Raw genomic sequence first — 57,273 nt, 5'->3', positions numbered from 1 at the left:
CTGTGAGAGTGAATCCTGCAGTTTTCTTCTCATCAGTAGCAAAGTGACCTTTAAAATATGCAGATGACACAGAAGCTGTTTGAATAACTTACTTGATCTATTGTCTACTGATAAATTGCACATAAGGATTTGGAATTTACATGGCACAGTAGATCTTGGACTGAAATGGAAGATTTTGAAAACATTAACTCAAAGCTTTTTAACAGTAGCAACGTGCCCTGTTGAATAATGGGACATGTTATCTTGGTGTTTAACATAGTAAGGAGAAGGAGATTAAGCTTGCTGTAGCACTTGCTGTTATCAACTTGTTTTCAGTTGCTTTAAAGCACTTTGAAAAGTTTGTTGTTCTGGCTGTATATTCTGTATATTGCAGTCCAAGGGCTGCATGTTAAAAATTAAGTAAACACATTTGTGTTTAGAATTGTCTAACAGTGAAAACCCTATGTCTCTTAGCATTTAAATAGCACCAGCCTGATCCACACAGCTCATCTTTTAACTGTGTATTTGAAAACAGGAGGGTTAGGGGTGTGGGAATGGGATTGGAGCATCAAGGTTGTCTGGGCTGCCTGTGACATTGGCTTGTACTCTGCACCAAAGCACAAAGGAATAGCTGAGCCCTTTCAGTAAGTCCACATAAGGCATACATACGGCTATATAATCTCTGGGGAAAAGTGGATAGTAAAGTTTTAGTCAGGCCATCCTCACTGCTGTGATTCATATGTGAATGCTCCAGCAATGCAGAAAAATACAACAACCTACTGACCTTGATGCAGAATTTAAAAAATTGTCTATAGTATGAGGTTTTTCCTGCCTGCTTAAGTATTCATTTCTACAGCCACTTAAACACATGCTTGAAGTGGAACATTTGAATTGTCTCGAGTGACAAGATCCTAGATAATTTGTGGGTTTAGTCTGTGGAAAATAAAATTGTATTATTAATGCACATTTGTTCCCTCTGGCCACTGCAATTAATGTTCATCATTGCAGGGTTACAGAACAGGATTACAGAGTTTTGTAGAGATGGAAAGAAGTTGAGGTTTTGGGAAAGGGAACAGGCAACTAAGTGCTCTTCTTCTCTAGAAAAGCATAGGAAGGATTTTTGGACCATAAGAAAGTTCTGCTAGTGGTTACTGCCAGCAAGTATCTGTGCATCACATCTGATGTTCCCAGCTGAAATCTCACCCTTCAGTGCTGAACGGAAGCACCTCCTCTTTCCCTCGGCGTTCTGATTTTGAGCTGCTGGCTTCCCGCACAGTCTAAACATCCTTTGCAGCTTGGAGGTCTCAAAACCATCTTAACCACAAGAGCCAGCATGTACTCATGCTGCACATTGTCGAGTGGGGATGCTGATACTAGTTGTGAACCAGTGAGAAAGTTGCTGTGCTGTGGTAGTGATGAAGCACCCCAATGCTGTCACGCACTCCTGTTCTATTAAAAAGCAATGGTAAAGGGTCAGAGACTTTTGGGAGACTCTGAAGGGAGCACGTTTGAGACTCGCCCCCTTCTAGCTTTAGACCCTCTCTTTTCTAGCTGATCTGATGGCAGAGGACTGCTAAGACCTGCTTTCATGGTAGAGATGATTAGACTCCTTTTCCCATACCAGAACGCACTCTGCCTATTTCCCTTCAGACTCTGCTGTCTGTCATACACGCTCCATCTTCTTTATGTCATTTGAAAGATAGGAAATGCAGGATAGGGCCTGGCAAGGACACCGTGAGTATCATGTCAGCACTCAGCCTGAATAGTTTTGGCTCTGGACTACAGCTTCAGTGTTTACAGTTACACTGACCGCAGTGAAGTACTGCCCACAAGACACAAAGATGTCCTTGAGAACATAACAGCCTCAGTGAAATGGCTACCCCTGTACTGCAAAGCTTTCCCATCCTGGAAAGCTACACTTTGAAAGAGCCATGGTTGCCAAATGCATTTAAGGAGTTCACACATGCTGGTTTGATGGGTGGTCCCAAGCTGCGATGGTGGGAATGTGAGAAAGAGAGTGAAGGAACATAAAGTAGTCATTTAAAGGAGATAAACTTGCAGGGATACAGACTGGAGCTCCCACGTAACAATCCATCTTTTGATTCATGCCATAAGTTTAATTGCAAGAGAAAATGTTTATGATCCCATAGGTATGGCTTTGAATAGCGTGGCTGATTCTCTCCTACATCAGAGGCAAGTGTACCAGGTGGTCTTAACGGGAAGGGGAAGCAGGGGTGCAGGACAGCTGGATGCACACCAAACCTGCCCTCCATGTTCCTCCTTGAGCATGATGAGTCCCTGGTCAGGAGTGCTTTGTGAAAACCTACTAAGGAAATGGCATTGTTTTTAAGATTGTCCAATATCAAAGCTCTAAATGCAAAGTGTCTTTGTTTGCGTTCTTGAAAAGGAAAATGCAGATTTATGGAAGGAGATAAATTCTGGTTGTGTTAGGTGAAAATACATAGAATCACAGAATCATTTTGGTTGGAAGAGACACTCAGGATCATCGAGTCCAACCATAACCTAACTCCAGCACTAAATAGTTGACATATGTATTTACAAATATATCAAGTTTATGTATACTTTATATAGTTTAATTATAGCAGTTTTACTGTATATTAATGGAAGCATTCTGTGAATAATGTGCAAACTTTAATATGTCAACTGAAAGATACCTGTTTATTTAAAAAATACTTCCTCACAGACAAAACCGAGGGCTTCTGAAATATATATCCTTGGCATTTAGTATTCCACCTTCAGTAATCTGACAGTGAAAAACTATCTTTCAGAGCAATGTTTGGATTTTTTTTACTAGCATATGATGGAGTAGACCTCAGTGTTGTATACCTGATTGTCTGTATGTGAAGAGTATGGAAACAGTATTTGTACATATTTGTAAGGAGCAGTTAAGAGAACTTGCTCACAAAGCATTATCCTTCAAAGATATGTAATAACACAGGGGAGAAAAAAATATATCTTAGAGGATCTACTTTGTGTATTACAGCAAATCCAGAAACTGGTTTGGACAAAATGCTTTACCCAACAGCTAAATGCAGTGTGAGACTGTCAGGGACAAGGAATTGCTGTTTAGGCTGCCCTATCTTGCTCCTTACATCTTCTGCTGTGGTGTTGATTCTTGTCAGGTGTGGTGCATAAATCACTCTTAGCTAATAAACTTACTAACCAGCTGACATTGTGAAACCATGACATTGCCCCTCTGTATTGGGGGTAGTGCCTTCTCTGGGGCTACAGGAGAGTGAATACCAGAACCCAAACTCACAGATGTTTCCTGTTTTATGCGAGGTAGCCATGCAGATAACAATTCACACACAGGGCTGAGGTATCAATATTTGCATTATTTGCAGTTCTGTGCAGAAAAGTGTGCTAGATGATCCTTTGCAAAGCTAGCACACTCAGAGCAGGCTGAGTTACATGTTTATACATTTCAACTTTTAACCATTCCTAACATTTTGTATATATTTATGCCTGTATATATTTAAGTCTATTGGTCTGAACTTTTCTTGCCTTGGTTTAAAAGGTACAGTAAACAAAATCTTCTATGCATGTTCAGTGATTAGGGGTCTTCTCCTGGAGGTGGGTAGTCTTTGATGGGGAGGTGTGGTTTTGTATTAAAATGAGCATTTAATGAGCATAGTTCAATAAAGTTCACAATATACCACTAGTCCTTGCCAAATTTCATAATTTGTTGCTATGTGCATATTATTCAAGCTTCATCTCCAGGTTTGTCCTTCAAGTTCCTCTCATAAAAAAAACAATTCCTGTTCTGCTTGAATCATATTATTTGGTTTATGGTTTGCTTTGACCGTCTATAAAACTCCATTAACTTAACGGAGACATTAGTGCCATCAACAGTGAAGCTGGCTCAGAAGGCTCTGAATTTCAGGTGACTGGGGCTGCAGAAACCCTGCATGGTGCCACCTGCAGACTCGGGCTGACATCTCTCCAGTCCCAGACCACGCTGTTACTCTCCTCTCCTCTCACCTGGACCAACACTACACCGGTTTCATTGGTCAGACGGTGCAGAAAGAGAATCACAGAATGGTTGAGGTTGGAAGGGACCTCTGGAGATCATCTAGTTCAACCACCTGCTAAAGCAGGTTCACCCAGAGCACATCACACAGGAATGTGTGCAGGCAAGTCTTCAATGTCTCCAGAGAAGGAGACTCCACAAGCTCTCCGGGCAGCCTGTTCCAGTGCTCTGTCACCCTCCAAGTGAAGAAGTTTCTCCTCATATTCAGATGGAACCTCCTGTGCTTCAGTCTGTGCCCACTGCCCCTCATCCTATCACTGTGCACCACTGAAAAGAGTCTGCTCCCATCCTCTTGACACCCACCCTTGAGATATGTACGAGCACAGATATGAGCCCCTCTCAGAAGACGAGCGCTGCTGACGGCTGTTCCAGCCGCCGTCCCGCGGAGGGATCACTCCGCGGCGGATGCACTCTTCCTTCACAGAAGGGCCGCGGTACCGACACCGCGACGTTCCGCACAACCGCGGGGGCGGGGCGAGCAGCGGACAGCCAATGGCTGGCCGCCGTGAAGGTGCCGCGCCCGGCCGGGCCGCACCTGTTACATAAGGCGGCCGGGCGGCCCAGCCCGGCCCTAACCCCGCCGACCCTTCAGCCGCCGCTGCCCGGCCCGGCCCGGCTCCCCAGCCCGGGGATGAGGCCGCCGGCCGGGAGGGAAGGAGGCTGGCGGCGGCGGCGGCGGTGGGCCGCCGCGGGGCCTATGGCGGAGAGTAACGCGGACTGGATGGGCTCGCTGCCGGCGGCGCTGCACTCCTACCCACTCTCCAACCTGGCCATCCCGGGTAGGGCGGCGGGGCGGGGCTGGCAGGGGTTGTTTGGGTGCTGGGGCCTGTCCCCGCCGCCGGGCCCTGGCGCTGGGGGGAGTCGGCGCCCTCGTGTTCCCCGTTGGTGAAGCGCTTGTGCCGAGCCCGGTTGTGCCCGGGGCTGTCGCCGCAGGCTTTGCCGGGAGGTGTTTGTCCCTGCTCGGGGGACAGAGGTTGGGTGTTTGCTTCAGCTGTGGTGGCCGTGTGGAAAGTCTGTCCTCAGGCATCAGCGCCTGTTCGCGGATAAGGGCTGACAGGAATCCTGTCCGTTGCGGAGGGGAAGGAGCGCTTAATCTTCTGTGAATACGGCTGGGAGTTTCTAACCCGTTGACCTGCTTGTTTTCATTGCCTTTAAGAAAAGGTAGCTGTGATCCCTGGAGGTCCTCTTTAAGGTTTTCGCCTTGTTTAAGCAAGGCTGAAAGCAGGTAGGAAGAAAGGTTTGTTTGCATTGAATTTAACAACTGGAGGTTCATCAAATGCCTTTTGTAGACGAACCTGCATATAGCTTGTCAGGGAGTCAAAGAGCACAGCACCGTCATGAAGTACCCCTATGTATGATGTTACAATGAAGACACTAAAATACTGTGAATACTTACTAAATGTCCCGCTTCCCTAGCAGAACTTAAAATAACTAACTCCCAGATCCAGCACAGAGCTTCTGTGTTAACAAATTGGTAAGGGTGAGTGTCATCACTTCTGGTTTACAGACGGATAAACTGACAAATGAGGAAGACAACAGATGACCCTGAAGTTACTTAGTAATAGGAATGATTTCTATATGTAAATAGCAAAAAAACTAGTATTGCTTGTAGATGTCAATAGAGAAGATTTTAGGGGTGACTACTGTAGCCTTTCATTCTGATATTGGATGTTAGACTGGTCATTAGTGATACAGGCTTGATACAGTTGAAATGTGGTGTTTTAATCAAAAGTAACACCTTCCTCCCACATTAACAGTAGCAAGATCATTTTTATAAACAGGGAGGGAGTAACAGAAAGAAAGTTTGGTGTTCATAAAAATCTGAAGTGGCTGCAGACTTTGAAACTTCATTCTTTGTTTTAGTGAACAGTAATAAATCAAATTTTTTGTTGCTATAGCAGTCTAAGGGCTGTAGAACTTTGTTTACAGAAGGTTGTGATACTGAGTTGTGTTAGGTGTGTTGTTGCTGTCACTTAAAATGTTTGTGCAATGTTTGTAGCAGAAGAACAAAAAAATGAGAAGTTGTTTCAGTAATGCCACACTTTTTAAAATGAGTAGTGTTTTTTTGAAAAAGCTTGCAGTCTATGTGTATTTGTAGTTCAAGTTGCTGTATTTTCTTGCCTCTTTCCTGCACATACCTTGTGCAACCTCTGAGTAGGGAAAAATGTCTTGGGTAGATGTTTGTGGAATGACTCTTTTGTCAAAGTGGAGTTTTGGGGGCCTTTTTGGGCTCCACAGTGATGTTGCTAACAGTGTGCAAGGAAAGGATTGTACAAACCTGGTTGCAGTTGAGGCATCTGTTTACAGATACTGAACAGCAATGAAGGCCTTCAAAAGAGAGATGAAAGGGAGGCTTGAGGTCAAATGAGCAGCATTTTTGTCAGTGCTTAATAACTGTATGTGTATATGACAGGTGTGGCCTGTTTTTGTCCATCTCCAGATGCATTAGTTTTCACTGCTAGATTGAGGGACTCAACTTCTTTTTTATTTTCACACCCCCCCCCGCCCCCCCAGCTTCTTCCTCCCAACCACTCTTTGTGCGTAGGAGTAGCAAAGGAACTCTAATGAATGTGCCAGAGCAGTTGAAACCTTTAAACTTTTTAAACTTTATTTGAAGTCAGCATTAAACATTGTTTGGCTTGTGGTTTTGGTGGTCGTTGTGGTTGTGTTTTGGGTGTGGTGGTGGTGGTGGTGTTGTTTTGGGGCTTTTTTGTTGGTGGTTGTTGTTGTGTTTGATTAGTTGGTTTTGGGGGGGGTTTTTAACCTAGTTGCACTTTGGCAAAATGCAGCCTTTGAAGGCCATAAAACGATAGTTTTTAAAAAAAAGTTGGCATGATGTGTGGCTATTTAAAGTGACATGATAGTATACGCAGAAAATAAACTGTTGAGATTTAATTCATCGTATGGTATTATATAAGGGAAAGTCTTAGTAACTCTCTTGGGACTAAGGATGGTCTGTGTAGAGTTCTGCATCTTTATCTGTTGCACACAGTTTTGCTTTCAGATCCACTTGTTTTCCGTGGCTTTAAAAAAGGTAGCTGTGACATCTGGGGCTCTTTCTTATCGTACATTATTCTATGATTCCCTGAGCTGTTACATGTTGTGTGAAACATGCTACGTGAGGACAGAAAAAATAATTATTTCCTCAGTCTTTAGAAATGACTGGTTACAAGTAATGTTTAAGACGGGTATTTCATGAGGTATACAACTTTGGTATTTACATGCTGATTTAACTCTGTGCTCAAAACAGAGGAGAGACTTTGAAGAATTCAGGGTCATCCTCCAAGGTTTGGGTGCAGCCAGTTCCAGAGTTCAGACTTTTCTGTTATCTCTATTGGAAAAACTCTGGATTAGATAATAAGCTAGCATAGTCTTGCTCAAGAAAAAGAGATGAGGTTTCCTGTGCGATGTGTTGAGAGACAGAATTTTTTCAATGACAAATTGCTAACTAAAATGTCATCAACTTACATGCATACAATATAGTTAACAAATGAACCATCTTCAACAAAGTGGTGACCTTGTGTGAAACTAGAGAGGGTTTTCTCTTAATTTTACTCCAGACTAATCCTTTTTGAATGTGGGTTTAAATATGAACTCTTAAGGATTTTGATTGTGAATATATAACCCTTGGCAGGGTGATGTATTGTAAATTACGGTATGTCTTCACTGCTTCACTTCAAACAATTTCATGAAATCATGTACAACTGAGACACTGCTTTCTTTGGTCATCTCTTTATCTGTGTCTGTTAGTTTTCTTTTCCTGTGGAGTAATGGAGTGTGAGAAATAGCTGCAGTGCTGTCATTAGTCTGCTTTTGAAGTAAATCGGCTGTTTAATGAATTTGCTGGAGAAGCCTAATGTGCATCTTGTTTGTACCTGCATGCTGATAATTCATAGCACCATGGTGTGTCCAGTTCTTATGGTTTCACTTTGACTGCTTGCCTTTCTGAGTATTTTTGGCAGTATCACAATAAACTAGGTGCTAAAGTCTGAGAAGTCTCTGCTTCTGAAGATACAGCACCACTTTCCAGTTTGATTGAGCTTTTACATGAATACTTGTGTTAGAACAGCTGAAACACCTTTTTGTCTCAAGATGCACTTTGAGATCATGATAAGCTTGTGCCTGTTGTCTTGAGACAGCAAGGCAATCTAGCAGATGTTAAGTGCCAACTATCAGCATTTGCTTATTGAATGTTTTATTAGTCCAGCCTCCAAAGTGCTGCTGGATTAATATGATGAGCGGAAGAGTAGGGGGTTCTGTTTTCATTTGGGTGTTTGTAATAACCCGTTTACTTAATCTCGCCTGGTTATTCTGTATTTGAATAGTTAAGAACCAAGACATAACAGAAAGGAATACTTGCTGGTTTTGATCAAACTGCATTTCTGGATTGGTCACAGATTTTGGTCAGGATAGGTGTGAGTTTTTCCCCAGTGTTGATTTTCATTCCTTTTAGAGGAAATTAATGATTATTTCGATAAGGATCCACTGATATATGGGAGGATAAGTAATCTTCTTCTTGCAGGAGCACCCAGAATAATTATGGATGCCATTTTATAATACGAGTAGCTAGTTAAATGCCACTTTTGTCCCCTCCCTTCCCTCCTCTGTTCCTTCCATCTCCCCTCACCTAAAAAAATTACCAGAATTCCCATTTTCCTCCATTGGTGGATGTTTGGTCCTACAAGCGTAAATGAGTGCATTGGGCAAGCTAACCTGATGGAATGCTTTTTGATGTTGATGATAATGGTTTGGGGGATTTTCTTTGAGAAGTGGTTCCTGCCAGAAAAGCTTCCCAAAAAAGCTGCTTGTGTGCTTGGACAAACCCCAGGAGAGGTGCTGAAGCATCCAGCTGTCCTGAGGGAGCATTATGGTTAACCTGGTGTGTCACAGTGCTGCAGATGTAGGTAGGAATGAAGATGTAGGATGGCCATGTTTAGAAAACATGGGGGATTGTATTTTCTTTTATATAGTGTTAGTTAACCTGCTGTTGAGGAAATAATTAAGGGAATGACTTAATTTGAATCTGAACTAATTCAATTTGAATTGAGTCTCTAGGAAAGAGAGCTGAAAAAAAACCCAGAAATTTTGGAAAAAGTAAAATGTTGTAGTTCAGTACTTTGATATACAATATTGAAAGAGTCAGTTAATACCAATTCATATCCTAGATTGTAAAGTGTTTTTTGTTTGATTGTTTTGTTTGGTGGTTTTTGTTTTGTTGTTTGTTTTTTCTCCAAATCTTGAAATATAAATGTTTGTAGGTCAAATTTGGTACATCTGAGTCTGATTCAAAACACTAAGGAAGTTTTTTCCACTACAAGTTAGTTCTTCAGATAACTGGTGTCCCTAGAGCTGTATGTAATGCTAGGCAGGGCATCTGGCTGGTGTGGAACACGTGGGCAGAGCAGCCTGCACATCTGAGGAGAGGTAGAGCAGCTCTTCAGTCATAGCTTCTGATGGTGCACAGAGCCTCTTCTGTTATCTTCTCATGTATTAGCTCATCCTCTGAAGGTGTGTGGAAGGATGGCCAGGATCTCATTGCTTAGAAATGCGGAACAGTTGCAACATGATGCTGCTTGTGCCTGTATCAAGCTGGATGATTGGTGGGGAGTTGACCATGGGATGCTGGGTTATAGGTAGCTAAAACTGATGGAAAACCTGAGTTTTATAGTTCCAGAAGCTTTTTTTTTTTAAGGTAAAATAATCTTTGCTTAAATATGGCTAAAATAAGAGAGCTGAAATAGTTGTTGAAATGTCTCTGTTTTTCCACTGACCTCTGAGAAGAGATGTGTCCCTGGCCTTCTAAAATAGATGTTGATCTTCTCCTCCAAACTACAGCACTTGTCATGCTGCTTGATTCTCCCCACAACACACACACATACACACACTTGAAAAATTAACTTTCTAACTAACTTTTAATTGAATAGCTTTCCATAATTTGTTCATGGTATTGTCAGAATGACTGTAGCTGAAACTTGGTACTGCAACATGCCACTGTTTCCGCTGTTTGCCAAGAAGATCACCCAAAAAGCGTGAGGCAGAAACGTAATGGTTTTGATCTAAGTGGTAAAGGCCTACAGAATGATCAGACCTGGAAAACACAACTTTACAAATACAGCTAGCAGGCAGTCTTAATGAGGAGCAGCCCTACCAGCCCTGCCCATAGTTAAGCCTAATATATAAGATTAATGTGCTGATTCACCAGGCTTTATTCTCTCTCCCAATTTAATTGGCATCGACCAACCATTAGAAGAAAACATCTGCATAAGTATGGTGATGTTGGAGATGATCTGTGAATGCAGAATTTTCAGGAGGAACTTGTCCTAAAAGGAGAAGTTATTTTACTACCTTGGTAGTCTACTTCATTTTATCTGCAAATTTCAAGTCTTGTTGGTGAGAGGCTGTTAAACTCTCTGGACTGCTATACTGATGAAAATACCTGATGGAAGTATTACCTTTTTAGGTCCCTATGTGATGAACTGGTGTGGCAGAAAATGGATCTGTGCAGAAGTTTCCCTGGAAGAGCCAGCCTTACATATTAGGGTTTCTCTTTTTAAAGGACTGCTGTCATTTGTTTAGCCAAAATCAAATTGTTCTTGAAATGCCACCCAACTTTCTTTAGACAGTATATGAAGATCTGAATCTTTTTAATCAGGAAAAGCCTTCTGCCTCTTTTTTTAAAATCTGTGCCCTAGAGAGTGACTTAACTGCCTGGTAAATAAGTTTTACTTCAAACAAAGGAAACCAATCATAATGTTGATATAAATGGTGGTTGTTCTCTGTTGTGTGAAAGTTTCGGTTTGCTTGCTTTTCCATAAAAGATGTAAAACAAGGGAAAGTATGTGTAATGAAAAAAAAGATTTTCCTGGAGCCATCTCAGATGAGGATAAGCCCTTGGTCTGCACAGTTCTGAGTGGTCATGAAAGAGGAATACAGGACTCTAAAGTGAAGAGTTTTTTTCAGTTTAGAGCAGATGGATCCATTCAGGCTTTGAAATGGTAGAGAAGTCCTGACACTTTCTGCTTTCCCAGTGCAGCAAGCTGGGGTTGCTGGTAAATGGGGAGTCATTGCTAAATCACAAACACTTAATGGCAGTAACTCCAACCAGTGCGAAACAGACTCTTCCTTGCTATAAAGAAGAGCAAACTGCCATGTGATATTGTGTCTGAGAGAGTTTTAAGCAGCCCCTTCCTCTTTGTACCCCTCTTATTCACCCATACTCTTCCTTCCACCCTGAAAGAGGCAGTGAGGGAAATCAAGGTAATTCTTTGACAGGGAGAGGAAGTTTTCCTAAGAGGATTTGGTCTGTACTAGGCTTTGTCCTCCCTAATGAGACTGCATTAAGAATACCTAAAGGATTCTTTTAGGATTCTATTAAAATAGAAATACTCATCTAAAAAGTTTTAGATAATAAATTATCAACAGGATGTTTGTTATTCCTACCTTTTCTCGTTTTGTTAGGCAAATTAATATGAACTATTTGATTCTCTTTTCATTAGTGAAGAGCTTTTAAGATGTTAATCTTTTGATTGGAAAAGCTGGATTGTTAATGACCTGAATCCTGAGGACTTTTGGGCTTTGAGAGGCACTTTTGTTCATCCCGTTTTTTTTCCCTTCATTCTGGCACACACAGGACACTTGGTTTAAAAGACCATTTGTGGGACACCCTTAACTTGCTAGGACTTGCATCCTGTTTTTTTGCAACTTGATTACTGTACTTTTAGATGTCTTGGCTATGTAATGCTTGCTATGCTGTGTCATGTGTGGTGTTTTGTAATACATGGGGAATGTGTTTTGTCTAGTGAGGAAAGCTTGCTCTAAGAAGTTTGGTGTCACTACAGCTAGGGTGATTCTTTGACCATAAATGACCCTTTAAGGCGGTTGGTACAGTATGTTGACCTTGCTTCTTGCAAATGTTTAACAGAAGACAAGAGATTTTCTTGCATTTATTCATCCTGTTAATATTTCATTAATGTGAAGATCAAGTGAAATTATTCTGATCTAGTTAAACTTGTTGACAGTACACTCTCCTGCTCATGTGTTCTCATTTGTTGTTTCTTAGTTATCCAATTTTTGTAGAAAATGTCTTTGCTGCTTTTGACTATTCCACAGCCTTGCAAGTGAGGAGGCTAATGATATGCTAGTAGACATGCTTGTATCTGGAAAAAAACATTAGTTCTTGTCTTATTTGCAAGTAATTGGCAGTGCACAAGTGTGTTCGAAGTTGGAAGATCTCTGCACTTTGCATGCCATGTGGTCATATTTTTAAGATCCCTTGAAGGTAAATTTACAAGTGTTTGAGATGATGCTCATTCCTATCTGTGTGCTGCAACTGTATATACAGAAAATACTGATGTAGAAACAGAAGATACAAAGTGATATTGGTACTAATTGTTGACATTCAAGACTTAATAACATTTTGTTGATGCGTGTCATTTGTTTGAGCTACACCATGGGTTAATTTGACTGTGACTTGAGTAGCATGACAAATACACACTGGAAAGTTACACTTAGGTGTACACTTAGGCTTAGGTTACACTTTCCAGGTGTGATGATACAAGGCTGCTTTCTAACAATTGGCACAAAGGCTTCAACAAAAAAGTAATCTGGAACAGTTAAATGCAATCTATTTAACATACAAATTGAATTGAGAAGTGATCTATTTAACATACAAATTAAATTGAGAAGTGATCTGTTTAACATACAATTAAGTGGAGAAATTAGTGTAAGGAGAATAAAAAGAGGTTTAAAGATATGAACAAAAATTAATCCACAATTGCACTTACTGGGATAAAGTTAAGAGGACTATCCATCATTTTAACAATCTGCTGTCTGGAACATACCTCTCTAATACTATTCTAACTGTATCATAGCCTTTGATAGTTAAATATCTGGGCATTTGAGGGGATGTGTCTGCTTTCCTTGAAGCTTCCAATCTTTGTCAGATGAAAGAAATGAAGCTGAAATAGAGTAGCCATTGTCTGTTGTTCTGCAAGACCTGCCAGCTGATTAGCAGTCCCCTATTTTTTTCCTTTGAATGTGCAGCCTCTTTCATGCTTGAACTTAATGCTTGTGGCTTCATGCTTTGCATCTTCAGCCTGTTAGAAGCGATTGGCAAATGATCATCTCTTATTTCCTGTGCCGAACTTGGTTTCGGGAAGGGCTGAGCACCAGACTGATGCCGTGTCACTGGAGCAGCTCAGTAAGATTTGCAATCCAAATGCTAATCAGCTCTTGTGTACAGTGACTCAACAAGTGTGGTGCATGTGCAAGAACATGCTCCTGAGGCAGTTCAGACTGGGCTTTTGGCCTCCATTTGCCTGAAGTACAATAAAGTTTGGGTTTTCTGTGCCTTTTGGTTTCTCAGTCTGTAAGATGGAGGTTATAAATACCTAGGTTCATTAGTTGCTTTGTTCACAGTCAACAGGTTTAAGGAATGGACTTATTGAATCAATACAGGGTGTTATTTATATTTAAGGTGCCAGGTAGTATCAGAAATGTCTTGCTGACACGACTTCTTGAGCTTGTTTCCCTGAGAAAAGTGGTTAGTCTAACTTGTAGACATGCATGCCATTTGGATGGTGGGGAACACAGACGGAAAAGGATTTTTTTAAAAACATGGAAAAGACTCTTTTTGTATATGTTGCTATGAGAGTTTTGTGGTGCTTGCTCTGTTCAGAAACTGCCGGCCATGTAGCTGTTACTGTACAATATTATGGGATCTGAATATCTTCACACATCCTTGTGTTAGGAATGAATTGAGAATGTGGTTAGCAGCTCTAACACTGAGCTGCTAACAAAATGGGGCTGGTCTGCTCCGTGCTTCTCATGTAGGTCTTTGCCTTTTAAATTGTATGGAGTTGAGTAGGCTTAGGTTACACTTTTTCAAAAAGAAGCTGTGCTGTATCAGCAACCAGTGTGGCTCTTGCCATAGCTACAGACTGGCTAGGCCTTTCATGGAGTTTGGGGATAGAGCAAAGGAGAGCAGGGATTACTTTGACATCATGATGCAATCAGCTTAGCATGTAGCTTACCATCACAGCTAAGCTATATTAAAAGCTAGCGGCTGAGTGGGTAGCATAACACCGTGATCTTAAATTAAAGGAGGGCCTGGTGGATGACATGGATCCTCACCTTGCTCTCACCCCTCAGCCCAACAAATATCTACTGCTGTTGCTTCAGGCTTTCAGTTTGCTTTTTTTTCTTCCTGAAGTAAAAATGTTCTGGGTCCAGGTTTGGCCTAGATATTTCTCACAGTTGGTGGCTAGTCCTCTGTAAATGACCACTGAAAATTTAATTGAACTTTGCTGTCTTTCCAGCCTCAGTATTGATGATGGTCACCTGTTATCATTAGGAGGTAGTCTTCTAGCAACTATGAAAAGGGGAGCTTGTTTTTTAGATGTTCTGCTTGATTATATCTAGTTACACATGTTGACTTCATTGTAAGTGATAAGTTCAATTTCCTGGGCTTTAAAGCAGAGCCACAGGGCAGGAGTTTGTGATCTCCTTTAGCTATAGAAGCATATCACATGTAGTTCAGTTTCTCAAATAGCAGCTGCCCTGTTAAGGAGTGCAGTTCTTAAAGATTGTGTTGAAAAAGTTGCAATGTTCTTGTGGCTTGTTTTCTTTCTAGAACTACGAATAGAATTTGGTTTGTGATAGTGCAAGGAGAAATTGGCTCTTTGTGTCCTTAAATGTGCCTTGTATGTGACAATCTGCAAAGGAAAGGCTTTTCTAACTGTGAAGTTAAGTCATCAGACTTAGGAAAACAAGCTGTTTCTTGGCTCAGATTTGCTTAGACGACTCGGAGTTGACAACAAAATATTTGCCAGATAAAATTGTGGTTCCTTTGTAAGTCAGATTTATAATATCAGTGACACTGTTTGGGAGGGAGCATAATAGTGTGAATGACTTCTATAGACAGCTCTCCAGAGACAGCTGCACAGCCTTAGTTAAAATCAAAATTAAATGTTTCTTCTAGCCTTATTCTAGCATGTTAAACAATTTTCTATGGTGACCTAGAGGAAGAAATGAAAATGCCTAGGATTGAAAACTTTAAAAAAAAAAAAAACACAACACCCACACAAAGGAAAACAACCCCCCCAACCTCTTCGTGCAAAGTAACTCATTCAGAGGCAGAAGAAAACCCCCCCATGATTGAAATCTACTTTCCAAATATTGTAGAAGCTTGAAAGGCTCATTCTGCTGCATGGGGAGGTATATGAAACTCAAATGTGTCTGAGTTGAAGCTTGCAGTATGAGCCAGGCTTAACATGACTTTTTCTGACATGTCTTCACTAGATGTTTGATTGTGTATTTTGTTTGGGTTTACACCTTTGGGAGTGGGAAAGATATCTAGGTGTAACTCCAAAACTGACAGCTGCATTTTCATGTACTTGACTGTGACATGTACTAAATAGTTTCTTAAGCTGACATTTTTAAAATCAGCTTTATTACTTGTCACCCTTTTTTAGAAAACTGAATGGAAAGCCACATAAGAGGCATGCGTTTTTAAAGACTGTGAAGAATTCATGAAGAGTTGATCAGAATTAGTTTTTTAGAATTGGTTGCAAAGCTTGTAATCTTGACAACTAACTTCATGGTTCCTTTTCAGTACTTTTGAACTAGTTGAAATTAATGGCAAAAGGATTCATTTAAGGTTGTTGTGGACTGATGTTTGGTTTGTGCACAGTCTGTTCTTCAGTCTAGATTAAGAAAATCCTGACAAGATAATCCACTTGAAGTCATAATCTTGTTTACTGCTCTGACCTTGCATCACAGGAAATACATCAGTCTTCAAGTGAGCATTGATATACAAATGAAAGGTTTGAGTAGAGATGGCTGTGGACACCTCAAAAGTTGTCTTAACATTAGAAATCATAAATTAGGATTATTTTTTTAATGGAGTTGTGGACTGAGGTAGAGGAGAAAATTCTGGAAAAGTATTCTCCCAGGAGCAGGGACAGAAACCCTGGGGTGTGCAAGAAGGGAAAAGGCAGGTGCTGGCAGCTCTGTGCAGGGTCACTGTGCCCTGGGGCAGCTGGCAGAGGAGATGCTTGTGTTGACTGGGGTGAAGATACTTTCTCTGTACTGTGGCAAAGTGAGGGTGCAGGAAGAGAGTGGGGTTTGACTCAATGGGGAAACCCATCTGCTGTCCTGAAGGAAAAAGGAAAGCGGGGCTGTTAAAGTTTCTGATGTGTTTTTCATGGCTGGACCTTCACAGGGAAGCTCCATGGCTGGAGCGGTTGCAGTTTCTTGGCTGGAATGCTGTGGTAGATCAGCTTTTGCCCATCTTTGCTTTATGCTGCCCTGGTACAGTGTAAACTGAGATGCTGCCCCATTACTCTTTGTTCTGTTAGACTTAGCTAAGCTAGGGGTGTTTCATTGACTCCGAAGCTGTTATTTTGAAGGAGTTTTGTTGTTTCTCAGTTTTGCTTCCATTTACTACTGAATTTTCAGTTGGAGGTATTTTTTTCTAGTAAGCACAAATTTTATGCTGGTGATGCAGTTTCTCTGCCAAGATACAGGTTGTGTTACAGGAACTGCTTTGGACATGAATTATTTTGGCAGGGACTGGTGGTTTTGATTGGTCATATTTTTTGGTAAATTTTATATTCACCATACCTGTGGTCACTCAAAGACACTTCCACGTAAAAGACATAAATCGTAGAATAATTTAAGTTTGGAAGAGACCCTCAGGATCATTGAGTCCAACCATAACTTAACATGTCCCTAGGAACCTCATCAAATATATCTTTTAAACACCTCCAGGGATGGTGACTCCACCACTTCCCTGGGCAGCCTGTTCCAATGCCTGACAGCCCTTTCTGTGAAGAATTTTTTCCCAATATCCAATCTAAACCTCGCCCAGTGCAACTTGAGGCCATTTCCTCTTGTCCTATCACTTTTTACTTGGGAGAAGAGACCAACACCCTCCATTTCAGGTAGTTGTAGAGAGTGATAAGGTCTCCCCTCAGCCTCCTTTTCTCCAGGCTAAACAGCCCCAGTTCCCTCAGCTGCTCCTCATCAGACTTGTGCTCCAGACCCCTCACCAGCTTCAAGGTGGGGCCTCACCAGTGCCAAGTATAGTGGTACAATCACTTCCCTAGTCCTCCTGGCCACACTATTCCCAATACAAGCCAGGATGCTGTTGGCCTTTTTGGCCACCTGGGCACACTGCTGGCTCATATTCAGCCAGCTGTCAGTCAGCACCCCCAGATCCTTTTCTTCCAGGCACCTTGCCAGCCACTCTTCCCTGAGCCTGTAGCACTGCCTGGGGTTGTTGTGACTGAAGTGCAGGACCTGGCACTTGGCCTTGTTAAAACCTCATGCAATTGGCCTCAGCCCAATCATCCAGCTGGTCCAGATCCCTCTGTACGGCCTTCCTACCATCAACACTCCCACCCAATTTGGTGTCATCTGCAAACTTACTAAAGAATGTACCCAATTCCCCCATCCAGATCATTGATAAAGAGATTAAACAGAACTGGCCCCAATACTGAGGCCTGGGGAACACCACTTACAACCAGCTGCCAGCTGGATTTGGCTCCATTCTCCACAACTCTTTGGGCCCAGCCATCCAACCAGTTCTTTATCCATCGCAGAATACACCCATCCAGACCATCAGCTGCCAGCTTTTCCAGGAGAATGGGGAGATCATGTTCATGAACTTGTTTGATATGAGCTTGGTATCTAACCACACAGTAACTGGTGGTGTATTTGTTTCTCCTGTAAGTTCAACTGGTTGTTGCCCACCATTCAAACTACTGATCATTTATTTACCATCTTGGGGCTAAAGTGAGATGTGCTGGTAAGGCACATGTATGTATGGATCTCTCTGGCCCTCACATGAATAAAGATATCTGTTCTAAGAACTTTGATGTATTATGTCATGATTGGATTTATCGGGTAGAATGAAAAATAAAGCCTCAGATTTCTTCAGTAAAGCTGGAATCTCATCTCAGATCAGTGGTGTACTAGGTTCTGGGAAAGCTTTGGAGGTAGGTTGATAGTTTGTAAATGAAGGAAGGTTAGAAGGACATTTCCCATTGCCAGTGATGTTTGTCTTATGGTCATGGTTTGCATTGAAATTGAGAGCTCACACATGTGAAAACAGTTCAAACTGAGAACCTCAAGCATAGCTCTTGTTGTGCAGTTGGGGAAAATTAAGGTGTAAAGGCTAGTCTGAAAGACACATTTGAGTATAACTGTTGTGTGACCCTGCTGTGCAAGTAGGACTTTTTTTTCAGTTTACAGGGCACATGGGTATTTGTGTCCTGGGGAAGTCAGTTTTCTAAAATTAAACAATTTTGGCTTTTGTTTCCAGGGTCACATGATTCTTTCAGCTACTGGGTTGATGAGAAATCTCCTGTGGGACCAGACCAAGCCACAGCCATCAAACGTTTGGCCAGAATTTCTTTGGTTAAGAGGATCATGAAGAAATGGTCAGTGACACAAAATCTGACTTTCAAAGAGCAGTTGGAAGGTGGAATCCGCTACTTTGATCTTCGTGTATCTTCCAAACCTGGGGAAATAGGACAAGAGATTTACTTCATACATGGCTTGTTTGGCATCAAAGTATGGGATGGACTGAAGGAGATTAACACCTTTCTTGAGCAGCACTCCAAGGAAGTAGTATTCTTGGATTTCAATCACTTCTACGCCATGGATGACAGCCATCACTTCTTCTTAATCAACAGGATCCGCTCAGCATTTGAATCCAAACTTTGTTCTGTTGAATGTGTAGAAGATGTGACGTTACAGTACATGTGGGAAAAGAAACACCAGGTAGGGAAAGGATGTGTGATGTTTTTCAAACCCAAAAGGTTAAGAGTGGTCCCCACTCAGAGGTATTGGACCAGGGATGCTGCTGACAGTCAATTTAAAGCCTGCTAGATCTGCATGTTTCCTTCCATTTATGTACAGCCCCTCTATCCTGATTGTGCCTAGACTGTCCTCAAGCATGTTCAATAATTAAATGGTAGTATCCTCTGGGCCTTGTGCTCCTTACAAGTGTGTTTCTCTTCTGGAAGAGCATGTTGTGCTGGCTTGTGTTTATGAGGATGTGATAAACTGTTGTCTTTTTGGACCAAGTGAAGCATAAAAGCTGTACCATGACGAAGGTATGGTACAGAATTTCTTAGCTCCTTTGCAGCCATTCAGATCCGTAGTGGCAAGATGAAATGCCTCTTCTCTGTTGTAGCTGCTCCTATGCATACACACAAACTGAGAACAGGGTTTCAGCAATGGCACATAATTCTTAAACTGTAAAAATACATGGGGCTTTGAGGAATTCCTCTGAACTGATGCTGTCAGTGCTAGGATCCAAAATGAATCATTTCTAAGTTTGGGCGTTAAAATAAAGTGTGGTATTTTTAAGCTATCCTCTTATACAAAACCACCTTACAAGGTGTAAAATACTGACTTTTGATTTAGAGGTTTTACTGACTTGGCCATCTCATGCAGTAAGTGTGAGTGGAATCCTGTTATGCCCGTTAGCCCAGTATGCTTCAGCCACTTAATAGGAGTGATGCAGAGGATGGGCAGGCTGCTAAAATCCTTAACTTCAAGTAGGAATGTAATATTATCTGACAGTGCTTTGAAATGCTTTTAAGCTGAATTCTTTGAATGACATTTCAGTATACTCTTGGCAACTTTTTCATTTTAAACTGATAACCCCTTAAGCCTGAAGCAATTCTGTCCTCACAGCTAGCCAAAATGATCTCCATCTCTTTTGGTGCTAGTGCAACAAATTTACTGACACTTGTGACTCAGGAGTAGTTTCTTTTTGCTCGGTCCTCTTTTCACTGTTATGCTAGCTGCCGCAGTACCATATAAGCATAAACCAATGCAACATCCTGTTTAAATATAAATAACATAGTTGTGAATTTTTGGGGTTTCCTTTCTCTTTTTCTTCTGTTAGGTTCTCATATTCTACCATTACCCTTTGTTCCGGGAATACGCCTTCCTGTGGCCAGGGAATAAAATGCCAGCACCATGGGCTAATACAACCAATGTGCACAAACTGATACAGTTCCTCGAGACCACTCTGGAGGAACGAAGTCGTTATGGGACTTTCCATGTTTCTCAAGCAATTCTCACACCTCGAGTGAAAACCATTGCACGGCATCTAATTCGTGGTCTGAAGAATACACTTGTTCATAGGTAAGGATTTGTATTGATTTCAGTTCTTTACTTACCATGTTTCATGTTGAAAGAGGCACTGGGTAAGCAGGAAACTGAAATGTTTGTGTGAAAGTAAAACTTGATGAAAGCGTGTAGTTTTGCTTCATTACTGTTGCTCATGAGAGATATTTGCAGCGATTAAAAATAAAGCATTATTGGAAACAAAGTAACAGGATATATTATGTGTATATATATATGTGTATATATGTGTAACTAAGTATATTTCCTGATAATGGGAGCTCTTTCTGAATGTCATGTGATTTCATAAAACATGGGCTGGACCTGTTTTTACAAACCAACAGTTCATTCCAAATTGGCTAAACTTGAATTCAGGGAAAACCCATGTCCTGGTTTTGTTAAAAACAAGTTTCTCTTTTAGTGATTTTGCTTGTCAGCTAAAGCCTTCGTATTAGCTGCATTTTCCTGGAGAACCAGACACATGTTTTGGTAAACCTAGCAATGGAATGCAAACTTATTGATAAGCATGGATGGACATTTTGCAAGAGGGGCGATGAGAAACTGGTGACCAAGAAACTGACCAACTGTGTATAACATGCCATTCACGTGACTACTTCATATAAAAGTGGGAGATCATGAGGATCTCGTCCCTTTTTCCCTTTCCTTTTTCCCTTCTGCTTATGGCCAACATTAGGAAAGGATCTTGCTAGTTGTCCCTGCGAACTGAGGCCTAGTGAGAGACTGAATCCAGCTCCGGTTGGCTGCAGAGTCAAATCCAGGACTTTGGTTGTCGGCTCTGCAGTTGCTGAGACTTTCAAGATTGGTTTTGTATATTTTGTATTATTTTCTCTATTCTTATTAGTAGCATTAGTAAAACATCTTTAATTTTTTCCAGCTCTCTTCTCTCTGTCCTCCTTTCCTTCCCGATCGCCTGTCCTGAGTGGGAAGGGGGGAGAGGGAGGGGCAAAAGAGGGAAGTCGGGGGGAGAGGAGGTTTACAATACATCTGCCAGGGTTTTATTGTTGCCCCGCAATCTAAACCCTCCACAACTCATATGTGCCACAGAGGAAAATTACCGATTTGCAGGCTCAGTTTTGCATTTGTCTGTACAAATCTGTCTCAGTAATTTCAATAATGCCTGAAGATGTGTGACTTGGAGCAGTATTTTATCTTGTTGGGTTTTTTAACCAACAATTAGATTAACAATTTAACTTTTTTTATGCCACTGACTGTTGTACAATTAGTTTGCCCATGAGAAGGATCATTAGAAGAGGGTTTCACTTTGAGTAGCATAGTGTGCCAATGACTTTTAATAGTGTTAAATGCATGACCAGAATAGGTTCCATGCGACTTTATTTTATGGCATTATCACCTTGTAACCTGTTTGCTAAAACTTGCCAGAACTGTAACAGTGCTGGTGGGATCTGGTCTGTTGGCTCACTGTTTAATATTACAGAATCACAGAATGGGTGGGGTTGGAAGGGACCTCTGGAGATCATCTAGTCCAACCATCTGCTAAAGCAGGTTCACCCAGAGTAGATCACACTGGAATGTCTCCAGGCAGGTTTTGAATGTCTCCAGATAAGGAAACTCTACAACCTCTCTGGGCAGCCTGTTCCAGTGTTCTGTCACCTTCCAAGTGAAGAAGTTTCTTCTCATATTCAGATGGAACCTCCTGTGCTTCAGTCTGTGCCCCTTGCCCCTCATCCTATCTTTGGGCACCACTGAAAGGAGTCTGCTCCCATCCTCTTGACATCCAACCTTGAGATATTTATAAACATTGATGACATCTCCTCTCAGCCTTCTCTTCTCCAGGCTGAACAGACCCAAGTCTGTCTCTCCTCATAGGAAAGGTGCTCTAGACCCCTCATCATCTTTGTAGGCTGCTGCTGGACTCCCTTCAGTAATTCCTTGTCCTTCTTAAACTTGAGGGGCCTAGAACTAGATGCAGTACTCCAGATGTGGCTTCACCAGGGCAGAGTATAGGTGGAGGAAAACCTCCTTCAACCTGCTGGTCACACTCTTCCTAATGCACCCCAGGACACCATTGGTCTTCTTGGCCCCAAGGGCACACGGCTGACTCATGATCAACCTGTTGTCAACCAGAACTCCTAAGTCCTTCTCTGCGCTGCTGCCTTCCAGCAGGTCTGCCCCTAACCTCTACTAGTGCCTGGGAATATTGCCTGTTTTGATGTCACTAGCAGTTTATCTTGCTGTAATACTTGTATAGGTGGTCACAAGTGGTCTACTTTGATCTGCAACTGAGCTCAAGTAGTGCAATAAACACACATCTTCAGCAGCCAGTTTGTGTTCCCTTTGGGAGAATCATTTGTCACTTCAGAAGTAATTACAGTATTATTATTTTGAAGCCAAAGTCAATATAACTTATTTTCTTAAAAATCCTTTCTAAAAAGAGCAAGTGTTGTGCTTTTGCAGTAACAAAAGTTGTTGATGTAAGTAAGGGAATTTCAGTTCAAGTATAAATCAGAGTTTTCAGTCTCATTCCTCTTTACAGACATTAATCTCAGAGAAGGTAATTAAATGCAAATGCTGTTTACCAGTTTGTTCAGGTCTCCCCTCTAGCTTGTGCTTTGCCCACATGTGTGTGATCAGCATTAGGCTAGACACTAGATGGTGCTCAGGTGCTTTGAGACTGGCGAATGGCCCAAATACAAATATGTGTGCTTGGTGGGGATACCTAATAGAAAGCAGGGATGGAACTTGTCTGTGTATTGTGTAGTAAAGGTACTGTTGTCTTTTGATTAAAGGAAAGATTGTACTGAATTGGACAACTAGTTATATGAAGTGGGCAAGCAGTTTTGTTTCAAGTGACTGCTGGCACAGATATGGGCTGTAAGCCACTGGTAGGCTAGAAGCATCTGCCTTTGCTCTGTCTCTTTCCCTCAGCCCCATCATTACCACTTGTTTGAAAGTAAACTGTGAAAAATCAAAATAGATGCTTCTGTTTGCTAAAGCACAATTGCTCTTACATGTTTACACATGCTAGCTGACTTGGATATGTAAATCTGTCTTTGCAGTTCTGTGTAGATGTCTGCCTTCTCATATTGAAATTTTGTCCTGAATATTAATATTTAAGTGGTTTTGAGCTCTTGCTGAAGGAGAAATGTGCAACATTCACACTTAGCTGGCTAAAGTCTGTGTCCCTTTACTGGGACAGTAATTATGTCTTCCCTTGAGTTCTTTTTTCTCTTGATTCTTGACAAGATATTTTTTATTTTTCTGGAACAAGACCTGTGGGGTGTCTTTAGGGTTAGGTTTTTTGTCTTTATTTCTTCCCTATCATGTTAGCCAATTTGTTTGCCTGCTGTCCTCTCATGTAATATTGTGTGCATATTATGGCACTAACTTAAATAATTCTAATATATTTACTCATTTGTCTCTTAACTGTGCTGAAAACCCTGGTGTTTGCATGTTAAAGTGTAAAAAAAAAAAAAAAAAAAAAAAGCTTGTACAGTCTCCTGACTTGTACTCTGTCCAAGAAATGACTTGAAATTTCTCCCCACCGTAGAATTTCTAACTCCATTTAACAAAATTCATGACACACCTCACCTTTGGTTACAGAGATGTATGCTGGGATATTCAAGCCCTGTAGAGCTTAGGGCTTGATTCTGGGATGTGTTTCCCTGATCCTGTTGCTCTGGGTGGGTCTAGAGTCTGAAAGAAGTTTGGTAGAAATGCATTGTGCCCCCCCTGACTCCCAACAACCTCGGTCCTGTCCACCCTGAGGCAGAGATGGGCAGGGGAATATCTTGGGCCAGACAAAGCCTTGCTTTGTGCTACACTGAAGTCTCCCGTGAAACTGAGCTTTTGGTTCAGCATGTATTTGGGTAAAAACAAACTAGGATGGAGGAAGTTGTAGTGCAGCATTAAATCCTGAAGCACAGTCTGCCCAGTGAATATAGAGTTCACAAATGTTATTTTGTATGCATGGCAGTTCAGATTGATGACTGACCAATGTTTCTACTTGATAGCTAGTGACAACATGCTATGTTAAGCACTCTTCTCATTAGCTGGTTGCATTTTGGGTGGCAGTCAGGACCTGATCACAAATGTGAGATAATAACATAATTTGTAAACAGCATGTTGTATTTGAAATAAGTTAGAGTATGTATAAAGAAGAGTATCTTTTAAAAAGTTTAATTTTCTTTGTTTCCATTTCTTCAGGAACCTGCCCATGATTTTGAATTGGGTGAAAGCACAGAAGCCAGGTGTTATGGGTGTTAACATAATTACATCAGACTTTGTGGAGCTGGTTGACTTTGCTGCTACAGTTATTGCATTAAACGACCTCCTTTTAGAAGAGGATGAATCTTCATCTAAATCCTGATTGCTGTGTTCCACTTGTGCTCCTTAGTGGTCATCTTCAAACTCCGCTAAATGTTTTATTTATTAAGTGAAACCTAATGTAATCTGTTTATTTAAAAAAAAAAAAAAAATTCCCAGTGATGTGTGGATCCTAGTGGAACAAAGTGCCGTCGGAGCGCTGCTACCTGTTTGACTAAATGAAACTCCCATCTGCTGCAGCCCGGTGGTGCCCACTGCCAGTGAGAGGCTGGCCTCTGGTGCAGAGGTACCTGCTGATGTGTATCTCCCCAGTGACCAGGCTCACCCTGCCTCCCTGTGTCCCTCCTGCTTATTGCTCCACACCAGGGCTCAAACCAAGGGTGGCTGCTGATCCCTGAGCAGCAGTGTGACCAAGCTGGTTTTCTGCTCAGGCCACCTCAGGAATAGCTGGGCTCAGCTGGAGGCTGCTGCTGTATTCATTACTCTGTTTTAGACACTACCTCTGACTTACTTGAAGGAATAATATTGCTGTTGTTCAGAAGGAAGCTGTGTTACACTGCGTTGAATATCTGAACTCTCCTATGGGCCTGAGAGGTGAAGACTTGGCATCCTCTGCATCTTTGGACTCCAAACTCCTCTTCTGGACCTCTTTATTTTACTTTAATACTTTAACACATGTATTGCAACTATGTTTAAGTGTGTTTCTTTTGGCATTAATTTGGATTATATTTCAGTCTTCGAATTTTGAGGGTTATAACTCAAAAGTCTGAATTCCTGTTGAGGCTTTTGAGAAACCACAGCACAACCTTTCTCTTTCACTTGCTTGTCACTTTTTTTTTCCATCTATCAAGTTTTCTTTGGGGAAGGTCACCCAGATGTCCTTTCTCTGGAAAGAGGTGGGCTAAGTGGGAGTATGCTTGCTATTCAAAGAACTGGAACTGACAGGGACTGCTTAAAACCCAAATATTCAATTTCTTTGACTTGCAATGTGACAGTGAATTCTGAAATAGGACCTAAAAGTTGTGCTTGTAGTCAGAGAGCCACAGCCATAGGGAAGAAATTTCCCCAGCCTGCACCCACTTGTGACAAAGTGATAGTCAGGCAAGCACAGGCAGGCATTGGTGCTGCTTCTTTCTGTGGTCATACTCATTTTTGTGTTGATTCACAACAAAATGTGACCATGTGTGCTTGAGCCAATGCAGTCACATGTTGGTACTTATAAATACTTAACTGACTACCTGATAGTAGTCCTACAGCCTGATTTCTTTGTTTAAAACAAACTGATTAGCAGATGCTTCTCTGCTCAATCATCTTCCTAAAGCAACTGTCAGTGCACTAATTATTCAGTGATTATGAATTTGTATTAATCTCTAAGCTGTTTGTAATAGAACGGATCATCTTTATAGATGCATTATTCAAAAGAAAAGTGAATCTCCAGATTTATTTATTTTATCATCCTTCGTCTGCCATCATAGGCTGACAGCCCAGAAAAATCCAAAACCTCTTTGCTTGCATGTCACAAACTCTGAACTTAGGGCAAGTTTATCTAAGGGTTTGCAAACCTTCCATGTGAACCTTGGCCGAGTTCTGAGCAGACTGTAATCTCATTTATCTGTTTGTTGCATGGTTTTCATTAGAGTTCCTTGCATTTTTTTAACTGAATCCTTTTTCTAAGGGAGTTGGGGGTGGGAGGGATGTCTCTCTCAAGCTTTCTCATTTTCTCTTGTGTTTTGGTGACATGAAAATCATTTTTTTGGGGAATTAAAATTGAAAGCTCAAATTTTTAATTTAAAACTTCTTTTGAAAACCCCTGCAGAATGTGTTTTTTCTTGTTAATGAAACTGTTGGAACCTGTTTTGAAGAGCACTATTTTGTTTGCAAAATTATTTAAAATACCTGGATTTTCCTTAGCTGAATTGTGTTAACCTATTTTTCCCATGGCCACAACTGAAACTCCATGGTAGTCTTAAATGTATGGGCTAGGTTTTAGTGGTCTTCTAGCTGCAAATTGTTTTAAAGCTCAGAACTTGGAGAAACTTGTTTTGAATGCTGATGAGGCAGAAATGTTTCCAAGGTTTCCTGCAGAGCTGAAGGACAAGGTGAGAAGGTGAAGTGAGTATGATGTTTGCATTTGACCCTTGATGTATTTTGTACTATATATAATCTACCTCAAAAGAAATTTATCAGGCTTAACCGATATTTATATTGTGTGTGCACAGTAATGATTGTGGTGTTAATTCTTCTGTTATACTTATTTGAGTAGAAATGTGATGGTTGTAACTCAGGGCTTTGGTTAAACATTTTTAAATACAAACTTACTTTTTCTAATATGTTTGCTGTTAGCTCTTGCCTGTTGAAATAGGATAAAGGCATGCTAGGTGTTAAGACTGTTAGCACAGGGAGGAGAAATGGAAAATGGCTTTAGGATTAATGAAGAAGTAGGGGAACAAAAACATTTCTGTAAGTTTGGTCTGTCTGAAGAGACTTGTGTCATTTCAGAGCAGTGCTTGGTGTTACACCTCTATGTGAGGAACCTGACAGTCTCAATAGTGAGGCAGTTGGCAGATAAAATTGCCTGCAACAGGATACCTCCTGTGGATACTCTAGACAACCTTAATGCTGGTGTTTAGAATTGATTTTAGGGTAGTCCTAAAGAGTCCTAAGAAATATGAACTACCTTTTTTCTGTTACATGTTATAGCCCATAACAAAGCTGCTGGTATAATTGTTTTAGCTCTTGACACAGCACCACAGCCTATCCAGATTCCCTGCTCACACTTTGCAAAACAGAGCTGGTCTAGACTTAGACTTTGGGCTGCGGACTCTATTTTGTGGCATTATAAAAATAAAAAGGTGAGCTGGGCAGGAAGGGAGGATCAAAGAAGTAGGACAGTAGTTTGCATCCAGAGCCCACATTGAAGGTGTGGCAGCGTTTAGCCTGGTTTCAAGCAGCAGAGTGGAGCAGGACTGGCAGGTGACAGTGTCTGCAGCTGGTACTGAGAAATGCAGCTGAGAGTCTTGAGGAAAAGAAAGATTGGTGTGAACACTGGGGCTTCCGTGCTGTTAACATAGACCTGCATCTGAGTACTGTGACTTGTCTTGCTTCTGTCTTCCCCAAGCAGTAGGGTTTACTTTTAAACAATTTAGGTGGAAAAATCCCTCAGAAGAATTGTTCTGAGGACTTGACCATCCTATAGGTGCTGGGAGAAGAAAAACCAGGAAACTAGTTGCTGCTTGAGGCAAAATACTTGAATTTCATATTCTTGAATAATTACTTGTATGGTTTGTTATTACAGGTTTGGTTTACTTATACATTGTGTTTTGAGTGTTGTTTCTCTTCCTAATGTGCAACCACTGAAAGCCAAGCACACTGTTGGTATGCCTGTTCTCCTGGCACTGGTTGCTGCCATGTGCGATTCAAGGCTATACTTGAGGCACAGGAGACCTCTGTATGTACCTCTACCTATCCCTAATGGGGAGCAGCAGGGAGAAGGTTGTTAGGAAGTACATGTGAGATTTCTGGCATCTCACTGTGTGCTTGTAGGTGAAAACCAGGAGGAGTTATTACTAGATTTTGCAGACTGTCAATCACTCAGCTCCTTATTTGGGAACTACTGTCTGAAATGTATTTGACAACATAGGAGCTGGGAGTCATAAAATGGTGGTAGAGGGTTTTTTTTTGAGACCAAAAGGCAGATTCCTGCTGTTGAATTTTATCTCATGAACTGAAAGGATACCAACTTGCACGTGCCTTGCTGTGATGGAGAGGATCTCACTGGAGACTCTGCTGGCAAGGCAGCTTTCAGGGGTGCTGTGGTCAGTGAGAGATGCCAGGCTGGGAGACTTCAGAGCAGAAATGCAGATTGCAGAAAGGCCCCTGTAATGCTGAACAGGCTCTTTGGAGAAGGAAGGAATAACAGGAAAAAGGTATCTTTGCTCCTGACCCATGCAGTTTTCTGCTGTGTTGGTACTGAGTTAATATGTTGGAGTTTAGAAATTGCCTGTGTTGTAAAGCTGAAGAAGCACTTCTGAGCAGGGTTTTTTGGCTCAAACAGAAGTAGGGTGTCTGCCAAGATACTTCTCTATTGTTCTCATCTGGTTAGGTTTTGGGAAATAATTTATTTGTATACCTGTCTCAGGTGCTGAAGTTCATTGTTGTATCATTGAACAGAACAGGGTTTAGGACTTCCATAGATAAACAGAGGACATGCCCATTTTGATTTTAAAATTGGGTTACCCATGGACATCTGACAGTGTATGTGACTTGAGGTTTACCTGACTATACAGTATTTAACACAGGGTCCATATGCAGTTTCAGGTAAGACTTTCATCTAGACTTGAGCATATTGTTATCCATCCCTAAGAAGGACCACTGCATGGGACAAAACTTCTGGGAAATTTTTAGTGGTTGTTCAATTACAGAGAAACTGTTTAATCTGAAGAACAGAACTGACCCAAACCTTCATTTAAAAATCAAATCAGGTCAAGATATAGGCCTGTCAGCAGTGGAGAAGGGGTTTTGTTGTTTTTTGTGGGGTTTTGTTTGTTTGTAGTTTTTTGTGGGGTTTTGGTTTTGTTTTGGTTTTGTTTTGGTTTTTTGGGTGGTTTTTTTTTTTTGCTTTTCTGTATCTGTCTGGTTTTTGACTAAACAGATGGGTAGAAGAGCCAGAGCTTATGCTGAAGAGCAAATAAATTTTATGCTAAGGACATATGTTGGGCTAGCTGTGGTAAGAGTACAGTGATTTACTTAGTCACACACTCCAATAATAATCCTATTAGCTGTTTGTTTCAGATTGTTAAATCAGTCTCTATTTTGTATGGAAAAAATCAATCCCACTGATTCAATCTTGCTGAAGAAGTGTGTGTGCTTCTGTAAACATATTTATTTCTCTACAAGTCGTATCAGGTAAACAAGCTTTAACTTTTAATTGTAGGGACTGGAATAGGAATGTCAGCTTTAGAACTGTTTGCTGACTGTATTTTATATTCCTGAGTATTTATGTTGTGTGTTGTCTATTGAAATGGCACCTTTCTTACCCTTTGGACCTGTGATAACTACTTATGTATCTCACTTAAATCAAACTGCAATGTATTCTTAATTCTGAAAAAAAGTGTTTATCAGTACATATATGAAAACAGTTTTGGTGGTTCTTTGATTTTGCTCAATGTTAAATGTATTTTACAGTTGGACTTTTTAAATTTGTGCTGTTCATACTGTGGAAGGGGGCAAAAGGAGCCAGGTGAAGAGGAGTTACCTATTCTCAGTTTTTCTGCAGTTTCTCCTCTTTCTCTTGGCAGTTTGTGCTTTACCCATCTGTCCAATTCAGTTTTGTGAAACCAGGATACCTCATTTGAACTGCAGATAAACTTGGGCTGACATCTGTTTATCTCTGCTTTATTCTACGTCTATATCATTGGGGGTTTTGATCCTGAAAATAAAATTACAACTTGAGTTTGTCATCTTTATTACGTGTTCTGTACTGCTGATTGTTTTGATACACCGTGATTACATTGTGAGTCAACTGACATCAGTTGAACTTAGTTATTTTCTGATACAGAGTAGTTTCATTGAAGGTTGTTTTTTGAGGTGCTGTATCTTGGTGCATTTGTGTCCCCCAGGTAGTCAGACCTGGACAACATACTTATTTTTAGGATGTGCTGAGAAATTCTCTGTGGAAGTAGTTGTGTAGAATGATTAGAAAACTGTGCTTGCACTCGCATGTGTGCACAGTTGCATCTCAGCCTGAATGCACTGGGGTAAAAACATGCTGATGCATGGATCCAGTTGTATTTTCAAAGGCAAGTACAATTTCTTTGCAGCTTCTGCTGCTCTAATACAGGTGATGAAGCTCCATGGTGACACCTGATCAGGAAACATAATAGTGATAACTGTTTCCATGAGCCTGGGTTGATGTCAGATGCTTCTAACCCAGAGAGATTGGCATGATCCTTCTTTTGGGTTATTTTTCAAATTGCCTGTCTTGAGAATGCGGGAGTACCAGGGATGGGGAGAAGAGAAGAGTGGATGACCTCAATTCCATTGTGCTTTCAGGCACTGGTAATTGCTGGCTACTGTGTGTGTAGTTTGTTTTTTGTTTATTTAATCCTAAAGGTGGAGCTGGCAGTTCAGAGCCTAATCACTGCTGTCCCTACCTTGAGGTAAGTGTTTACAAGCCAGACTTGATTAACAGTGACTCATGTACACAGGTAGCCAGTGGTTTCAGTAGTCTGTCTGAAACGTGCCATAGGCAGGGAGTGTGCCACTAGGTTTTACAGAATATGTACCAATGCAGCATAAGGCTAATGTGAATAGCATAAGCTACCAGCCTGTAGAAATGTTGTTGGTTAAATAACTTGCAGTAGAAGTGTTACTTTTTTTTTTTCCACCTCCAGATACTATTTCCCCAGGCTAGGAATCATATACTTTAGAGGGGGCTTCAGGTGCAAGAGTGAGCATGATTTAATCATATTGCTTCCCTAGAGGGCTTAATAGAATTTTTTCTTTTTCAGACGTGTGCCTTTCAGCAATGCTGGACAAAGGCACACGTGTGTATATGTGCGCATATATGTACAAAGTAGCTACCTTTTATGAAGTGTATAATGAGACTGCAAAAACTAGACACGTGTTCTAAGACAAATTTATGCATGCCCTTTATATGGAGTTTTGCTGTTGCCACAAAGCTGTGATTAGCTGTTCAAACAGAATAATTCCTGAACTGCACGTGGCTTAGTATTTGCCTCTTGGGAGACACTGCTGAACCTGCGCACAGATTTTTAGCTGTGGAGGATAAACTCTTCCATGCCATCTGAAGGAAAGCCAGCTTAAAACCTGGTGTGTGGTGCCAGCTGTTCTCATTCCACATGTAACTGGAAGGTGAGCAAAATGCTGACAGGCACTGGAGCGAGTGGGGTTGATTTGTCAAGTTCTTAGGTGAGCAAATGCTGGAAAAAGAAACCAAGTGATTTTTGAACTACTGCTGGTTAGTGAGTCCAGCTGCTCTTCTCGGTGATCCAGAATTGGACACTTGTTGCTGCTCTTCTCAGCTGATAGCAGTGCCATTGCCTGAAGTTGAGACGAAGTGGAATCTTCTGGAGAAGACAAAGTGACCAGGATCCTTTACAGGTAATTTGCTGAATGGATAAGCTGTTAAGATAATCACACTTAAAATTGGCTTTTCCTCAGTTCAGAGATTTGCTTTACATTAAAAGCAAAGGTTGCTTAGAGTAGAAAATGGTTGGTTGTTTATATGTCCTTTCTCATCTATCTCTTATCTGGAGTAGAAATAAAGGTACCTTGAGAGAAGAACTACAGGATGATATAGGGTGTGCTTGAGGGAGAAGCCGCTGTCAGACATGTAGCTGTGTAGGTTTGTATCTGCGGGTTCAACAAGAATTTGGCCTCAGTGAGTATGCACTATTCCTTTCAGCAGCCAGTGAGAACATGTGCCTGTGGGAGAGCTGTTTACATTGCTAAATTTGTGAATTAAAAAGTTTTCAGTGTAATTACCTATGGGCTGAAATTGCATATGGTTGTGAATTGGGTAGTAGTTCAGAGAGGTGAATGTTTCTCCTGTCTGCTTCATGATAACTTTGTTTGCTTTCAGTAATAGTAAAACCTTGTTTGCTGCAGGATGCCATTGCTTAGCCTGGCTTCTAATTTAAAGGCAGAACTGGTACAGGGGTGATTTTGTGGTACCGTATCTGTAGTGAGCAGCTTCTTTGTGGAAAAGCAGCAACTGGCAGTACCTTAGGCACTAGTGCATCAAGTTAGCTAGCCAGCAGTTGTGGAGAGTGGAAACTATGACACAATGTCAGTGCAGACTGTCCCTTAATACTTGAGGCAGACACTTTAGCTGCTGGATGAACCTTTGAAAGAGTTGTGGTGACTCAGGAGGTGCTGAACAACAAGTTGGTCTTCATGCAAAGGCTTGCAGGTTTCACTGAAATGGCCTAAAAGCTTGACAGGTGCGTGCAAAGCCCAGATGGTATCTCGTGCTTGGGTTTGAAGGAGTAGTTTCGGTGCTTGATCAGAGTTGTAGATGCCTTTGGTGTTTCATCTCTGTTATAATCACAAGGAAGTTTTGATATAGTTTGTAGCAGATACTGTTTGGGTTGCTCAGCAGAGGGGCAGAAAAACAGCAGGCCTGGCCATGTCCCCCCAGCCTCTCTCTTTGTACTGCAAACAGAACCATGGCACTTTAGATATTTTTGTAACTCTAAGGCCAATTTCTCTTGGGTTGAATGCAAAGTACAGAAGAAACTGAGAGCTGAGGGTGGTTTGGTTTTGTTTTGTTTTTCCTATCATGTTGCTTCTTGCAAATACACTTTAAGAAAAGGGAAATAAGACTGCCTGAGGCGATGTTCCTCTGTGCATCAAAGTCATCATCTGGTAGACTGGGTGGAGGAGAACATACCTTGTTTGTTTGGTGATAGCTGTGTAAATGAGAATTAAAGATGGTAAAAATATTTTTCTTGAACTTTATGCTACTGAGCATTCATTTTTCTTTCTGCTCATAGCAACTGAGCAGGGTTTGGTTTTGGTATTCCTGGATCTTCTTCCAGCTTGAAATTGCCAAACCTGAAGTCACAAGTGCAAAGAAGAAACAAAAAGCATCCTCAGAGAGGCTGGAGCAGTGGAAAGGGAGGAGGAAAGGTATGCAGTAGAGATAGTGCTACAACTCGCCTTTTGGAATGGAAAATAAAGCTGGTTTGGGGCTGGGTTTTTTTTGAGACAGAACAAATTATTACATGAATTTCATCTTTGAATCACATCCGGTACAAAATTCATCTGATTCGTTAGAGCTCCACATTGACAAAAGTACTGAATTTTACCTGAGTGCATCCTTTGAAAGACTACACTGACAGCAAATAAAATACAATGTGCCAGGCATTTCTCCTTAGGTAAATAATAATCGCTAGTATTTCAGTCTTAAATACCTCAAATGCTGATAGTTTTCTTCTAATTTTGTTTCTTGGAGGAAGCATTATTTGAACTGTGAAGCATTAGAAGTGGCCAACTCCTCCTTTGTGATAGTGGTTATTGCTGGAAAATGTGCTTTGGTCATTGCCAAAACAAAGAAAAAAGCATGTGTTAATGAAGATAATCCCCTTCTGTCTCTCTATAAATCTGTCTTGAAAACTGCCCTTAGTAACAGGATTGTCTGAGGATGAATGACACAAGCTGTCTCACCATGTTGCCTCCTTTGTTGTACACTGCAAACATGTTTATAGAGCGATGAACTGGGATTTATCGAGACTGTTTTTCCCTTGTATGCTGGTTATGTTTACTGTGCAGCCATGCACAATGCTGACAATAACACTTGAAACCAAGACATATCCTTCCAGACTTGAAGATTCAGAATGAATCCAAAACTGAGCGTAGGTTTCCTGAAGTATATCCACAAAGGAAAAGCAAGGTGGCTGCAAAGACCATTTACACTGGCAAGTCAATGTAATTTGGGGGATTCTGGTAACTCCTAGGAGGTAATAATTTGTGTTCATAGTATTCCATCTAGAAAGAGATTGGGCAGTGCCATCTTCATGTCTCCTGGGTTTTGTACACAAGGGGTATCATGTTCTCAGATGGTTATTTGACTGCCATCTCCTGGAAAAAAAAATACTAAGAACTAGACTACTAAAAAAAATTGCTTGTTTATGGCAACAAACTAGATAATTACAATATTTTCTTTCATTTATTGCCAAGAACAAGAACTTTTGAGTAGCTTAATTTCCCTTCTGCATTTACTTCCTTCCCTCCTGTCTTGGGGCTAGGTTTGTTCCCTTTCCAAGGCTGAAGGATAATACAAGCAGTGTTAATAACATGCACCAGGGAAGCAGGTTCTTAAGATCATGATTATAGTGAAATTGTGTTTACCCAAAAGTGAAATGAAAGAATTGGCCAATAAATTTGCTCTCTGCTCTGTTACTATCTTGTGATTCTTGCAGCAGAAGAGGCTGTAGAAGCTGTTGCAGCAATGCTTTTAGCAGAGAGTGAGGACACTGGATCTCCCACTTAATGCATGTGTTTCTGTAGATGGCTGACAAGCAGTCAACTTGAAGTCCTTGTTTTCTTGTCCCACTGGCTGTGAATTGTTGGTTAGGGCACTTTGGAAAAGGTGGCAAGGAAAAACCTTTTTACATTTCAGTGGATGCAAAGACAGTAACATTTAATAGACAGGTATGTCCTGCTGGACCCCAGCCTCCCAAGGGGCACTGGTCAGTAGATCCAGAGGCTCACCAGTGTGGTGTCCCAGTTCTCTCCCACATACTCATTGTTAGAGGTGTGTGGTTTCCCTGTCCTATTCCCAGGATCCTGCTTTGCTTGGGTCTGTATGGTTTTAGTGGTCTTCATGCACCCTTTATACCTGTGGAAACTGGTAAGTGGGATTTTTCTTTGTGGGTTTCAAGCCTTGCACAAATTAAGAAAAATTCTGAAAGCGATGAACTGAAATAACTTGCATTATGTTTGTTTGGAAGAAAAGTATGACCTTTTAATATGCTGAAAATTACAGTGGCGATCATTACACCTGCCCAGATCAGAGGTGCTGCACTATGTTCATTAAAGCTTGAGGGATGCTTGTGGTATTACTAAGGCCTGCAAATACGTAGACCGACACAGGCTCTAGGCTAAGCAGACCAAAACCAAACTCCCACGTACAGACTTGAGAATGCCTTCTGCAAAGCAGCTGGGTGCATGTCCCACCTGGCTCTTCCTGTGGTGCGAGTGTGACACACCTTCCTGGGGAATGTGGACCCGCAGGGTCAAAGCTAGGCTTGAGCATACACTCTGAGATACCATCTCTAACATTTCAGGACACCACACCTTATTCTTCTCGGAGATTCCTGTGAATGGTGGGACAGGAGAAGAAAGGCAAGTTGGTAGCATTGCATGTTAGGAATCTCAAGCCCATGCTCAGACCTCTCTCTTGTCTCCATCATGCTGGATTTGTGTCAGCCAGGACATGTGTCCTCTGACCAGTGAGTCGTCTCAATGCTGGTGCTGTTGTTTTCCCAACTCAGAGGTAGTTGGTGTGTGTCATCGTGTTACCCAAGAGAGTTTAATTAGATTAGGTATGGCTTTCTGGCTTCAAGTTGAGACAGTGAGACTTTTTTTTCTGTCCAGAGCTGATGTGTCTAGGACTAGTGTTGAAAGCTGCCTTTTGGTTTCAAAAGCACTTAACAGTCCTACTCAATTATTAGCATTGGCAAGATGCCACTGAATGGGACAAAGTCCAGTTGCAGTGAGGTGGTAGTGTTCTCTTTGTTCTTGTTCTTGAATAACAACCATGAAAGACCACCTCATGCTCAAAGTTTTCAGTCCTGATCTGATGGGAGCAGGATATATTAGCATTGAGTCTGAGGGCAATGCAGGTTCTTGTGTCCTGTGCTTTTCTCCTGTGTGTGTCAAGTAAAGGAAAAGGAACATTCAGAAAATGCAAGGAATTTTCCAGTCACTCTTCTCCCTGCTTGTTTTTAAGTGCCAGAAAGCAAGAAGCTGGTACATCAGCAAGTTTTCCAGACTTCTATTTAAAATATAGTCATTACATGACACATTTCATGCTTGTTTTGATACCTGGGGAGGAGGCATCCTCAGCCAGGGGTTATTTTGGACTCCTGGTATCATCCTGCTGGATGAGTGGATTTGCTGATGTTTGTAAAACTCCAGTTGCTGTCCTGTCAGCTATTCTGTTTCAACACACCTTTAGATGACCTGTACTCTAGAGCATTGTTAAACATTGTAGGTATGCTAAAGGAGGGAAAAGAATCTGCCTTTTAACTTGTAGTGGAGCACAAACTGATGTGGCAGAAGAAGCAGTAGATGTGCTGTGGTTGGTGCTAAACTGGTTTGGAGAGAACTGGGAATGGCATGAATTGTGGAACTGTGAACTTTATACCATAGTGGGATAGATAAGTTAGCATATACCTGCTGGCAGACCTTTTTTGTGCGGGGTATTAGCACTTTAAAAGTACTGTGGGTTTAAGAAGGAACACTTGGAAAGGGTTTGAGATTGAGCCCCAGTGTTGCCGTTGCCTTGCTCAAGGAGAAGGTTACCGGAGATGGTTAATAAAGCTTTAGCTGCTGAACTCGCTAAACATTCTTCCAGTTCAATGGCCTATGCAGAATGATGTGTTTAGTCAATGTTTAATTCCTAAGCAACAAATGGTGATTCTCATACTAGGAGGCACTTGTGGTGTTGACTAAAGCAACAGAGGCCAAGGATTAAAAAGGTTGAGTGGGGAGATCTCTTCTGCAGCCTCAAAGCTCTCTAAGTCAGGTCCCTTCACAGTGGGAGAAAACAGGGAGAAGTTCATGGTGCCTCAAGGCCAGAAAAGGCTTTCCAATAAGAACATAAACTAGCCCTTGTTTAAACAAAAAATGGCTGTAGGGGGAAAACAAAATGTTAACTGTGGGTTGGTTGACAGAAGGCAGGGGAAAGCAGGAAATCAGAATATGTTTACCTTTGCCCTGGTGACAGTAGAGGAGCATGGAGCTGCTGCTTTGGGCAGGAGAGGCAGGATGTGACTGACAGGAGGAGGGGAAAGGTGTGACAGCAGCTGTCAGGGAGGCTGAGGACTATACCTGTACAGCTCTGATCTGGAGAGGAGATGCAGAGAGAACTGCAAACAGTGCCCTCACAGAGTGGAGGAGACCTAGGTGGGATGTCAGGTAGAAAACTCAAGAGGCTTCCTTGTTGGATGAGTCAAATGAGAAGAACGCCCTCACCTCTCAGCTGAGAGCCTCTAACCCTGCCTCACCCTTCTCCAAGACCTGTCTGCTCCCAAATGGGTATCCTACCTGCCCTTTTAGCAAATACCATGCTCTTAAAAAGCCACAGCCCTTGCGTCCACACAAAACGCAGACTTCGATGCATGTCAATTCTTTCTGCAGAAGACACTCACAGTTACTACCACATGTGCTGGAGCTCTTATCTTGTGTGGGACCACTCAGTACTGCAGAAGGGCTGTCAAGCCTGTGGGCTCTGAGCAGTTGCCAGGGCTGTTTATCCCCAAGTCTGGCCTGGTTTTGTCTGAAGCTGCTTTTTCCAAGGACTCCGTTAGCTCAGGCTTTGTGTGGGAGTGGGACACTTCCACCTACTATGGAAACAGCTCAAAGCATTTGGCGTTTACAAGTCTGTTAATAAAATTTGGCCCAGGCCAAATAGGACTGGCTTGGCTATTTTGGTGTATGTGCCAAGACGATATACAGGTGGATCCCTTCTGTGTGGGTGCTAGGAGGATCAGGGTGATTTGTTCTTTATTTTCCATGTTTTAGACATCAATATGTATGCAGCACTTATTCTGTGCTTTTCTAATTCTGCTGGGTAAAGTGCACTAGGATTTTGTGATAGACCAAGTATCATTCAAACCACTGCACCTTCCAAATTATGACTCAGTATTTGGAATTGCTTTGTCTTAAAGGCAGATAGGGCTATTACTCTTTTTTTTTTTTTTTTGTAGGTTGTTACTGAGACTGGGCATGTGTAATACAGACCAGAGCTCTACTTTGGTTATAGAAGATTAAGGCAAGAATGAGTAGATTATCTTTGATCTACCAAGATCTCCTCTACTTAACTACTAAGACCAGTGTTGCAAACTAATGGAAGAGCTTACTTGTGGCCAGGGGACACTACTCCTTCCATCCTAGATATTGACTCCAGCACTGATTTAGTGGGCAGCAGGAATAAATTTTTACCCATACAATTTCCAGCTGCAAGATAGGTTTAATACTAAATAGCTGATCTGTGAGGATTTCAGTCATGGCAATGATTTATTTTGCTGATGAGTCAATACTCTTGTAAACACGTAGGGCAGCTCTGGGAAAGTAATTGTTCATGAGGTGGATTTTGCTTTTTTTCTCCTTCTATTTCATGCTGTTTACCTTGAGAATGAAGAATGAATGCTGTATAAAAGTGGCGTGTCCTATAAACCAGTATTACTTCGTGCAGTGTATCAGCAGGAGCAAGCTGTTCCAGCAGCCAGGGTGCACATTCCAAAGCAATTAGAACAGTTTCATGAGTAAATACTACTCAGCAGCTGATAAAATGCCTTTCGTATGTCTTCGTAAAACAGATTCAGGTGACCAGCAAAGAACTATTTTCTTTAATCGCTAAATGTGAAAATACTTATTTTGATTTTTTAAAAAACTTTTTTCATTTAAAAATTGCTGCAAATTGAAAGTAGTTAATTTGTCTTGTTGGAATAGCCTGCAACTGAGTCAGGGAAAAGGTGACAATCATGGATTTCACACCCCGTCTGCTTCCCCAGGGTCCCTACTCTCTCAGAACATGACACCACATTGAAATAATTTGATACTTGGCTCAACTGAGAGGATGAAAACTTCTAAGAAGGAGAAACAAGTGGGAGGATGGAAACCATAAAAGGAGGATTTCCTCTGCCTATGAACTGGCATGTATGTAACTGCAATTCATCTGTGAAGCTCAGTGAACTAAAGCATGCCTGCTTGCTGCTCAGAAGGAGCATGGCTGCAAGCTGCAGCACTGCTTCCCAAACTTCTTGGACCAGCAAACATCTTCAGTCCTCAGCTTTCCTCTGTTGTCCCTTGTCATGGAGCTTTGAATTCCCAGTGTCACAGCTGTGGTGTTGTCTCCAGGCCCTGTCACAGGTGGGCCAGTTGTCTGTGTTCCCGAGCTGTGAGAACCCCTGACCCAAAGTATTCTGAGTACAAACACAGGGAGTTGGCCATTATGTATTCTAAGCCCAAAGCTAAAGATCTTTTTTTCCAGAAACGTGCTTTCAGAAACTAGAAAAAATAGTCTTTTAGATGTGTGGGTGTGTTTTTGTTCGTGTTTTGTTGTTTTGGTTTGGGTTTTTTTTGTCTCCCCTGTTTCCCTGGTTTTCTTTCTTTCCTATGCTTGATAACTCTTGGCTAGTGTTATTACTCTCTCTGGATTGATTCCTTTCTCCACATTTCTGCTTTGTGAAAGATGGGTAGAAAACTATGGAGGGACAGTTTTGTTTCTGAATACTTTTGCTTCTGGAGAGTGTTGCTGTGATGAGTTGCATGAGAAGGCAGGCACTGGGGAATTAGCCAGGGTACTCACTGGAAAAGCCTAATGCAAGGACAAAAGAGGCCAAGCATGCGAAGGGAGAGTAGCACAACCCCTGTGAGTGGGGCTGAGCCTGGAGAGCCATTGGGAATGAAGGTGTGTCTCAAAAAAAGCCAGCTGAAGTTCAGCCTGGACAGTGCGTGAAGCCAAACCCTAAATCTGTTTGTTTTGACTGAGTAATTTAAAACCTGCACTTGGATGCTGTGGTCCAGGCCTCAGCCAAGCACACAGAGCATTAGCCTGCTTGAGTATGAAGAATTTGTCAGATTTGTCAGTCTACATCCCAGGCTTGTCACAAAGCACACCCTGAACTTTATGCATGTGTGTAGCCCTGCTTCCAGTACAGCATTTGAAAACGTGTTCTCTCTCCAGTCCTTCTTCCTGATTAAGAGAATAGGATTTAGAGAGAAGATTTTAAGCATAAAGTTATGTTTTGTTCTGCACTGTACTGAAGCAAGCAGATAGGAAATGTACACAAAGATCAGATCTATTTAATTTCATACACTCCAGCTAGTAGAAGTAGGACTAGCTTTTTTTTTTTGGTGGTGGTGTTATGTTTTGATGTGGTTTTCCTGAGGAGGGTTGTATGTGATGTGGTAGCATGAGAAATATAAGTTGAAGAACTGGGCTTGGCAGTTTTCTGTGGATATCCCATGGGGCTGCTGGTGGCACGTACCTGGTGAGGTTCCAAATATGACCCAATTATAAGAAGGTATTTCTGCTGCCTCTTGCCCAAACACTCTTCACCTCCTCCTCCCCCTTCAAGCTTGCTTCCAGAACAGCAGCTCATGGTTGTACTTGGTGGAGCCCTGTTTTGCTGTAAACCTTGGCCATCTCTGTCCTGGACCTGGAGTCTGATGTGAGATCCAGAGAAGTCAAATCCACTTTTCTCTCCCTGTTTCCCAAATCTATATATAGAATCTATATTTCCCTTTGCCCTTTATTTTTAATATCCTGAATTAGACTAAATAGGAGAATGACTGTTGATTATGTTATGAGACCTTATTTATGGCCTGGTTGTCTTCCTCAGCTTGACTCAGTTTAAAAAAATCTAAATGCTTCCAGAATATGAGGTGACTGTGGCTAAAGCTTTCCAACACCTCTGGGGCTTTCAGTTCATTAGAAGTGTCCTGCTTTTGGCTTGCTGTGAGTCAAAACCTAAACAAAATAATGAGCTCAACCTTATTTTTGCCCCTGAACTCCACTGCATTAGATGCAAAGGTACAAATTTTATCCCCCTGATTTAAAGAGCTTTACAGGACCTTGTTCAGTTTTAAAAAAAACCTTGCAAAAAAGTAAGAGGAAGCCTTGATAGTTTTATGTTTAGTTTCAAGCTGTAGTCAGAGCCTCTCTAGTATTTTCTTGCTTTGGCTTGGAGAGGGAGCTGCCTTGGCCATCAGCCAGCTGGCAGAGGTGTAGCTTTCAGGCCTCCCCATGGAGCCCTGCTCTCTGTAGGTCAGCTGGCCATGGGCAGGAGAGTTGCATCCTGGCCAGTTTGGCATGCTATGGCCCTGGCGGGTAAGGATGTAGCAGGCCAAGGCCCTAAGCTGCCAGAAGCAGGGAGAGGGTCTGTAAGGATCCTGCCTCTGCTGCCCTTGGGACACGGTGATTTCCACCAGCATCAGGTTGGAAGGAAGGCGGTGGGTGTCTCCATCACACAGGACTGAACAGAGGGGATTCCTGTGTCTCTGTTTTCTAAGCCCACACTGAGTGGAACATGGCTGAAGTCTGCTGTGAAGTTAGCTCTGAGCCCTCCAACTTTGAGTGATATTCAGGCTCATAGCTCTATTAAAATCATTATATTATTTTTTACCTCGAGAGCATTACGTTCTTCAAACTGAGAACTGTATTTTGACTGAGGAAGACCCCAAAATCAGGCAGTGTTCAGATCAAGGCCTTTCTCTGTTTTCATGGTTTTGACTATTTAAAAAAAAAAATCACACCATTCTTAATCTTCTTACCTACTTCAAAGCTCTCATTGGCATGACCAACAGATGTCCTGCAAGTGGGCCACATGATGTGCCATGCTATTTGCTCATAGAGGAAGAACGTCTTAATTCCTCTTATAGTGACTTATCCAAAATACATAATTTTTTTGCTTAGAGTTTTCTCTTGAGTCTTTCAGTCACTCAGAACCTGGACAGTCCTGCTGCATCAGCATTGCTGTTTGGTTCTTTGCTGTAGGCCACAGTCTTGGCTTCAGTTAAACTGTATGATGAGGTCTACAGTTTTGGAAGTCTGAACACAGTGACCCAGGCTAAACCTGGCCCATGTCTCCAGTGTCTGGTATGCTATGTGGCAAAACATTGTCCTCCTCACTTTTAAACTTGTTGGTTTTCTACTTTGCCAAATTTTCTTTTGAACCACTTCCTGAAAAAGAGAGCCTTTAAAGCTGCTCTTTCACCTTGTATTTGGACAAGTAGTCTGAGTGTTGCTAATATGACAATACTTAAACAGATTAGTTAGCACATTTGAAGTTTCAGTTGCTAATCTCTTGTAGAGCATGGATTTTTTTGAAAGTGAATAACTGCTTCTTCTCCCTAATGATCTTCAACTGCTTGTTCTGCATGGATACAGGGTATTTCCTCAATATCTGCATAAGACTAGAAAGCAGTGCTAAAGTAACTCAAATGGTATAGCGCTTCCACAAAAATGAGCAGTCAGCTGAGGTGTGGAGTTAGCATTGAAATCACCTTATGGAAGATTATACTGATGATGATCAAAAAAAAAAGAGAACACTTCATGGCATGACAGTGACTTCATTTCTCAGGGAAGCCCAGAGAAGCTTCTCAGTGACACAATGCCCAATGCCAAGTGCTCCTCATAACTCATTGAGAACAAACAGCAAAAATCATTTCTGAGCTTCTGCTTTCACTTCCAGCTTGTTGAAGAATCTGTTTCCTCCACCTCCTTGAATGAAGACTTGGTCCTTATATTCATTATCTCCATGGTGGTTTTGTCATACTTGCTGTATGTAAAGCTAAGCAACTCTGATGTCAGCATACTTCAGCTGAAATGGTAGGAAGCTGCTTGCTTTTCCTATATCACCGATGTTTGTAGTGTCAATGCACATTCATAATGGGCATCTTGAATCTCTGAGTTCCCATTAAACAGCTGCATACTCCTCAGATGTGGCAGGTCATGAAGCATAGGGAGCTGGAGGACAAGAGGAAATGTATTTATGGTTGAAGAGGCACAGAGGAGTATCAAGTCGGAGTTCCTCCTTAGGAAGTCTTTGCAAAGAAGATATTTCACATGTAGACACAGAATATTCATCCTGTTTTTTCTGCTTTAAGTGCCTAATACTTTGTCCTGTTAGAGAAACAGACATCTCTGCCCACTCCTTCAGAAGGAAGGTAGTGAAGTTCAAGAGGCTAGAATTAAAGTCCTTGGAGACATTTAGTGTTATGTAGACCAGTGGATTCCCTCTTGTGTGCATTTCGAGAGTGCTTGCCTCTAATCTGAAGAATGTCCTTTTGGTGTCTGTTGGCAAATCACACCACTTTTATTTTGGATGAAGCTTTGAAACTCTTGTCAATTTCCATTGCTGCTCTCGGTGCTCTCCCACCACATCATCTCCTTAAAGCTCACTTGTGTTCTAAAAGTTTTTGCAAGTTCAATATTCAGGGAAAAGTAATAAAATGGAGGCCTTGCAGCACCCTCTGTTTAACAAAAGGTTAACAAATCCACAAATAGCTCCTGAAAGCTGTGGGCAATTTTGGGCCAGGTTTGCATTTTTCAAATTCTTGCTTTACCTTATTTGGCCATACAAACTGGGATCCAGCAGTCCCCGAGGACTCAGCTGTGTGGAGATGGAGCTTTGTTAAGATGAAAGTATGTGCTTTTTAATTCGGAGACACATGGCTAAATATGGGCTGTGTTAATAACAAATGAGCGTTTTCTGGCAGAGTTACAGATTCCCAATGTCCCTCAAGTTAAAAAGGCAAAGGCACAGCAGCCCTTCAGCATCGAGCTTTGTGACTTCGGCAGCAACTGTATTGGAAGGTGGGGGGAGCAGAGGGATGCACCAGCACTGGTTGTGATGAAGATTGTTTTAGTCTCAGTGAGAAGTAATTTGTGTACAAGATAGCTAGAGTTGTTGAAAACAAAAAATTGAAATGGAACCAAGCAGGACAGAGAATGACAGTTGAGTACTTTTTTGTGAGCTGAGACTATTTAATCTTTTTTTCATTTTTGCTATATTTTCCCTTTATTTTTATGTTGTGGTGGTTTTTTTCCCCTGTGAACAACTGTTCTCCATCTTAAAAATACTAGTAGGCAAACATTAAGATGGACAAATAACATGCATAGTTTTAGGGAATAAATATTGACTTAGGATCTGATATTGGTCAAGTGATACAATTGAGGTGTGTCTTATATAATAAAATGTAGCCTTTGGAAAGGGAGAAGCATCAGATTAGAAAACCTCTGCTGGCTGCATACTTTATTTACCTATTCACAAGTGTTGTGACTACAATATTGCCCCTCAGTGCTTTGTTAGGTATGAAACCTGTTGACACCTGGGCTGAGGTGAAGAACGTATGGTGGACAGTAGTGGAGAAGCATAGATGTCCTAAAGCATGTCTTACATAAAGCATTAACTGTTTAAACATGTTTTTAAATCTAGCAAAGTTTGGTAATTCTTGCAGGAGCAAGAGAAGGGCATGGGCAGAGGCTGTCAGAGAGCCCTCAGGCCCAGAGCAGTTGTTAGGATAAAGGAGTGGGTAGTGGAACTGTTCCTACTGCTTGCTTGGGCACTGCTGATGGGACTCTGTAAGCTAGTTCCTCATGCTAGTTAATAAAGAGATTTAGCTCCTCAGAAATAATTACAGGCCAAAATCCTTACAGATGATTGTTGGCTCACACACACAGAGCAAACAAACAAAAAAAACAGCAAACATTTAACTTTTCTATTAAGTAGGACTTCAGGTTAACCAAAGTTTCAAAGTCTAAATCCGGGTGAGGCTTTGATTAAGAACACATTGCATCTCAAGGTCAGTTGCTTCATGAGGTGATGAAAACATGAAGCATCTAAAATGCTTTTTGGAGATGCTGAACACAAGAGAGGCACAAGAGCTTGCAGGCATGTTGATGACATGGTGCGTGTCAGTGCAGCTGCATCATGAGCAGAAGCAGATGGGGGGGCTCAGTTGTACCATGGCTGCAACTTTGTCTTTATCTGTTCTTGATAAAGAATTTTGAATTTGCCATGGCTTCCTTGTGTTTCTGTATTGCTACCTGGATTGTACAAATGTTTTGAGCTGGTTGAAATTTTGTGAGAAAAGTCTTGTAGAAAAGGATTTTACTGAAAAATAAAATTTTCTCATGGTACAGTAAAACTCTTCCTGAGCCGTTACTTTGGGGTTCAAAATATTCCCCATGAAAGAGAGGGATTTTAAAGTTAAGGAGTCTTGCCTTCAGACTTGCTGTGAATATTTCTACTTTGTGGTAGAATAGAGGAGAATACTGGTTCCCCGTAAGTGTTGTGTGGGTTAAAGTCTTGGCAGACCTCTGAACATGTGGAGTGTTACAAAACCCCTATTTTTGATGTGAATCACATTCTCAGTCTTTCTGTAAATGATTTTGAAAGCCAGAGACCAAAGAGCTACAAAAAAGCCAAGTGCTTACTCTAATGCATTTGCTTGTCAAAGGGCAACATAACTCTACTGGCTAATGATTTCCCCCCCCCGCCTCTCTCCTGCAGTGCCTTAGTTTGTATCTGAACATTTGTAGGAATAAATGACTTTGGTTGGAGTTGCAGGTGGTTCAGGACTATCTTGAGTCATGCTTGAGGCCTCTCTGGCTCTATGTCAGGGTTAGGGATTTTCTCCTGGAAGTTTTGCTGCAACTTTTTGTCATAGCTGGTGCTGGTTTTATACCAGTGTTGCATGATGATGAGTTGATGTTAGGGGAAGGTGACTGCTGAGGACTGAGTACACTTGTCTGTCTGATGGTTGTAACTTTGAAATGTGTGTTCTGTTTAGGAACCTGCTCTAGACTGAAGTCCTGAGGTTGCTGGAGAAAGCAAGGAGGACTGAGAGCTGAATGTAATCAAAGTCCCCTTGAAGTGCTGTGGCTTGTGTGGCTCTCTGTGGCCAAGCACCCAAGGGTAGTGATTTTGATTTATTTCTCCTATAAAAAAGAGGGAGACTCCCTTTCTACAAGAAGTCACATAGGTACAAGTTACTCCTGGGGACATTTCAGTTGCATACAAGAGTGAAACTTTTCATGATGAGAACAATCCACCATTGGCATAATCTCCCCAGGGAACTGGTGGATTCCCCAACATTGGACACTTTTTAGATTCAGCTGGACAGTGTGCTGGGCCATCTTGTCTAGACTCTGCTTTTGCCAAGAAAGGTTGGACCAGATGATCGTTATAGTCCCTTCCAACTTCATATTCTATGATTTCTCTGCATTATACCTAAAGACAAGCTGTAGGATTTTGATTTACTCCATCTTCTTGTGTACTCTGAAACTGTGAAGAAACTATACATCTGTGCAAAGGTGAGTATGCAGGAGGCTTGTGACATTTCACACGGGAAAGATCTGGTTAGGAGCCAATCTATTCATCTAGCTTGGGCGAAGCGTGCCACAGAAACGGAACTGCTCCTGCAGCCCCTGTGGGCTCTTTAGTGAGCTTCATTAGCATAGTATTACAGAAATCTGATAACTAGTGTTATCGCAGTTCGTGCTGCCTGTTTTGACTCGGAGCACTGCCCACGTTCTCAGAGTGTGGAGATGGTTTGTGAGGCTTTCTCTGTGCTGGCTGTGGCTGTGCCCACGTACCGAGGTATGTCAGGACAAGGCTGGGATTCATGCCTGAAATGCCTGGTGCATACCAACAAACCCACTCCCACTGCCTGTCTGTTTGGAGGAGGCACTGGCAGACCAAAGGGCCCTCATGGCCTCTGATAAGTTAATTACTGGTGGCTTAAATGTTTATGGGATGGAATGTGCCTTCTGTTCAGCATCTGACCTGTGCTGAGAAGCTGCCTTTGATGTGTTGTTTTGTGGGTGAATTGTTTAAGGTGTCTGTGCGAAGTTGAAGGTTGTTTGAATGATGTATTATCAATGCCCCTTTATAACACTGAGGGTTCTTTACTGTTTTAAAATATTAATAAGCACAGTGCATTGGAGCTGGGCACATAAGCTCATCAGGCACAAGGGTTCCTATAAAGCAGCCATGTAGCCTCTTCAAAACCAGTATTTAGTGTGTGTAATTGCGCTGCTGCTAATTACAAGGTAGTGATTGTTTTTAACGTCATCTGCCCTTCCGTCTTCCTCTTGGATGGGCACGGCTTCATCTCCCCAAGGCAACCGGAGACAATGTGTCACAGCTGATGATAGCTGGCTGCACCAGCCCCAAAGCTTGACACTTGGCAGGGGAATATCTGAGTTGGTACCCAACACTTGCTCTTCAGCCAGTCCTAACTGAGAGTCAGACAGAGAAGAACAGCCCGCTGTATGGAAGAGGGGCTTGCAGGATGAGTGGTAGCCTTAGGGAATGGGATCTTGTCCAACATACAAATAAACCCTTATTCTGTAGTAAAATTAAATGTATTCTCTAGCAACATTGGATATGAACTCCAACCAGAATAGTTAATTTGAAACAACTAACTGTTAGATTACTGAATCAGGGAATAGGCGATTTTTTTCTTTTTGAGGAAATGAGAAGAAAGAGGGGAAGCATGCTTTTCCTTTGGAAACAATAATGTGGGATTTAGATCATCAGATAGCAGCTGTATTGATGCAGACACAATAGCTGTCTGCCAAGAGCATGCAGACGGCCTAAGGGTGAATTGCAATGCTCCCAGCAAACACTGGTATCCACTGTTGGAGGTGTAACTGATGGCTGTGGATGAGGCCCTTCCCAAGTGGAAGGTTTCTCCAGCATTACAGCTCAATGTGCTTGGGAAAGTTCTGATGGAAAGGTTTTCTGTAGATTAGAGAATGTAGTTTTATCAAAATTGAAACACTTCCTATGAAATTGTGGATCTTGGGAGAAATTGGAGTGATTAGTTTCCTCTAACTGACTTTAGCTGGATACCTAATCAACCATGTTGGAAGGTATTATACTTCATTAGGCTTGTAGAGAATATACTTAAATCAAAATATATCTGATATTTTAAGATGCATTTGAAAGTGAGGACAATGTTTAAGACAATGTTTCCCTTTGCTGAAATTAGAAACTTGCATACTAAATATTTTTGTCTTAAAATTGGGAATTTTTCAGCCCTTTATTCTTGTTAGGACTGTATTAAAACATCAGAATGTTTGTTGAGAACAGAAACCAATTCTTGAGTGCCTTAACTACAATAAAGTATTTAAAGTATCTACCTAACTGCTAAAGATACTTTAGCACACCAGTCTTAATTACTTAATTTAGGCTGTTAACTTCTAAACTTTAAATAGCATCCCTCTCTCCAGTCACAGTGTTTCACCAAGAGCTTATTGTACCATCTGGGAAGAAGGAAAAGGCAGAGGAGATATAACCAGCCCAAAATTCACCCAGCATGTCTGAGTTTGACTTGGTGTGGACTTCCAGGAAGAAAAAACAATGGTGCAGCACTGGTAAACTGTGCAGGCTCAAACCTCGCATCTGAGTTGGTGGTCACAGAGAGGCAGATAGCAGGAGGAGACTTTTGTCAGTGTGACTGTACTAATATTTGGTATGTCCTGGGCTTCTTGGTTGCCATTGCCAGCTGGTGGATCCACCCCCTCTACTGTGTCTTGTAGGGCTGATAGATGTGGTAGGCACAAAACAGGGGAAGAGGGAAAGAGGTGGCTGTAAACACTGAAACACAACCTGTGGGAGACCCTGTGGATCCATGACCTGCCTTCTCCACTCTTCTGTGAATGACATTTGGAACAGGTTGATATTATCATTATTGTAGGGCACCTGTGTACAGACCTCATGGTGCAGCTCACACTGAGTAGAGCTGTTATTTTGGGCTTTGAGCACATTTTGCTGCTGAAAGCAGGAGGAAAAACAACCTTAGTGGAGAGCAGAGCCTTTCCCAGAGGTGAACCTCAGGGGAGGAATGCCACCATCTGCTAGAGGTGTTGCTGGGAAGAGGGAGGAGTGCGAATAGGACTCTCCTTAATAGCTTCCTGCAACATGAGGGAATATACTTTAAAATTATCACTCTTGCAGACACCTCTTTGTCTGCTTGATATGCTCATTGTCCTCAGAAACACAGGTAGGATAGCAAGGACACTGGTGTTTGATTATGCTGTAGTGGTCCAGGAGGATAGCAGGGTCAGGTATAAAAATCATGAGACAAAGATTTTAAGTATGTTTTTGATGGGGAAATGAAGTGTGAGACACAAAGCATGAGTGGAATTGAGAAATCCCTGACCAGCATACCTTGCTTTTGGAGTCAGCAGAGGCCCCCTCCCCGGCAGCAGGGCCACCAGCTGCCAGCAGATTGGAGAATGACTATGGACTGAGCTTTAAGCAGAACACAGGGCCTGGGAAAGGGCATGTTCTTCGGTGGGGTTTGAGAGCTATTTTGCTCTGTCTATTCTTGTCTTGCTCAAATATTCTAAACTGGCACCAGTCTGTAGCCAGTTACAGCCAATGTTGCATATTTCACATGTACCAGCTTTTTGTAAATGTGACTTAGAACTGCTTAGATCTGTAATTTAGGTTTAATTTTGAAATGGGAGGAATGGCTTACAAGGAAAAGTAAAAAGAAATGTTTTAGTACACAGTTATTTTTAAACATGTTTTGGCATTGTAAAGCAATGTGAATCAAGCACTGATTCTTATATTGTACCTAGAACTAGGCAAGGCTGTATGGAAGAGTCCAATAACATGGAAAATTTAAAGGTTAAACTAGCAGCAAAAAGTGGTTAACGCAAGTGAAAAGTAACATGATTTCCTAAGGATGCAGAGCTGTTTGATCAGGCCTGCTACTGTGTCTGCGTGTCTTTTTCTGCCTGAAAACTCTTTGCATCTGTTAAGCGTGACAGAGGGAGGAAAGTACTCAATGTCATTAACTTTTTTCCAAGGTTTATGAAAGCCAACAACAGGATGGAGATGCCATTGCTGTCCCCCAGAGAAAGCTTAGAGGCAATTGCAACCTTTCACAGGCACCAGAGATTCTGTGTAGAGGAGCCCTTGTGAATGTCTCTGCTGCAGGGAAAGCCACCTTGGGATGTTGCTATCCCTCCCTTGGGCTTCCTCAGCCCCCACTGCTTTGGGAACTGCCTCTAGTATAGCTAAGAGATCCCTGTGTAGCAAGAGAGGAGCACAGGCAGTGCTTGAAGAGAGAGATGCCATAAGGCTTTGTAGAAGAAGTAATTAAAAAAAATTAAATAGAAGCAATTAAAGAGCAAATAGCTGTGTGTGTAGTTGGTCTGTTGCTATCCCTGCCTGCTCCCCACATCTCTGGCTGGTATCTCCAAGAGTGAGCTGTCCCCACCTTGTCACCATACCAGCTGGGGAAGAGAGAAGCAGGCAGTTCCTTCCACCTTTGTACTGGGGACAGGCTCTACTCTTTTAGCATGTTTACCCAAAATATTTGTAGTGGTATGGTCACGTGATGATGTGCTGGGCAGAGCCCTGTTGGTTGGGGAATGGAGATGGCAGAGTGTGGCAATGGTGATGGGCACTGTCCCCTCCATGCAAGCCCAAAGGTAATACCCCAAATACTGTGAGCATAGAGCTAAGATTGCTCAGTTGTCTGAGGGTCCTATCAGCAACAAGGCAGGGGGCAAAAATTGTGCCTCTAGCAACAAATGTGAAGTCAAGATGTTCAAATCCCCACCCTGGTGATTCAGGGTATGAAGTGGTTATTGCAGAGACTCTGGGCTCTCCACTGCTTGCTGTCTGCAACTACAGACATGTCTCTGTGTCTTTCTGAAAGAATCTAATATAAATGCATCAAGTTAATGAACATTATTAATAGTAATTCTATGGCCCATCTTCTGGGGAAAAGGATAGACTTAAGGCTACCTTTGTGTTTAAAAATTCTGTGAATGTGTGAAAAATGTGAAAGGGGCAGGGGGAAGAACATGCCTTTTACAAGGTTGTGTTTCACAAATGCAAATTGTAACACATTTCTGAACACTTTTCCTAGTACTGCTTTCCCAGTGCTAGATGAAGTTGTTCACCAGACCTGCTAAGGAGAAGTGCAATTTAGATGTCCTGCATAACTTGACTCTCAAGCATCTCATTGCAGTTCTTGGTTTCAGAGCTCTTGTCTCTTATTGCTACAGGGATTGGGTGTGGCTGCTTTCAGGTGGCATGTGTGACTGCAGATATTCAGTGACAAAAGGGCAACTCTTTGGGAGGGTTGAAAAATAACTCCTGCAAGCTTGTGGTGGTTTGTGTGGAGCAGGCTCAGTGCTGAGTGATGATCCTGGTGTTGGTACTTCCTCTTCCTGATGACTGATCTAAGTCTCATCTTTATGCTTTCAGGGAAGAAACCTGCTTTGAAGTGTCCTGTAGCCTGTCTGAGGGTGGGATGTGTGTGTGACAGTGCTGGGATGATGCTCAACAAGAGTGAACTCAGGGTACCCCACACCATAGTGGCTGAGTTATGGAATAGCGCGAAGTGTGTTTTTTTAGCAAGCAGAGCTCATGTATTCCTGATGATGGCCAAAATAGGAATACTTTGCTTCGGCAGGAAATCCTGCTAGAGAAGCAGCACAGTGGAAATGGCAGTTTTGCTGCTGGAAAAGCTGTGCTCTCTTAAAAGTCTCTCATAAAGACCAACTTACTGCTTTATGGTTCATTTCCTATACTGTGGAAGTGATGTGCTAGTCATATTATTTTATGGAGTAATATGTAATGGTGTTAAATTTTTGGCTTTAATAAAATAGTAAGATTTATGAAACACTGAAGTTTATAAGCAAAGGAAAAAAAGTCACAGGGAATCGCAGTAAACAGTTTTTAAGCCTCTTTGAAACTGAACGTAATGGTCTAAAAGTTTTCATTATGACAAGGTGCCTCCCTTGATGTCCAGCTTTAAATGCCTTTTGAAGGCAAAGATAATTGGTTTTTGTGCAAATCAAATGACCATGCTCAATTTGGTTCTTCAAAGGCAAAGATCCACTGACCAGTGTTAATGAGAAACGGTGCTATTAGAGTCAACAAGGACTAGTTTATGTAATGCCCTGCTTGACCATAGAAGAGAATAGTACAACTGTGAGCAGTAAACCAGAATTTTGCTGCAAATGGGTTTAATTTAGCAGTTTTGGAAATCCAGATTTCAAGTTTTTCTGACTCATGTGATGCTTTTTGTGTGTGTCAAATGATAATTTTAGATCTAGACATCTTAGATCTCTGCTTTCATCATGCTGTTGTGATCTCTTTGGAAATTAATGGGAAATAAAACTGACCATGTGCAGACTATGTCGATCACTGATACTATCAGCTGATGTTTTTCTAATTGAGCTGCACTGTATTTTTGTCCCTGCTCCTTTCCTATTCTTTTAGTGTTCTTTTTGGATCCTGGCTTTGTTGAAACTGGTTGTACCCTAAGCCTGCAGCAAATGAAACCTCTCTGGTCCTCTTCAAGAACATCTTGAGGCCTATTCTTTGAGGGTGTGGTTGAAATAGCTGAACAATAGCTAACATGATTTGCTTCAGAGAGGGCTCGTGGTCGGATACTAGGGAATCGGTTCTTGGAAGAGAGGGCGAAAGGTGGCTGCATCTTCAGAGAGAGAGCAAAGGACACTTACCGCTCTCCCCCTTCCACTGGGTATATCCACGCTTCCTGAAGGTGTTTTAATCTGCTTGTTTTCTGACAGTAGTCTGCTGAGGGAAGCATTTTGACTGTCTGTTTTCAACACCAGACTAATTTACATCAGTCTTTAAAAGATCAAGTCAGTGTGAATATGTCCTTTATTAATCAAACCTCCTAACTAAATGTTGGTATTGTCTTGCTTGATAGGTCCTGGGAAATACAGTATAGTAAAAGAGTGGATCAGAAAAGTGCTCTTGAGGTAGTAGTCAGGGGACAATCATCCAAGTGAAGGAATGCATCAGAGGCCTGAAGTCAGTTGGTATTTTCCCTGATGAGTTGGATGGTAGAACAGTGATTCATGATTGGATATATTTGATAACAGAAAATTCAGGCTAGGGGACAGGGCTCAGGCAGCAAGCTTCCAATGCAAAATAACTGAGAGAAACTGGAAGAGTTATTTGAAAATAGATTGTAGTCCAGGAAAGATAAATGTGAATTTCTGCATTGTAACAAACAATCACTCAATTGGTTACAAGGTGGGAAACAAATTGACATGTTGCAGTTCTGCAGAAAACTATTTAAAAAATGGCAGTGACTGAGAGAATATATTATAGTGAAAAAGAGATTTATTCCTCAAGGTTAGGCAGACAGAGGTGACAGGACATGCATACATCTGCATACTCCATGTGCAGATAATAGTGGTAATTCCTCAGAAAGACCAATTGGAGGGGCTTGGAAGGAATAAGAAGAAAGGCCAGGGCCCTACACTGTGCAGAGAAAGACATAAGCTTGTGTAATTTAAGGAAGGTAAGACTGAAATAAATGAAAGTTTTCAAATAAATGAGTTGTTTGCAAAGACAAAAGCATTTGTTTTCTGGTCCATGGTAGATGGAAGATGTGTTGATTATTTTGCTGAGAGTAACAATAGTTGGGACAGGCAACTTGCAGAATCCTTGTTCAAACCATGTAGATCAAGTCTGTCAGGAATGGTGTGGGTGCAGCCTAGGGCCACAGCTATGTGATCTGAACTCATGATGTCCCACTTGGTTCTGTGTTTCTGCTATCAAATTGTGGGGAGAAAAACCTGGAAAAACCTTTAACCTGTGGTGATGCAACATTTTGGCTAGTGCTGTCTTCTGCCTTTCTTCAACCCCACGCTTCCCATTCCTGAACTCAGACTCCTCTTCTTTGCTTTGCCTGTTTGTTGACATAGATTATGCAGCAAGTCATTTCAGGCAGAGGCTGTGTTTACCTGCCTGTTTATCTGCAATCAGTGAGGCTCCAGTTTGGACTGGAGCTTCAAGCATAAACAATAACCATTGTCAGAGTAGATTATTCAGAGCAGAGCGATCTGAAGTCATTTGGTTATAAAAGGCTCCCCAGAGCAGGAGTGTTTGCTGTGACCCAGAAATGTTGGCATGCAAATTGATTACATGGTAGGATTTATGTGGTGAAGTTGCAGTTCTTCCTTGTGCAGACAGCACACAGTGTCATGGAGATGGTGCCTATTGTGTGAAATGTATGTGCAGCCTTCCTAAAGGGAGCATGAACTCCAGCCATGGGAAAGAGGGCTGAAGGAGACAGCTAGTTGGGAAAAGGAGCAATGAAGCTGGAGAGAGTCCTTTGGAGTTTTTGAAGTGAGATGAAATAAACAATAATTGCTGGGGAGGGGGTGAGATACAGGGGCCAAGGATGTAGGGTATGAAGCTGAGTGACTCCCTCTGTACATGTTCTCCAAAGGGGGTGGTGACTCTGTTGCTTGGGAGCTGATTAGATGAAGCACTAAAGACTACACAGCTGTTTGAAATGGGTCCAATGCCCTTTTCCTCTTCCATTTCTCTGCTGCTGTGTGCTTCTGAATGTTTCTGCCAAATCCTGCTTTCTTTTTTGGTTGGCGAGGAGAAAAGGGGCATAATTATTCATATCACCTACCCTGTTTCAGACAGTTTTGCTGTTACTGCTCTGGCCTGGCAGCAGCTGAAGAGGATTCAGGCCCTGGAAACTGTGGTTATGTTCCCCACCAAAACTGTAGGAATTGTTAAGAAGATCCCCAGATGTTCTACCCAGTGGATCTTTTGGAGCTGTTAAGGACAGCCACCTGGGCAGGTACACTGTGGAGGGGGAACTATGCAAAAAAAATGCTTAAAATTAAGATTTTAGGTTCCCTAAGAATAGTTATAAAACACAAAAGTTGTGCTTTAAAAAAAAGGGCCACAAAACAAAAAAAAACCCACCAAAACAGCACCTCAAATGGCTAAAGGTCTTAATAGTAACCGTGTTAAGTCTTAATATGAAATGATAAATCTGCCCCAAAGACTAAATGCAGGAGAATAGCTCTGAAGATGATCAAAGCCACTCTTCCAGTTCATTTTAACTAGCACAGCAAGGGAATTTCCTAGCAAGTCATTATTAGTGTGTGAAAGTGCAATATGTTAAATATCTACAAAGTATGTTCAGCTCAGAGCAATGAAACTGTCATTTTGATTTCTGCTTTGGACAAGTTTCAAAAATATGGAGCCAGCAATATAAAGCAGCAAGGAGAAGATGTGCGTGTCCAGCATCCATGTCTCCAGCTGTGGCAAATACCCAATTCTTGAGACTACAGCAAAGAAACCACTAATAGAGCGATGAACTGTGTGATAGTCGCATATGCAGTGAGGCACAGTTTCTTTCCTAATCCATATGGTGATCAGTTTAAACCATGAAGTGTGAAATGTGATTACCCTTGTCCAGTGTTTGAATTAAGGGGCTGTAGGGAAAGGCTCAGTGCTCTAGCTTGCATGAGGGAGGGGAAGACAGGCAAAAAGACCACGAGCTGTTTCTGCACATCTCAGAGGCAGGGCAGAAATAGCGTTTTATTCCGTTTACTTGCTGAGATTTAAGTATGATGAAATAAAGCTTTAAAATTCTTTCCGGAGGGGTTTAATACAGATTCTCTGTATGGACAAGAGCTGCTATGGAGGATGAATGAGTGACATGTTAGCCTTTCCCCACAAATTGGAAATCAATTGTTGGGAAACAACAAGACACTTGGAAATTAACATTTAACAAATGCCAGGCTTTGCGCAGATCGTAACTGCTTACACCATAGATATGGTTACAATCTTAGCTTTACCTGAACATGTGTTAGTTGGCACGAACATCAGAGTGCAGCTGCCTGTGAATGAACCTGCATTTATAGATTTATATTCTTCCCGCCCCCCCACCCCATAACTTCATCTATTTTGAGTGTGCCTGCTAGTTGTATTGTGAGAGAAGTTGACAGGAACCTCTTTGTTTCATTTTTCAGCAGTTGACAAGATACTGTCTGCTTTGGCACAGTTGTGACGCTGCTGTAGCTGAGTAGGAGCAGTGATGTGGAAAGACTACCCCTTCTGTCTGCTCTAGAGCAGAATTGGGGATGCCTTATTGTATTGCTTTGAACTGACAAATAGGTGTCAATTTTGCCCATAAGAGTATTTTATACAATGTCTAACTGAAACCAATACAAGTGTGTCTACAGAAAATAGTATGGACAGTGGGCTTCAATTTGCAATGCCCTGATGTGGAGCCCCCTCCCCTGCCTGAGGAGGTTTCTATTGGCAATTAATAAAAAACCTGGTGTGCTCTGCTGTTGATTTAACACTGGTACTTTTCACACTACCAGGCTAGGAAATTGACTTTAGGAAGTCTGTGCTGCTATTTGAGCTGTTAGCTTCATAGAGAATCCATGGTATTCGCCAAGTTGTGTTGGGCCAGAATGTGTAAAGCTGAAAACTAGTGGTTGTTCTCATCGAAATGCTAAGTGACATTTTTCTGTTGCTTCTTCACTTGCTTTGCTTTTCTAGACTGAATTTGCACAGTTATTGAACCAGTTATAGTAGTCTTCTGAAGTCAGAATTCTGAGATGCTGCCCTGCTCTGGAAGCAGCTTTGTGAAGTGTTTTGGTTTTAACAATGTGGTTTCATCTTTGTGCAGCAGCATCCTGCGATTGCCTTTAGAGGCAAATCCCATAAATACCAACATTCACAGCTCTGCTGTAACTGACTGCTAGCAAGCACTTCACTCTGCTTGCAGTTGCTTGGATGTGTTGTAATGTTCATGAGATACTGATCATCTGAATCAAAGCAAAAAGCCCCTCATTTTGCTAGGCAAGCCTGGAAGCTAGAGTTAAAGAAATCCACACTGTACCAAAAAAGTCTCTCAGCTTTTGTTTGGTGGGTTGCTCATACACCACTGGTCTGTCTGAAGACAGAATGGTGTTTTCCACTTGCCTATGAAACGCTACATCACAAACACATTGGAGCAGTAAAAGCTACTGGTCTTTACTCTTAGTCTTTCTCAGACTTTCCACTGACCTTTCAAAACAAACTTTTTTTCTTGTCAATATTCACTTCATTTAAGCTATTGTATAGACTACTGGCAAGCTACATACAAAGCTTCCATTCTGCTTGCATATCACCCTCTTCTGTCACATTATTGAGGTATTAACATATTGTCAATTACAAGTCTGTTCACTGCGATGTTTTAGGGCTTTATTTGTGGTTTGCTGTGTCCATGAAGAAATCCTGGAGGGGGATGCGGGAGAGCTGTTGTCATACTGGGCAAGTCTCACCATTGAGTGTGGGGATTTTGACTTGTGAGCTGGAGCAGACTCTGAACCTCCAGCCTGCCTCCTTCACCCGGTTCAGTGGCTTTGCTGCTCAGCAAAGAAAAGGCAGTGAAGGAAACAGAGTGGCTTCAGGCTGGAAGTCAGGAGAGGTAGAGAGATCCTTGTGTTTGACGCACTGTGGATTTGGCTGGGGTTCTGGGCATGCCTTTACCAAGCCTTCCTATTCAGCAGCAACAGCCTTTTTCATTAATGCCCTGTCCTAGGCTTGCAGTGCCAGTGTGTAACTGCAAGGCTGAGGATCTCACATCAGGCAGTATTTGAAGGGTCCTTTGTTTATAATAAAAAAGCAAGTACAGATAAGAATGACATAGCTTGGGCTATGAATCACATCTGACTCATGTTAAAGGTTACAAGTCCAATTCTACTTTCTTCTGTATCAAGT

At 41.8% G+C, this 57,273-nt stretch overlaps 1 protein-coding gene across 1 annotated transcript; it reads left to right on the top strand.

Annotated features, from left to right (window-relative positions):
• Positions 1 to 4,655: 4,655 nt before the first annotated feature.
• PLCXD2 (phosphatidylinositol specific phospholipase C X domain containing 2) lies at positions 4,656 to 24,854 on the top strand. The gene is made up of 4 exons (XM_082072453.1): positions 4,656 to 4,809; positions 18,354 to 18,814; positions 19,950 to 20,191; positions 24,356 to 24,854. The coding sequence occupies exons 1-4, from the start codon at positions 4,662 to 4,664 to the stop codon at positions 24,516 to 24,518; spliced, it is 1,014 nt and encodes a 337-aa protein (XP_081928579.1). The 5' UTR covers positions 4,656 to 4,661; the 3' UTR covers positions 24,519 to 24,854.
• Positions 24,855 to 57,273: the final 32,419 nt, after the last annotated feature.

This window comes from Streptopelia decaocto (assembly GCF_964273445.1).
Source record: "Streptopelia decaocto genome assembly, chromosome: 1".
Taxonomy (NCBI): domain Eukaryota; kingdom Metazoa; phylum Chordata; class Aves; order Columbiformes; family Columbidae; genus Streptopelia; species Streptopelia decaocto.
Note: the sequence above shows the minus strand (reverse complement) of the source record. Positions and strands in the feature narration are given on the sequence as shown.

Bases quoted from the DNA above. Each gene is read 5' to 3' on its own strand.
- PLCXD2 (XM_082072453.1), top strand. From the start codon at position 4,662: ATGAGGCCGCCGGCCGGGAGGGAAGGAGGCTGGCGGCGGCGGCGGCGG. The intron at 4,810-18,353 runs GTAGGGCGGCGG...TTTTGTTTCCAG, and splicing joins CTCCAACCTGGCCATCCCGG to GGTCACATGATTCTTTCAGC. The intron at 20,192-24,355 runs GTAAGGATTTGT...CCATTTCTTCAG, and splicing joins AAGAATACACTTGTTCATAG to GAACCTGCCCATGATTTTGA.